Source organism: Rattus rattus, chromosome 2, assembly GCF_011064425.1.
Source record: "Rattus rattus isolate New Zealand chromosome 2, Rrattus_CSIRO_v1, whole genome shotgun sequence".
NCBI lineage: Eukaryota > Metazoa > Chordata > Mammalia > Rodentia > Muridae > Rattus > Rattus rattus.
Window position 1 is genome coordinate 183444853 of NC_046155.1, and position 72089 is coordinate 183516941.

General features: G+C 42.4%; 1 protein-coding gene across 1 annotated transcript; it reads right to left on the reverse strand.

Moving 5' to 3' along the window:
• Positions 1-34100: 34100 nt before the first annotated feature.
• On the reverse strand, positions 34101-54486 carry Afdn (afadin, adherens junction formation factor). The gene is made up of 7 exons (XM_032894650.1): positions 54388-54486; positions 51116-52111; positions 49116-49151; positions 43365-43499; positions 40116-40632; positions 37299-37383; positions 34101-36079 (listed from the first exon to the last, which is right to left on the reverse strand). Exons 1-7 carry the CDS (start codon positions 54424-54426, stop codon positions 35926-35928), a joined length of 1962 nt encoding a protein of 653 aa, XP_032750541.1. The 5' UTR covers positions 54427-54486; the 3' UTR covers positions 34101-35925.
• Positions 54487-72089: the final 17603 nt, after the last annotated feature.

A 72089-nucleotide genomic window follows, 5' to 3' on the forward strand; every position in this document is an offset into this window, starting at 1 on the left:
TCAGGATGTCAGCTGATGCAATGCCTCACACAGAGGTGCTGGCAGAACTGAGGGTTCTATTCCCTGGACATTGTGACACGAAACAGATGGGGAACAGTGGGAAGAGGAGGGTCCACAAGGCTAGCTCAGGCTCCAATCTCTAAAGATCAGATTTCATCTTTCGTACAAAATCTGGTGAACTAGCCCTGTACGAGGCGCATATTACCTTCCATTAGAAAACCTTTGGGAACAAAAACCCTAGTGTTAAGTGGGGTCTGTGCCAACTGTGGGTGCCTGGCATCGGTCAGGACTGGTGTCAGGACAGGCCCATCCACACACATACACAGGCACACACACACAAATCACCTGCTATCATGGGGTGTGTCCTGCCTGCCTTGCCTTAACTTCCCCCCACCACGTATGTCCCTGAAGAATGTGACCCAGGGGTGGTCACTCCCCTTGCTGGGTTCCCTATCCCTCAGGTTCAGGTGAAGTCACTCTGCTCCTCCTTGTCTTTGCCTGGCCTCAAGCTTGTCACCTGACCCTGGGGTTTACAAGTGCTCCCAAAGAAGAAAGTAATCCATGTCTCCATGTTTACGTGGTTGCCCATACTGCTGGCTCCTGGCAGGAGTCAAGTGTGGATAGGTACTTGGCAGGGTCTTGGTCCTTAGTTTGTCAGTCTCTCCATGACCACAGAGTTCCTGTGGGACCAAAGCACTCCAGACAGAACTTGGGAAATGCTGGGTGGCATGGCTGAGTATGCCTGTGAAGAGCAGACAGGCCCAGCACAGCAACAGTACACATCTCTGGGCCTGAATGTGCCTGTCTGCCCTTTCCACCAGAGCATGGCCTGTTGTAACAGGTGCTTGTCATTATCTTGGGGAACACAGCAGTGAGAACCCTGCTGGGGCTTCTGGTCTTCAGGGAGCAGGCAGGGGCCTTGTGCTCACTTGTCCCTCACTAGTCCCCTTGGCCCAGGGATTGTGGTTTTCAGGACTCCCAGAAGCAGCAGAGGACAGCACAAGTCATCCTTAGTGTGTGCAGCAAATACAGGTGCATGGAGGTCAGGACCTGTGCCCTGTGTCCTCAGAGATAAGAAGGAGCCAAGAGCATTGGCTGACCCTGAGAAGCCACTTGGGTCCCATAAAGATTCTATTTATGTCCTTCCTCTGGGCCTGTGGAGACATTGTAGGGAACTATGCCAAGTTTCTTTGGATGCCAGGCTGTGCAGAACTGCAGACTGTGGTCACAATCCATAGGGAATGGACAGGACAATTACAGGCCAGGCTCTGCCACGCCTCTGCCTAAAAGTGTGCAATGGGGTCAAAGTGTGGGCATAAGGAGGGGCCCAGGCAGATCCCAGAGTCTCCTTCCTATATTCAACTATGGGGCTGGGGAAAGAAAGCCACCACAAAATCACAGTAACTTTACATGACTGCCTTTAAAAGAAACATTGAAGATGACAGGTGTAAATCATGAAAATGGCATCTTTGAGTGTGGAGACAGATGTCTGTATGGAGAGAGTCTACTCCAAGCAGGGACTACAGGCATGGGAAGTGTCTGTCTACACTTGGAGCAGAGCATACATGCTACCAAACACGTAATAAAATCCATCATGTACAGGCCCTGGGTCTATAGGACACTGAAAGCCATTCACCCTTCAGTGAGGTCCGATCTCCAATCCCTTAGAGACATCCACAGACTGCCTCTCAGACTGAGGACAGCCATGACAGTCTCCCCCAGGAACTCTGTAGTCTGACTGGAAAGGCAAGAGGAAAGGTCTGCATCTAGGCCAACCTGCAGCACAGTTCATACACAGTGCAAGCTGAACTAACATGAAGATGCTGAAGACAGGACATGGCAGGACCTGGCAGAGAGGTCACTTGGCCAAAGGTTGTGTGGCTTGGACAAAAGAACAACCATGGCTGTGGTATCTCCCTAAAGCTGGCCCTCTGCCCCTTATATTTTGGGGTCTCTGAGGAAGACAAATTAATGGACTCCTTAAATAGGTTAGTTAGCTTGCTGTTCAGATGTGGGATGTGGTCACAGTACTCTGACAAGGCCGCAAGGACATCTGCTAGGGCAGCCAGACTCCAGTTAATAAAGTTCTCTTCAGTTTCAATCTAATGACCCCAGACACAGCTATAAAGTACGCAGACCAGTCACCTGTGAGCATGCCATCAGGAATAGAAGCAGAGATGATTTTTGGGAGCGACCATGGGGCCCACCCAGTTTCCGGGGAGACACCATGACCTGGTAGCCATTGAGTTACCTGGTTTGTTAACACAGTCCTTTTAATTTTGGGTAGCCATTCATCTAGGCACAGACCAGAAGCATGAAGGCCCATCAGAAGGTAGCAGGGGTATAACATGGTCTTCTGTGCCAGCTCACAATCTCCCTCTACTCTGTTGCCCTTTGGTGATGCTGGCATTCATGCTAAGGCACACCTAGTTCCCTGCTCATCTACACGCTCCCTGCTGACCCAGTCCATGACCTGCAACCTGACCAGGAGCTGCCCAGCATGGTCTGCAGAATCTGCTGGAATGGTTTGCAGAGATCACGCCCACTCGCTTTCTCATAGAGGGAAGCTCAGCTGGACTTTAGGGCTGGGGACAGGAGAGTGGGAAACAGAAGTGGCACAAAGGTCTGCCCAGCCTCACATGGATCTGAAAGTCTGATGATCCCTTTGCATACAACTGAGACTACCTAAGCACCATGAGGCAGGCATTGCTTTTGCTATAATGTCCCCCAGTGGCTTCTGTGTTTGAACAGTTCTCCTCAACTGATGGAGCAGTTTTAGAGGAGTAGCCTGGTTGGTAGATGTAGGCTAACAGGGGTGGGTGTTGAGAATTATAGCCCAGGCCCTCTCTGGCCTGAGATCCCTGCTTCCTGACAGGTGCCTTCTGCCAAAGCCACATGACCAGGTCTTGTCCCAGCCACCAAATATTTTCCATCCTGATGGACTATGACCACAAATGCATGCTGGTAAGTACTGTGACCACCATGAGGCAAAGTTGGTGATCTCCTTTCTAGATAGTTCCCTAAGTTTTCTGAAAGCCAACGGGTCTTTCAGGACTCCTCAGATCCAGGGTCTTGGGATATATCTGAGTTCCTTTGCTACCCTGATCATAAACTGAAGTTTGTGTGCAGAAATGTGATCTACTGAATATGACTGCTTGATTCAGACTCACTGTGATGCACCTTAACATACACGTTAAGGATGAACATCTGAGTCTTTTAAGGAAGGTCACGGCCCCTTGGAATATGATGAAGCTAAATGCAGAATGTTATGAAGACAGGTTTATACATCTATGAAGATTCTTTCACTGTTGATAGATGAGAAGCAAGCCTATGGTTGTGGGTGCATGTCCTGAGGGACCACTCTCACCCTCAAGGCTACTACACATCTCTGAAGCTTACAGAGTGCCTGTCCATGCAGCACAGAGGCCTAAGCTGGCAGGTCTTCTGGGAACAACAGCCATGGAGAATTAGCAAAGATTTGCAACATTGTTTTCCAGAAGCAGTTAGTCAATGCAAATTGATGAACACATCTGTTCATTTGCACAAATATTTAATGAACACTGGCTTGAAGGGGCTGAGGTGGGCATCCTTATGTCATTGCCTGGCTCTGTCCTTACGTCATTTGTCAGGCTCTTGTGTTTAGGACATGAAAGGGCAACACAACCGGAGGAATCCCCAAAACAAAACCACTCTCGGGGACCAAAGCCTAAAGGTACCAACCTCACTTCTCTGTGAGATTGCTGCCTGCAGGGTGTGATCTCACTTCTCCATGGGATAGCTGCCTTCAGCGTGTGACCCCACGAACGAGCAATTCCACTAGAGATATAGAATATCCAGTCTCAGGTCTATATGGAGGAAGAGATGGGAAGCCAAGAAAGTGACCTTCCAAAGGGGCTCCAGCGACAGCCACAGGACAGCTCGCAAAGACCACAGTGTCCAGGCTGTCCCACTGAGACAGTCTACTGAAGACCACCTTGAAGCCTTCCTTCTAGGACTTTGTTTGGTAAAATGATTAGCAGTAGCAGCACACATCCTATGGGGATGTGCAAATGAAACGGGGACCTTGATGGTTTCCTATATGGAAACCTTTACGATGCTCCCTCCATGCTTTACGATGCTTCCATCAGGAAGAGAGGTGTATCTGCTCTGCCCGCCCTCTCCAAACTCAACCCTACCCACCCCTTCTACTGTGACCAGATTTACTTGGAGCTTTCTTGGGAGGTCTTCCCATGTAAACTCATGGGAAGAAGGGGCAGCGTGTGTGTCGGGAACACCCAGAAGCAGGCTGCTGCTGCTAGGGTTGGCTAAGTAGCCTCTGACAGGGGCAGCAGCTCTGTCCAGCCTCCATGAGGGCTTGTTTTCTCAGCACTCACTCTGCCTGACTCATGACTTTGCACAGTTCCCTTGTGCCTGCCCTGAGTGCTCACCACAGGGTATACCTGAAGAGTTCCTCAGCTGCTCTGGGGATGATCCAGAATCTTCCTCAACACCTGAGAGCAACCCAGATTCCTCCTCAAAGTGCAGTCCAAGCATGGTGTAGCTCTTCTCAATTCCAGTCTGTCCATATGCCACAATGCACACATTGTACCTGAAATTCAAAAGTATTTAGGATACCAAAATGTAAATGGTGTCTGGGGCAATTAAGTACAGAGAGTTTTACCTGACTTACAGATTGGAAATGCTCCCCTGCATCTCTGGTCCTTGTAGATCAGGTTTTCATTTGCCCACACTGTTATTTCTATCCTCCATCTGCTGGACCTCTCGTGAACTCTGATTAAGGTAAGCTTAATCAAAATACTCCTCCCCAGGTTCTCATCATGAGCTCAGACAGCCTTCCCAGGGCCACTACACGGTGCTGCCAGTTATCACATTATTGGCATTCAGTGGTTACAGAGTCACCTTACATGGATCTGTTTTCCTAAGTCAGGCTTATTCCATCTGATTGGAGTAAAGCTTGCACAGTGTCCTCAGAAAGTGTGCACAACAGTCGCAGCACAGTGGGTACTGTTGTGCGCACAGCCGTGTTTTCATTGGTTTCTGTTTTAACATTTCACATTCTGTTTCATGGCTTGTGTGTCACAGCATACATGTAGAGGTCCAAGGACACCCTACAGAAGTTGGTTCTCTCCCTCCACCATGTGGGTTCTAGGGATCAAACTTCAGTTCTCAGGATTTTCAGCAATCATCTTTACCCACTGAGTCATCTTGCCAATCCAAGAGCCATTTTTAAAATGAATTGTCATCTGAATGTCTGTGGCTTCATCCTCACAGAGGACACAAGAGTACTGTGGCCCACTCATATAGACAGCATGTGCTTCTGCACAGTCCTCTGATTTGCTGTTTTATGACATGATTACATCATATATGTCCAGACTTATTGATGGATTTCTTTCTTTCTAGCTATTTTATTATATCACCAAAACACAAGAGGACTGGGAACTTTTAAAGAGTATTTGCAATTGCTTATGAATTGAAACTTATATTTAAACTTAAAGTTTTTCTTGGCTGTAAGGAAGCAGGCCTCCAGGCCCTACCTCCTGTCCATGCATCCTGCAGAGAACCTCAATGGCACCTTGGAGTCATATGGCAATGTTCAACAGCCCATAAACTCCTGAATAGAGAAATCCAACCTCATTACCTCGAGTCAGAATTATCTGTCTAGACTTGCAAGTTAAACAAGTGTGTGTCACTCTTTGATAAATGGCTTCATGCAAGGGTCCTGATTGGTGAGCATCTGTGTCACATATGGAGCCTAGAGGGAGAGCAAACAAACCAACTCAAAGACTTGTCACTCCTTTCTCCTGGGACACTGGGACACTAAAGAGAACAGAGTGGGCCAGGGGTGTTTAAGCTATCGCCCCATTGCTACCATACCCTGTTTGTACCACATCCCACACTTTTGTTACCTTCCAGAAACATGGCTGTGCACTTGTCCCAAGTGTGGTCCCTTCAACTGCAACCAAGACAGGCTCCGCACAGGGTGGAGCCACTAGACATGTGGTTGGAGGAAGGACAGCACTCGAAATGGTGCCATGGCTGCCATGGAAAGGCAAGTCTGGGAGGTGGTCTGACCACTGTACGCCCTAAGTTAAAGAATGGATGTTGGTCAGGTCATCCCTTGTCATTTCTGGTAGAGAGTCTATTTTGCACAGATACAAAAACAGACCTGAAGCAGGAAAGCATTCCAGAGAAAGGGAAGATTGGCCCATAGACAAGTGGCAGTGGGGAGGATATGGGTCTCCCAAAATGGACTTTGCAGATTGCAGGGCTCTGGCCACACAGCACATTGGCTAAAAGCAAATGTGGTGGCAGTTTCTACTTCGCTAGGAAAGTCTCTTTTGGGGAGTTTTAGGAGACTCCCTACAAAACTGAACTTCTCAAAATGCCCACAAAAGTCTTCTAGAAGTCTTGGCTTACAGAGCTGCAATTCATTCTCTGACCCACAGCTCTGACCACTGCCTCTTGTCTATGGGCAAGATTGGAAGAATAGTTCCCAAAGAATACAGATCCCCAACAAGGCACTGTTGTTGCCAATAGTTTTTAAATTGGTTAAGAATTCTAAAAGAACGTGGGTGGAATGTTCTGCAAGTACCTGTTTTGTTAGAGGTGCTGGATCTGTGATAAAATTTAACCCTAATTTTTCCCATTTTGCGGGGAGGGGTGTCTGGATGGCCTGTATGCTAGAAAAAGTGAATTATTAAAGTCACCTGCTATTTCTGGGTTCTCGCTGATCTGAAGCTCTATGACTAACAGTGTTTGTTTCACATATTTGTATGAAGTTTGGTGCATCCAAGTTCAGGCATATGTAATGTTCTTAGTGAACTGCTTCCTTCTTTCTTCTGATTAGTTTTAGCTTCTAATCTCTTGGGTATTACAACAGACAATACCTGCTTGCTTACTGGACCCCTTTGTCTGCAATTCTTTCCCATACCTTTTCTCTAAGGTGCTGTCTGTCCTTGAAGGTGAGGTTTATTTCTTGTAAGCAACAACAACAGGATCCTATTTTCTAATCCACTAGGCTAGCCTGAATTTTTGGATGAGGAATTGAGGTTATTAATATTCGAGGTCACTACTAAAAGACATGTGTTCCTTATGGTCCCTTACTGACAGTATGGTGTTTGTCTTCTCAGGCCTTCATCACTTAACAACTATCCAAGCCCTTTTTCTCTTTCACTTGTGGTCTTGTGGCTATGCCCACCCTTATATCTGGCTCTAGGTATTCCTTCCAAAACTCTGTGGGATTGACATAAGGTGGTCATAAATTCCTTTATTGTGGGATGTTTTACTTTCTCCCTCACTTATGACAGATACAGTTTTACAGGGCAGAGTGACTTGACTGGGTTGTCATCTATAGTCTCTCAGAACTTGAAGAACATTGTTTCTGAGGCCTCATGGCTTTTAAGGTTTCTTTCCAGAAGACAGTGGTAGCACACTTAGCCTTAACCAGAACATTTATACCACCCCCTCTGAGGTTCAAGGAACATCCTGGGAAAGAAAATAGAAGGAAGAAAAGTGTTGTGGGGGTGGGCGGAAGGCCTGTGAACTGTATTCTAAGCATGCTGTAGCCGTCGGGATCATGACCAGACTGCAGATGCCTACACCAGGCCTACAGGAGACTGAGTCTTTAAATCACTAGCAGACATGGCCTGTGGAGGACTCAGTGGGCCCACCCTCTCTGCTGAACTGTCAGCTACTGGTGGATTCAAGGCAGAGGCTGAGTCTTTGTTTTCAGTTGTGGGCCCATTGCTGAGCCCACTAGCTCCACTGGCTACCTCAAACCCACTGTCATACAGATGGTCCAGGTTAAACTTAGCAGGTCACAAACAAAGCAAAGGCATAAACATCAAAAAGAGGCTAACAGAAAAGCAGGAGCTGTCAGAAGTAGGAGGAGAATAAGATGATGGGGACCAACAGTGTGAGTGTGTGAGCATGTGCATGTGCATGTCCCTGTGCCTGTGGGTATATGCCTTTCTAAAAAGACTCTTGTGGTGAAGAAAACTTCTCCAGGCTGACAGGGAACATGGTGGATGCAGCACAGCTTGCAGCCATGAGCTTAGTTGATGCTAGACCGCTCACCTAGTGTGGGATCCTTGTTCCAACTGGGCTTTGGCAGTTTCTGGGCTCACCTACAGGGACACAAACACAGACGCACACAAACACATACAAGCACAGAGAGAGAGAGAGAGAGAGAGAGAGAGAGAGAGAGAGAGAGAGAGAGAGAGCTTATCATCTATTTCTACGGCATAATGTGTGCTCTTGGAGTGGAGCACAGGGACTTGCACATGTAAACTAGTGCTGTACACTGAGGAACTTTTTCTGGTTTGTATTTTCTCTTTTAGATCCAATTTCTTGGACATCTTTAAAAGCAAGTAGGGCATTGATCTACCATGGAATCTTGTACCTAAAGGTAAATTTTAATACAAAGCTCACATGTCACTCACAGATGACTCTAGTAGAAAGTTCATGAACTTCAGTATCATGCAACCTGAAACCCTCAATGTGTGCACACAGTTCTTACTGCCCTCACTTAAGCTCAGATTTGAACATCTGTTCCTAGCTGGAGACACCTGCTTATCTCCCAGCACAAAGTGGAGGCTCCATGCTCCAGTGCAACAGCAGATTTGAGGTGAAATTGTTGGGTAGCATTATAGTGAATACCAGGGACTGCACCTCAGAGGCAGGAAGTGGCCCTTTCATTCGTGCTGGGGGAGCAGTATGTATATTGTACCTGCAAGGGACAGGATTCCCTCATTCTAGCAGATGTCCTGGGTCACACAATGAATGTAGGTAAAATATGAAATCACTTTAACACATTTCTTTCTGAGGCAGAGACAATGAGAACCTTGGCCCATAAGTTAACAGCTCCAGATAGCAAGGTGAGGTCAGTGTGGGCCCTGTATTGACCTATGAATAATTATTTATGTTAATCAAATAATATTTAAAAATCACAGTGTGTAATAGCAAAAACCCCCAGAACCCTCAGCTAAAACTAATCAGTGAGGTTTTAAGAACACAAACAAGTAGGAAATTTAAATTCATGTGACTATTACAAGTAAAGCAAAAGGCTGTCGGTAGATAAGGTGATAACATTTGTGTAAGGGCCCTGACAACATACAGAACTGAAGATATGAAGTGCTCAGCTAGCATGCTCAGTGCCAGGAACCCAAGACAAAGCTTCTCTGTATCTCATCATCTCTGAAGCAAACAGTGGAAACAAACCTCTTCTTCCAAGTTGGAAGCTACCTTAACTATTGTTAATTGGGGGCACAGTTAACTGGGCTCGACTAGCTGGCCAGATTAGACTACCCTTCTCTGAGCTTCCCCTCACACCCCTATATAGACGGTACCTCCCTCTGCACATGAAGCCTCTTCTCTCAGGCCTGTTGTTCTTCCCAGATTAGGAACAACATACCTTTTTATCCTACTTTCTTAGGTCATCTATCAACAGTGGGTACACTGCAAGCACAACATGACATTGAACGCCAAAAGACACTTGCCTACGGGAGAATAAACATTGTCCAGGGGTCACTCTGCCAAGTGTGGTAAGCTCAAGTCACCCTAAACTGTCTCCATGTGGAGATGAAGATTGACACACCTTCCCAAGCACACTTTCTCCGCTGTCTCAGCACACACAGCAGTCCTTTGCTGAGCTTCCTTACTCCCAGTGACTGATGAGAGTACATGAGAAGATGCCTGATTCCTGGAAAGACCTGGACCTCGTGAACCACAGCAGCAGCAGGAGCTTCTGATCACAGGTGATTCCAGAAACTGAAAATGCATAATGTTCCTGTGTTGATTTGAATATGCTCAGCCCAGGGAGTGGGACTATTTGCAGATGAGCCCTCATTGGATAGGTGTAGCCTTGATGGAGGAAGTGTGTCACTGTAGATGTGACCCTTATGTTCCTTGTCCTAGCTGCATGAAAATCAGTTTTCTCCCAGCAGCATTCAGATGAAGATGTAGAACTCTCAGCTCCTCCTGCACCAAGCCTGCCTGGATGCTGCCGTGTTTCCACCTTGATAATAATGAACTGAACCTCTGAACCTGTAAACCAGATCCAAATAAATGTTGTCCTTATAAGAGTTGCTTTGGTCATAGTGTCTGTTCACAACAGTAATACCCTAACTAAGACAGTCCCTATCACAGATTACTTAAATGAGGGGTCCTGCCTTAAAGAGACATGGCCTCTTATTAATAGTGTTAATCTCCTAAACAATTTCAGTGTCTCATCTGGCATAGGCATTGGCTATAATATTAATCTTGCCAGTGTCGTTTTTCTCTCCAAACTATACATTTTCTATTTCTTTCTGCCTCATTTGTTCTTTTTCATCGAAGACCCATTAAGAGTAATTACTAATAACCACATTACATATGCCATCCTGGGCTCTCTTGAAATCTGCACTGAATAAATTTGTTTATTAATTGTAAATTTAGCCTCAGGTAAGTTGTTAGGATGTGGGCAGAAGAAACCCACATTTCTGTGGAAGCATCATAGGAATTATCCTAGACCAGTCGCAAGCATCATTCCCTTCTGAATCCCCTTGTCCTGGGCTTGCATAATCTGAATAGCCCTTGTCATTCCTGACTCCCAAGCTCCTGCCAGTATAATCCATTAAGCTCTTTTTAGAGCACTGAGCCACTTCTAGTTCAAAGTTCCAAAGTCTTCTACATTCCTCAAAACAAACACCAAAGGAAACAAGTACAAATCAGCATGGTCAGGTGTTCACTCCCTTACATCATCCTGTGAATTCGTTATCCTTGGATTCCTTTGACAGAAATGCCATGAGCAAAGCAACCTATAAAACAACGAGTCTATTGGGGCTCATGTTCCAGAGACCACGTGTTACCAGAGGTTAAGTTCCATGACTACAGGGCACGGTGGAAGGAGCAGGAAGCTGAGGGCTCAATCTAGAATCACAAGTATAAAGCAGAGGGTGCACTGGGAGTGGTGCAACGCTCTGAAACCTCAAAGTCCAGCCCCACTGGACACCTTCTAAACTTCCCAAACAGAGTCACCAATTGGCAAAGGAGGACACAAATTCCTGAGACAGTGGAGGATAGCTCATGCAAAATGTCATGGTGATTCAGGAATTCGAATCAGTAACAGAGAGAACCTTCACTCTGGGTCACTGTGTGTTGCTGCAGAGCCAGCAAGCTGCTCTCCCTCCTCTTGAACATAAGATGTGGATTAAGTAAAAATGTAAACAAGCATCTCCATGGAAAATCAACAGCCCTGTTAATCTGGTCATACTTATAGGATACATCCAGAGACTCTGGACACTGAAATCACAGGAGGAACCAACACAAACACAAACCCTTCAGGTTTCAGAAATAAATATACCACAGAAGCCAAAAGGGACAAGGTTATGAACCAAACACTCACTCACTCTGTAGATAAGATTGAACCTACTTGTTAACCTAACTCATAATCCTACTTGTTAAACCACTTTCATTCCACCAGTACCTCTTCAACACAATCCTAAATGCTACAATCAAAACAAATGGTATGGTATTTTGTTGAGTATTACTTGAAAACACCAAGAACCTGTGGGACCATGAAAGGCCGCCTGGTTCCCAGTTGAGCTAAGGCTAGAAGCTCCAGAGGCCAAGAAGGGTAACTTTGCCTGTTCCCAGCCCCCAGGCCCCAGTCACTGGCAGCAGCCCCCCATAGATTTGTGGCCATCAGTCATGTAACCACAATGCCTCCCATAAGTACAAAAGGATGTGACCATCGGTCATGTAGACTCAAGATATGCTAATGAGATACATAGAGGCCTAGAGAGCTTAGCCAGTACGCTTTCCTTCACAGACACTCCTCCCTGCAAAAGGTATTTAATCTCAAGCCCACCTTGGGAAGTGGGGCATGGTGTTACACATCTAGTGTCCAGAGCAATAAATGATTTGGAACCAAAGACTGTCTCTTTTCATCAGGATCCACTGTAGGGAGCCATGGAGAAGGCCTTCTGTAAGAGAGCCTCTGTCTAATCTCCAGTTCAAGATTTCTCTGCACTCCTAGTCACACCATCACCAAGCCAAGCCCATGTCTGTGGCCATCAAGTCAAGGACTACCCCCACGGGACCAGCCGGAGCTCCCTTCTTTGCCCCCTGTCCAGGGCCAGATCCAGCCCAGCAGGCCCAGCTTCTGTTCTCAGCTCTGTTGCGACTTCCAGTGGATTCTGGATGTCAAAGAGCCTGGAAATTCCACAGTCCCTGCCTTTTCTCAGGCCTGGAACCAGTGCCTCCCTATGGCCCAACACCCACCCTGCAATGGCACGGGGTATATACAGTCAACTTCCTGCATAGTGAGTGGCCGTGCCCTGTGGCAGAGCAGACGCCGTACCCACAACCCTACAAAGACCTCTGACAGAGGTGAATGGAATCTTGTCCGGGCCTGCGGACACTGGCTTAGGGAGTACAGAATAACAAATCAGCACAACCCAACTTCCACAACAGCAAGCAGAAACTGACCTGATGTCAGTGGCCAATTCCTGAGGAATGAACACAAACCTGTAGATTGTAAGAGCTGAGGTAGATGAGGTTCAGATATGGTTACAGTGAAAGCTCATTTGAGGAATGAGAAGGGTAGCAACTGGTGAATGGGATGTTTTGTGTGAGTGTGAGTGTGTGTGTGCGCATGTGTGTGAGCACATGTGTGTGAGTGTGTATGTGCGTGTGTGCATATGTATGCATGTGTTTCTCTCTCTCTCTCTCTCTCTCTGTGTGTGTGTGTGTGTGTGTGTGTGTGTGTGTGTGTGTGTGTGTGTGTGTGTGTGTGTGTGTGTATAGTGGGGTTGTTTTGCTTTGTTGGCTTTTTTTTGAGACAGAGTATCACCACGAAGCTCTGGCTGTCCTAAAACTTGCCATGTAGATCAGACTGGTTTGGATGGCACAAAGTGCCTCTGCCTCCGAAGTGGTGGGATTAATGGTGTGTAGCACCAGCTATGTGTGTCTTTAAATCTCAAATCTTTAGATTTTATAATTTTCCTTTTGCTTGTCTTAACAATGCTAGATCTTGAGGCAATACATGGTACACTGGGGACAGAACAGAACATACTGTGTTGGTTTGTGAGATAGATCAGAGGTGAAAGAAACTCACTGACAACCCGAGTTTAGTGCCAGAGGCACTGTTCACTTTCAAAAACAATTATAGTCAATTTTTATCCTTTGTAAAAATCAGTACAGGTATCCAGTCTGGGATTAAATATTTTTCGTGTTGTGATGCTACACAATCATAAGACTGATTCCTGTGGAATAGGCTAGTAGAGCAGACAGTAATCAACAGGACAGCAGGAAACCTTCAGAGCAGGAACTAGACAGATGACTCACGGTTTCAGAGCACTGGCTGCCCTGCAGAGGGCCTGCACATGTTTTCCAGCACTTATACGTCAGCTCCCAGCCATCTGCAACTCAAGATCTAACATATCTTACCCTCCACTGACTTGGGGGCACTATATAATGCACATAGTGCACATACACACATGTATTCAAAGCACACATAAACACAAAATAAAAAATGAATCTAAAAGAAAAAAATGCTTTAGAGCAGCCAAACAGCCTCACGCTACTCAAGTGGCCACACTGACTCTTGAACTTGAGATAATGGCTATCTTCTTTCTTTTAACATGGGAGAGCAGCTGCATTAACGAAACCTCATCACCAGAGTAGACATAGAAATTCTTATGACCTAAAAGAGTGGCCACACCAAAACATGTGTCCTGAGACTTCAAGTTAAGTTCAAAACTGCCAATATTAGCAGTCAGTGGCTTTCTAAATTAATTTTGTGATGTCTGCAATAAGTTAGAGCAAAATATAAACCCAACCCAACTCAATGTACCTTCCTTCCTGCAGACTTTCTGACATATACAACTCAGAAGAGATAGGGCTATTAGGACCATTTCCCAGCATCAAACACTGAGCCTGTCCACTCTGAAGATATTCCTGCACAAACCAACTTCTCTCTTCTGGAATATACTAAACTGAAGCTAAAGCCATCTCAGTCCACCTCTACAGCTGCAGCCTGGTCCTCCTCTAACAAGCACTCTTAAAACATAACCCCATGACAGTAGTCACACTGTGAAATGAGAGTTGTTTTAAGGGTGCCTGAGAAAGTCTACTTTCTGTTGCAAGAACAAAATGACTGAAGCTGGCTTATGCATGAAGAGGTTTGTTTGGGACAGTTTTGTTATTGAAAGCTGGGATGACCTCACTGGCTCAGCTATGGTCATAGTACCATGTGACATCGTGGTTGGAGTGTGTGCTAGAAAGAAAGATCCCATGGCATGATGAGAAGTGAGATGGGTTTGGAAAGAGTTTGGTTTTCATAGCAACCAGGTTTTGCTACACAGGCTCCCTCTAGACATGACGTAATCATCTTGCAGTTGGCACCATCTTTGTGTGTGCGTGTGCTTGTGTTTATATGGTGTGTGTGGTATGGTAGGAGGTATGTGTGTTTGTATGTGATATGGCATGATGTGTGGAGTGTGGTATATATGCATTATTCATGTGTGTGCATCTCTTTTTGTGTATGTACATAAATGTATATAAATATGTGTGTTCCATTTGAGTGTGTGTATGTGCATGTGTGCGGTATGGCATATGTGCTGCATGTGTGTATATGTGCATATGTGTGTGTCATAAGTGCATACGTGTACATGTGCTTCTGTGTGTGTGTGTCTCTCTCTCTGTGTGTGTGTGTGTATGTGTGCATGTTGAGCAAATGCATCTGTATGTGAACATGAAAAGGCCAAATGAAAAGATTAGGTAATTTTTTCATCACTCTCTCTTAGGAACTCAAGTCAAGCCACTCACTGAAACACAAGTCTGTCATCTCAGCTAGACTACAAGAATATGCTGGTATTCCACTGCCCCCCAGTTCTAGGATTATGGGCATACACAGTCACAGCTGGTTAGTGCTAACGGTTCTTACATGAGCTTCCAGCACAAGGCCTTTTGGGGACATACATAATCAAACGATGACAGGGACAGACATTGCCACCCTCAAGCATGCCATTTGAAGGAGGATGCCTTCTTGTTAAAAGCAGTGGAAAACATCAGGCATGAGGACACCTGACCTCACTGCCCTCCTGTGATCTGGAGATGGAAGCGACACATAACTCTGGTCTTCTCACTGAAGAGGTCAGCCTTGAGTAAGGAGCTTTCATCTGTCCCTGCTTTCCTCTTGGCTCCCATCACAGAAAAGCATCTATGTTGCTCAAGTCTACACAAGTCCCCAGCACCCTTCCTAGTCATGTCTGACAAATCCACATGGAGACCACGGTGTAACTGGAGTCCTAGTCTATAGCATCTCTCTCCTTCACACCACCCTCTTTTTATAATGCAGATTTGATAGGGAAATCATATTCTTTGTGTAGTGACAAATCTCACATTGTTTACAATCACAATCAGGAGCCATCACAGCTATAGCTCAGTGCATGGCATACATTCACAAAGAAGACTCTGTCAGCCCCAAGGGCAGCTACGTCCACAGAGGCCTAAGGACAGAGACCTGATTGCTACTGTTGATGCTGCATTTCCTCTTTGTTCTGACTGTTTTCAATGGAATTGCCCACACACAACACATTTCCTAGGATATCTGACAGCCACACACAGATGCACATGCAGGTAAAACACAAATGCATGTGAAATAAAAATAAAGAATTTTAAACTAGTATATAAGAGAGAGAGACTGGTGTTTATAAAAAGAAACTTCCCCTCAAAAACTATTTACTGTCCTGAAACCTCTTTCTCATGGGCAGAGGACATGAAATTCTTTTTCTCCACACTTCTCAGTGTGTGCTGGGGTACTCTAGCTTTACAAGTATTTGGTGAAACGTTGAGGATCTTAGAAAGATGAGCATCATGTTGCATGTCAGCTGTCTTTAGTCCCTCCTGAGTTCCATGTTTTCAGTCAATCATCTGTTGCAATTGGTTCTACATCCTGAGTTATAGTCATGGTCTGTGGAACTCCATTAACTACATGGATACAGGGACTACAGGTGGTCATCTGGTACTTCCCCAACCCATAAGCATGACCCATGCCCAGTCACAAGTCAGAATTGGGTCCTCAGAGCTGCCACCAGGAATGCATGTAGACAAAACTAAGGTATCTGAGGAGGGTAAGGAGGAACAGAGTCAGGTTGAGGCCTGTTTCAAATTCAGAATAGCAGAGTATGTATTTCAGTTAACTGCTTTCATATTTCCCTACTGGGTGAAATCTTATCACGTGTTAGATTGGATCGTTTAAGCCAGAGAGCTAACACTGCTGAAGCAAAATCTTTATACAGACAGGCTATCAGGAGTGCCACCCATGTACTATCTCTGCTTCCAGAAGAGGTGCAGACACATATTTCCTCACTCAGGGTGAGTATGGCACAAAGAAACCAGTGCATGCTCCTTACACCCTTGAGGACTTCCCAGGGTAGGGGTCCGTAGCACACTGGGATCTGACAGTGAAAGTGTCTGTGATTTGACTAGGGCACTAGGGACTACTTACATCACTTTTCCAGAGATGGCACTACAGAGATCAGACAGTAGTTAAACCTGAAAGCTCATCACATTCAACTTCTTCCTGTGCTCCTAACACACCTGATCCCCACACCCTAAGAACTGGCAGCCCCTTTAAGCTGCTGCTGTACTTTCACACCCTGCCTCCCTGGACTCTGGACTCTTCCTCCTGATGCTCTGCTCCCAACTGCCTTGCACCCAGCTTTTTACTCCTTTATTTTTATTTCTTGTTCCCACCTCCTGCATGTGTTCTGAGTGGGTCAGCTATGGGGTGGATCATGAAATATGTGACACACACACACACACACACACACACACACACACACACACACACACACACACACACACGCACCAGTTTAAGACAAGACAGACTGTGTATCTGCAGGGGATTCAATGCCTTCTAGAATTGGGACCCTGAAAAAGAGCACTACACTTCAAAACAAAAATCCAAGGAAAATAAACAACTGGATTGTCAGTGGAGGTTGTGTCAGAAGAGACTGTGAGAAGGTGAAGGGCACACTGAACACCCAGTCAAACAGGAAACGTCTGCATCTGAACTGTGCAGCATCCACCCTGCAGTGTGGCATGCTGTGGGGTGTCTGAGAAACCATTTCTGATCACCTGAGTTTGCACCCATTCAGACCAAGTATTTGGGGTGAGAGGTGACTGCTCTACCCTGCAGACAGGAATGGACTAACAGTGGAACAGATCAAGCCTATGAGGAGCACATGCCTGTGAGAACTGCTCCTCGGAACTAAGTCTGACAGGACAGTGCTCTCCCCAGCTGCAGCCTTGGACAAAGGACCATGGGTATGGGCTTGAAAGCATTCTGTGCACCATGGCTAGCAGAAGGGAAGACTCAAAGATTTGAAAAGAAAACATGTCAGCCATCACTAAGAGCATAGCAGTATTTGGGACTTGGCAATATGGCCCAATGGTTAAGGGCACTTCAAGTGGAGAGTATGGATCCTAGCATGAGTATCAGCTAGGTGCACCTATGATGTGTGTTGGGGCAGAGGTGGGAGGATTAGTAGGGGTTTTTGGCTACTAACCTCGATGAAAAACTCAAGTTCCAGTTTCAGGGAGAGATGCTGTCAGGAAAGAATATAGTGAGGAATGATAGATGAGGACCCCCCCCAGCACCCTCCTCTAGCCTGTGTGTGTGCAACTATACAAACACATACACATGCACACATATGCACATACCATACTCACATACACACACAGAAAAGGACAGAAATGGTGTGTGCTATACAAGGAGTGTAGAGCATAAAGACAAAAGTATCAAGAAGGCTGTTATGGGATGGGACAACAGGACCCCAAGCATGGATCTGGCCAGGGAGTCACCCACTGCAAATCCCAAGGAGACGAGCCTAGCCCAGGTAGGGAGGTTAGAGGACAGGAGCAGACAGGAAAGAAAAGAGGAAGAAGCAGAGGATCAGGGTCTTCTTAGGAGCATGGCCGATGTCCTGCTGAGCCTGGGGATCAAGGCTCACTGGAGTCTCACCACCAAGATTTCCTGCGTGTCAAAAATATCAACAGTCAAAACTCAACACCCCTTAGCCTCTGGAAGAAGAAAGGGTGGAAAGATGCTGTCTTTGGTAAAACTGAAAGGGGAGGCTGAGTTGGGGGGGGGGCGATCCTGGACAGCTGATGGGTATGTTAACACAGATAATACTCTGGTCACATTCAAGCCCAATCCTGTTGGTCCTGCTCTGTGTCATGAAGGAGCACCACCCTGAAAGACAGCTTCGCCTGGGCACCAGGAGCTATTCCAGGGTCCAGGGCCAGGAATGCAGGGTCCCTGCAATGCCTGCCATTATCCTCTCTTCAGACGTGTTCCCAAAACAAGCCATTTACAGACTGAATGTGAAATTAAATGACCATCCTTATGATGCTGAAACACCCAACTTTCTATCAAGTGACAGGAAGGGACTGATGCGACAGCTTTCAGAGCTTTCAGTCATTGACCACACAGAAGCCAGCTCAGCAGCAGACCCACCCTGACCCCTGAAATCTCAGCAGGGCAGCCAGCTCAGCGCCACTCAGGTTTTTTTATTCGATCATAACAGATTTGTTCACTGAGTTGGAACGAAGATCCAGTTCCTGGGATAGTGGGCATTTTAGGAGGAATTTCAAGAATCCCACCTGTGGTTTGTTATCCTCACCCTCCCTGGGGTCATCTCGATGCTGTCTCCATCAACGTGAGCTGTGCTCATAGAGTCAGAAGGCCAGTCTCCTGGGCAGAAGGAGCAGAAGGATTTTGTGGATACTGTTTGGTTTCAGACCCCAGGACAAGGGACTGAAGTGGATATGTTACATATGAAAGCAGACCTGGCCTCCAGGTTCTCCCAGCATCCCTCAGTCACACCCTGCCCCCAACCATGAACTTTCCAGCCCAGGGTTGGACTGCCCTTTCCTTACAAAGGGCTCCTCCCTACATAATCCAGACATTTTGGTCTCTTCCTACCCTCTTTCTCCCCAACCCCTGTCTCTCTGAGCATGTATTCTTTCTGTCTTTCTCTTCCCTTCCCTGTCTCTCTTCCTTCCCATGGCAACTTCTCTGTCCTCTGTCCTTGGGGCTGGTGAACTCACGGCTTCCCAGTAAACCTGCATTTCATATAATCTAATCTGGCTTGGATTGGCTCATTTCACTGGCCAAGAAACAACTTATCAGATACTGTCAATGTAGGATTCTACACTGCCAGGCAGATTGCTTGGTGTCCCTTCTGCCAAACTGGGTTGAAACGCTGGTGACCCCTGCTGACTCCAAGGAACAGTCCAAGCCTGTGCCTCTGGCTTGGGTAACAAACCCAGTGCATAGTTTTGGACACCTGGAGTGCTGCCCTGAAGAAGCCCATCCATCTTCTTCCCAGCCTGAAGGCATCCCGAGTTCAGCTGAGATCCTGTCTTCCATTTAGTCAGCTTAGTACCACCACTGTCCTGAGATGGCTCCAGCCTGTATCATCTAGTTTCTTCCCTCTCCAGATGGGGCCGTTGCACAGAGATTAGGCTTGAGGCAGTCCTAACTCAGCAGGCCTCCAGTCAGCACAGGCGGTCGGGGAGCCTTCTCCTGCCTGTCAGCTCTGACCCATATCGCTGACTTGGCTTGATACAGCCCGGCGTACCATACCCAAATGCAATCGGATGCCTCATTCAGACAGCCTCGATCGCACCCAGCCCCTTAGACTACAAAAGCACACTCAGGGAAGCTGGAGGAGGACCATATAGCACAAGAGTGAACATGCAGGTGAACAGGAAAGGTTCACATGGGAACGCAGCCCTTTAATGCTCCCACAAAAGAGGGCTGGGGTGTGGGCAAGTGCGAGAAACCTGAGACAGGAGGTGGGACCCAACAGACCCACCCATCTGCAGAGTATGGATGCTAGCCTGAGAGACAGAGCTGGGCCCTCAGCTAATCCTGTGGATGAGGTTGTCGCCATCATTGAGAAGGGGTAGGAAAGCCAGGGACAGGCAGAGGAGCCCAGCAACTAAGATGCTGCAACCAAAGCCAAGACTGCTGCCTGCATTTGTCGGTGACCTGGTAATACCAGTAGCTATTCAGACATGGCCGCTGTGGGGACCCTACGTTCTCCAGCATCTACCACCCACACTCTTCTGGCTCTCTGTGTCTAAGCAGTCTATCAACACTGCCTGTTAAGACAGGTTGCGATACTCTTAGCCAGTGTTCCCTTTCAATTTCCTATGGTGGTACACCTCAGCACATCTGAAACCTGCCCATTTTCTGTATGCCATGAGGTACTTTCTCAAATGCCTGCAGTTAAGCACCATGCATCTTCTCACGAACTTTTACCGGGTTCTCAGGGAGGAGCGCTTGTTTTCCCTTAAAAACCAGCTGTGCTGTGAAGATTAAAATGTTTTAGTGGGTGTTTGTTTTGTTTTGTTTAATCTTTTCAAGACAGGGTTTCTCTGTGAAACCCTGGCTGTCCTAGAACTCACTCTATAGTCCAGGCTAACCTTAAACCCAGAGATCCACCTGCCTCTGCCTCCCAAGTGCTGGGATTAAAGGCGTGCATTTCTCAGCTGAAAACACTTAGAGAGAAAAAACACTTGAGAGACCGAGAGACAAACAGAGAGGAGAGGGAGGGGGAAAGGGGAAAGGGGAGAGGGGGAGGGGGAGGGAGAGAGAGAGAATTCCCTGAAGTGCTTTATGTCAGTTCTTGTTATGCTTCGAGCACCCAGAAACTATCCTCTCAGGTCAGTGTTCTGAGCAATGACACAGGTGATAGATGAGCTGAAAAGTAGATGGTTCTCAGGCCTGGCTCAAGTCAAGTGGAGCTGTGTCACGAGAGGCAGACACACAGGTTCTGGGAAATTAGCAGACAGGGTTCAGAGAAACTAGAAAAAACACACCCATGGAAGCCCTGTCTTTGAGACGTGAGCTGGCCAAATGAACCCTAGGTCTTCGCTGCTCACGTTGTTGTGTGGAGGCCTGAGTTGGGCCTTCTGATCTTGCAGGGACCTTAGGTTTTATGCCTCTTAGGAAGGCAAGAGATCCTTGGAGCCTTCTCTGTGGTGGAAAAGCAACACAAGGCTTTGAGGGAGGAAGCAAGGCCTCAGCTTCTGCCTGTGGGAAACTTCTGGGGTTCTCCTATCCTGAAAAAAACACCCCCTACTCACTTCTGTCCCACATCTCACATCAGTTTAACCGTCAGTCTTAGGTATCTTGGTATGATCGCATTAACTATAATAAACACAGCTATTGGTGCTTCTTAACCCCAGTACTAGGGCAAATCTCTTCCTCCCCATTATGTCTCCTGGCTGAGCAGAGTGGCCAGTGGCCTCCAGTGATGAGTATGCTTGATCCTGACAGTTCGCAGCTCAGCTCTGACATCCTCTGCCCTACCCCAGCTGTGAATCCTGCCGCTAAGCACTCCCGCGGGATTCTCACACTTTCAGTCAACTCTCACTCAGCTGTGGCCTCACAGTCATCCTTTGGTATACACTGAGCTGAGGGAGCACTGTGGTGACAATGCAGGCACTCAACCCCAGGCTGTTATGGAGGGCTCGTCTCTTCTGCTGCCCCAGGTGGTAACGTGAATCCAGCTCCTGCAAGCACTGTGGTTGACGTGTAGCCTCTGACAGGCAAGCTGCAAGGACAGTCCACCCAGGTTACAGTCTAATCCATATGAGGAGATGCTATAGTCCCCTGTGCAAGCAAGATTTAAACCACAAATAGGTTGGTGGAATAGGCTTTGGGCCACAGTGTATTCTACAATAAAGGTTCCAGGTGCTCCATGCTCATGGTAACTAAGACCACAAGGAATCCTGGCTCTGGGACCACCTACTGTGGACTAGAATGCACCTACCCCTGAGCTGGTTCAAGTATGAAACATTTTCATGAGGCCCCTCCTGTGTAGAATGAGACCACATGGCAGAAGTTGGGGCTGACTTCTAGTTCTTCCTATAAATCTGGGACCCAACATTTTCTCTGTCCTACCAGGAACACCATACACATGAGCTTATGTACACATGTAAATATATCACATATAACCGTATCATACATATAAACGCATACACATAAATATACTATAAACCATATGTATATACATACATACACATATATACACCTCACAGACATACACACACGCATGTGTACATGTATACATGCCACACAAACACACCCATACATGCTCACACCCACAAAAACCTCAGGAACCTCCAGGACCTTACTGAACTGCATCTTACTATGGAGACTACCGTGAAATACCTGGTCACCATTATCTAAAATAAAAGGCTAACCTACCCTCAAAACAGTAAAAGGCTGTTAAGTTTGATGAAACTCTTTAGAGATAACACAGTGATGACAGACTTCCCTAGGACTTGTCACAGGAATGGACTGCAGGGCACTGGAGAATAACTGGGGCTCTTGCACACTCAGTGTCGCTGGGGGATGTAAGCGGGAGCACGGGCGCCTTCTGGCACAGGTGTAAGGCTGGTGTAACCTAACAAGCTCACTCTTGCTCCACATCAGGACAGCTACTAGCAGATTCCTGGAAATGACAACACTGAACTGGTAGATCAGAACCCCACCAATTCCCTATTCACTTCAACTTTTGGAGGAAATCTGACCCAGAAAGCTCACGTCCCTGGACCTGTTATGTGGGTGTCAGAGGGGAAGAGGGAGCCTTTAGCAAGATGAGCTACAGGGGAGGTGGGCAGACCAAACACTGGATGCGAGGGGGCATTGAATCACTGTGTGAACAGCACAGTATTTATTACTGCCATCGCATTAGGGATAGGCCAGGAGTGAAAGGAAACAGGGTTGGAGTCCCGGGCTGGTCACTGTTCATAGAGGTTTCTCCTAAGTGTGCACAAATACATGCTCTCACCTTGCAGATCTCACTGCCCAGCTGTGCCCTCTGCACACCAGTCATTGCATCAGAAAGGCAGTTCTGGTACTCATCCTGACAGCACCATAAGAGTACCAGAAAGGGGGGTTGGGGATTTAGTTCAATGGTAGAGCGCTTGCCTAGAAAGCACAAGGTCCTGGGCTCGGTCCTCAGCTCCGGGGGGAAAAAAAAAAAAAGAGTACCAGAAAGGATTTGGAAACTCCTAGACATCCTGCTGACATTTCTCTCTCTCTCTCTCTCTCTCTCTCTCTCTCTCTCTCTCTCTCTCTCTCTCTCTCTCTCTCCTCCTCTGAAGAAGGCAGGCACTTTATTGAAGATCTCCCAATCCACTCATATATTATTCTACTGCATGTGCACTGAGAGACCACAGATCACAGCTTGTCTCATTGGGAAAACAGAGGTCTGGCTAAGATTTTGATTAACTTATTATGGTTTTGTATTAATTTCCTTTAGCCAAAGTTATTAAATAAGCTAAGGCAGTTATTCATATCACTGGGGAAATTCAGGACATAACAACAAGAACAACAAAATAGAAAGGAACGACAGTCATTTTCTCTTTACAATTATAGACTCAACTCAATCTGGACTTCCTCAAGCTTTAAGTTTTTAGAGCCTCTTCATTTCTGGTTGCCCTTGGTCTAGATCCATTCACAGGTTTGAAGCTCCTTTAGTGAATCGAAATTTTGATGGTGGCAGAACAAGACTTCTCCTTCCTGTAGCAGCTGGGATCACGAAGCACTGTTTCTCCTGGCTTTGGACAGCTGGATCATTGTCGCATAATCTAGAACAGTCCGACTGGATGGTTTCCACTAGAGAAAATGTACAAAGATAAAGACGTTTACAGCCTCTTCATGCTTTTAAGGTAAAATAAAAACAATAAGCACTTCCCATACTGTCAGTGTTTTCTGCAAACTAGCATCCCTTCATTCTTTTAAAAATATTTGTTTAATACATATATGTGAGTGCTTGAGTGGAAAGCATGTGCACCTCATTGTGTGCAGTCCCTTACAGAGGTCCAAAAGAATAATTGGATACCCTGGAACCAAAGATACAGGTGGTTGTGAATCACCATGTGGGTGCTGGGAAGATTGCGGGACCTCTGCAGGAGCATTAAGTGTTCTTAATGGCCGTGTCATCTCCTTAGCCTTCTTTGGTTTTTAATTATTATTAGTGTCTGATTTTTTTCAACATCTTTTTTTTAATTGGATTTTTAAATTTACATTTCAAATGTTATCCCTTTCCCGGTTTCCAGTCAATAAACCCCCTGTCCCATGCCCTCTCCCCCTGCTTCTATGAGGGTATTCCCCAACCTGCCCACCCAGCCCTTCCCGCCTCCCCACACTGACATTCCCCTACACTGGGAGGTCCAGCCTTGGCAGGACCAAGGGCTTCTCCTCCCATTGGTGCCCAACAAGGTTATGCTCTGCTACATATGCAGCTGGAGCCATGGGTCTCTCTATGTGTACTCTTTGGGTAGTGGTTTAGTCCCGAGGAACTCTGGTTGGTTGGTATTGTTGTCCTTATGGGGTTGCAAGCCCCTTCAGCTCATTCAATCTTTGCTCTAACTCCTTTGCTCTAACCTACTTACTTCAATGGTTGGCTGCTAGTATAGGAATTCCTCTTGTATTTGTCATGATCTGGCAGAGCCTCTGAGGAGACAGCTATATCAGGCTCCTGTCAGCATGCACTTCTTGGCATCAGCAATACTGTCTGGGTTTGGTGGCTGTATGTATATGAGCTGGATGGCCAGGTGGGGCAGGCTCTGAATGGCCATTCCTTCAGTCTGTGCTCCATACTTTGTCTCCAATATTCCTGTGAATATTTTTTGTTCCCTTTAGGAGGACAGAAGCATCTGCACTTTGTTGTCCTTTTTCTTGAGCTTCATGCGGTCTGTGGATTGTATCTTTGGGTAATTCAAGCTTTTGGACTAATATCCATATATAAGTGAGTGCATTATATGTAGTTTTTTTGTGATTGCTACCTCACCAGCAATTTGATATTTTCTAGTTCCATCCATTTGCCTATGAATTTTGAAGCCATTGTTTTTAATAGCTGAAAAGTACTCCATTGTGTAGATATACCAAATTTCCTGTATCCATTCTTCTGTTGAGAGACATCTGGGTTCTTTCGCGCTTCTAGCTGTTATGAATAAGGCTGCTATGAACATAGTGGAGCATGTGTCCTTATTATATGTTGGAGCATCTTTTGGGTATATGCCCAGGAGTGGTATAGTTGGGTCCTTAGGTAGTACTATGTCCAATTTTCTGAAGAACAGCCAGACTGATTTCAAGAGTGGTTGTAGTCACTTGCAATCCCACGAACAATGGAGGAGTGTTCCTCTTTCTCCACATCTTTGCCAGCATCTGTTGTCTCCTGAGTTTTTAATCTTAGCCATTCTTACTGGTGTGAGGTGGAATCTGAGGGTCATTTTGAATTACATTTCCCTGATGACTAAGGATGTTGAACATTTCTTTAGGTACTTCTCAGCCATTGGATATTCCTCAGTTGAGAATTATTTGTTTAGCTCATACCCCATTTTTTAAAATAGGGTTATTTGAGTCTCAAGAGTCTAACTTCTTGAGTTCTTCGTATATATTGGATATTAGCCTTCTGTTAGATGCAGGATTGGTAAAGATCTTTTCCCAACCTGTTGGTTGCTGTTTTGTCCTATTGACAGTGTCCTTTGCCTTACAGAAGCTTTGCAGTTTTATGAGATCCCATTTGTTGATTCTTGATCTTAGAGCATAAGCCATTGACATTCTGTTCAGGAAATTTTCCCCAGTGTCCATGTGTTCCAGGTTCTTCCGCACTTTTTCTTCTATTAGTTTGAGCGTATGCGGTTTTATGTGGAGTCCTTGATCCACTTAGACTTGAGTTTTATATGGGGGGGGGATAAGAATGGATCAATTTGCATTCTTCTCCATGCTGTCCGCCAGGTAACCAGCACCATTTCTTGAAAATGCTGTCTTTTTTCTGCTGGATGGTTTTAGCTCCTTTGTCAAGTATCAAGTGACTATACGTATGCCGGGTCATTTCTGGGTCTTCAGCTCTATTCCACTGATCTACCTGCCTGTCTCTATACCAATACCATACAGATTTTATCACTATTGTTCTGTAATACACCTTGAGGTCAGAGATGGTGATTCCCCCTGAAGTTCCTTTATTGTTGAGTATAGTTTTTGCTATCCTGAGTTTTTTGTTATTCCAAGTGAATTTGCAAATTGCTCTAACTCTATGAAGAACTGAGTTGTTTGACGCGGATTGCATTGAATCTGTAGATCGCTTTTGGCAGAATGGCCATTTTTACTCTATTAATCCTGCCAATCCATAAGCATTGAAGAGGTCTTTCCATCTTCTGAGATCTTCAATTTCTTTCTTCAGAGACTTGAAGTTCTTGTAATACAGATCTTTCACTTGTTTGGTTAGAGTCACATCGAGGTATTTTATGTTATGTGTGACTAGTGTGAAAGGTGTCATTTCCCTAATTTCTTTCTCAGCCTGTTTATCCTTTGAGTAGAGGAAGGCTACTGGTTTGTTTGAGTTAATTTTATACCCAGCCACATTGTTGAAGTTGTTTATCAGGCTTAGTAGTTCTCTGGTGGAACTTTTGGGGTCACTTAAGTATCATATCATCTGCAAATAGTGATATTTTGACTTCTTCCTTCTCAATTTGTATCCCTTTGATCACCTTGTCTGATTGCTCTGGCTAGGGCTTCCAGTACTATATTGAATAAGTAGGGAGAGAGTGGGCAGCCTTGTCTAGTCCCTGATTTTAGTGGGATTGCTTCAACTTTCTCTCCATTTAGTTTGATGTTGGCTACTTGTTTGCTATGTATTATTTTTACTATGTTTAAGTCTGGGCCTTGAATTCCTGATCTTTCCAAGACTTTTAACATGAAGGTGTGAATTTTGTCAAATGCTTTGTTAGTATTTAATGAGATAATTTTTTTTCCTTTGAGTTTGTTTATATAGTGGATTACATTGATGGATTTCTGTATATTGAACCATTCCTGTATCCCTGGGATGGAGCCTAATTGATCATGATGGAAGATCATTTTGATGTGTTCTTGGATTCAGTTTGTGAGAATTTTATTGAGTAATTTTGCATCGATATTCAGAGGGGAAATTGGTCTCAAGTTTTTTTTCTTTGTTGGGTCTTTGTGTGGCTTAGGTATAAGGGTAATTCTGGCTTCATAAAAGGAACTTGGTAGTGTTCCTTCTGTTTCTATTTTATGGAATAGTTTGGAGAGTCTGATATAATTATGCACTAAACCCATCTGGTCCTGGGAATTTTTTGGTTGGGAGATTTTCAAGGATTGCTTCTATTTCTTTAGGGCTTATAGAACTGTTTAGATGGTTTATATGATCCTAAGTTAACTTTGGTACCTGGTATCTGTCTAGAAAGTTGTCCATTTCTTCCAGATTTTCCAGTTTTGTTGAACATAGGCTTTTCTAGTAGGATCTGATGATTTTTTTGGATTTTCTTAGTCTCCGTTTTCATTTCTGATTTTGTTAATTTGGATACTTCTGTGCCCTCTGGTTAATTTGGCTATGGGTTTATCTAACTTGTTGATTTTCTCAAAGAACCAGATCCTCATTTTGTTGATTCTTTGTATAGTTCTTTTTGTTTCTACTTGGTTGATTTGAGAGCAAGTCATGATTTCACACATTCCATATTATTAAGATTCGTAGGAAACAGGACAAGTTTTTCAACCAGTTTCTGTAGTACAGCTCACTGTCGATGTGGACAGCCTTCTGACCCATTTAACAACCTGGTGATGTTGGTGGTGCACCAGGGCTGTGTTAAGCAGGAGCAAAACCCTGATGGGTTGTCCAGACCAACTTCTGGAGGCTTCATTACCATGAGCTCATGCCAGTAAGAAGCAACTGTCATATCCACATGCGTGACATAGTTCCAGAAACAGTAGGCACTTGGAGTGCTCAGGAACTTTGGGAACAATGCAGCTGATTTCCTGTGCGTCACACATGCTCCCTGTCCAAACTCAGCAATTAGCCCAGGGACTTTCAGCTTGATGACTTGACAATGAATAGTTGAAAGGATGTAGCCTGGTTTAATATTTACTATCAATAACACATCATAACATATTAGTTGAGCTGAAACATATGGTTTTTGTCTCATTAGTTATGAATAATGGAAATTCTTTCCCACTTGGGAAACATGTTAATAAAATGGCAAAGCTAAGCTGAATCAAACTTTTACTATATAGAACATAGGCAGTTATATGGCATATTCAAAGATAGGCTGATCTTCCACTAAGATAGAAGAGAATTTAAAATGAGTTCTACATAAATATATTCTGAATGGACATAGTTTAAGGCATCACATCTGAATGTGACAGGTTAATCCTGTTTACAGATGGTGCTTATACTGTTAAAATCATTTTTTTCCTGTTTCCCATGCTGGCCACATTGTTTTTAACACAAGGTAGAACAATGTTTTTAATTAACAATATAAAAATATCCACCACAATCTCATGTTGGAGATTTGCCAAATACATTAAGTGAAATAGCTGTTTTCCTGGCCTTTCCCTTTAGAAGCCACTGACACCCTAAGGATTGCTTGAATATGATGCTGGAGCAAGAAATGCCTAACACATCTGACATACACAAATATGTTCTACCTTTAAACGTTAAAATAACAGCAGTTCAGAGTAGCCTGGGTTCAATTGCCAGCATTCATGTGGCGGTTCATAACTGTCTGTAACTCCAGTCCCAGGTGATAGGATGACCTCTCTGATCTGAGGGCAACAACATGCATGTGGTGCAGACTTTCATATAGGCAAAACACCCTCACAAATAGAAATGAAGATAGCTGTGACTTAGGAGACTGAGATTCCATTGCTGCTATCTCAAGCCATTTGTCTACTGGCCAAAACTACCTACATCTTGTTTTTGCTTAGATGTCAGTCATTAAGTGCATTGGGGCTTAGTTTTATTTAGTGAGCGTTGGAATGAACCTCTCTCAGTGACCTGAGACAAGCCCCACTCTGACAGAGCCAGGCTTTCCTGAGCCCCATGTCACTCAACATCCCAAGCATAAAAATTTTGGGAGTGCTGAGGAGGCAACTTTGAGCTTAGCTGTAGCCAAGCTGGAAGAAGGCTGCATGAGTACTTGGTTACTGACACTGACTCATCCGGACCAGAGCACAGTGCCAGGCCTCACAGCTGCTTCTGTTCATCCTTCCCTGGTACTGTATAGAAAGAAAGAAAACACAAAGTTTTAAAACCTTGAAATTCTTCAAAGAAAAGGAAGTTACTGATAGCAACACAGGGAGAGATGTATAAATTGTACAGCACGGCTGTCAAGAAACAGCTGTTGGATGTATCATTAATGAATTACTCCTTAAATACTTGGGAGCACAAAGATAAATAATTTAGGATTCATCTCTGTTCCAGTATAGGATGACACACTAAGTGTCCACCTCACTGGAGGGGACAATGGCCAAAGGAAACCTGCCATCCTTAACATCTTTTGCAACTGCAGTAGCAACCATTCACATGTGGCTTGTTGGTCAATCAGCCTACAGGATATTACCTCTGCCAATCTCAGGGACAGAACAGCATTTTCTGTTTCCAGTTCAACTACCTGTCTTCATTAAACTACGGCCAAGGATCCAAAAGGAAAATGCATCACTTACCTGCCCACTCTGAAATACCATGATTGAACAGAGTGCAAGAAATGGTAGAAACAGTCTCAGCAAGGAGAAAGCCAACTGTCAGGTTGTGAAGACTCCTTCACATACTGCAGAGACAAGACAAGTCAGCCTCAGCAAGGCCTGGCCGGCTACCCACACACACCCCATGGCTCTGAGCCCATCAGCACCAGACCTGAGGACTACCAGGGATGCAAGCTTTACACTCCAGACTCTTTATCCTTTGGTCAGTAAGGTGCTGTGGAAAGTACCTGGGAAGCAGAGTTTACAGAGAAAGTCACAGAAACAGTTCAGCCTTAAAAAACAAAACCAGAGCCCTTCAAAGCCAGGTAGGGATGTGTGTGTGTGTGTGTGTGTGTGTGTGTGTGTGTGTGTAGGTGATCATAAGACATAGGTGGTTTGGAAAATCAAGGAGAGGAAGGTTTTTTGTGAAGTTGAGATGGTGGGGAATGAAGGGTGGATGTTGGAAGGAAGCGAGAGCATGGTGGGATTTTAATAGCCAAAGAAGTGAAATTCGTATTTAATTCCCTTAGACAGTGTTCCTGATGTTGGCTCAGTGTTATTCAGGGAATTCAGAACATCATGATGAAAACAGTCTCTCAGACTAAAGAGTCAAATTCCTGCTGGTGCTCCAGTCTCATCAGAGAAGAAATTAAGTCCCTCCTCCCAGGGATCCTGTCATTTTTGTCTTTCTCTCCCACAGGAGATTCAGTCCTTCCTTTTATGGGGCTACTCATGCCTGCAGGTGATTTAGACCCTCTTGAAGGAAATTCTGTCTCCAGATTGGGATGCGGACCCTCCTGTTAGGGAATTAACTCTCTAAATCTTCTCACAGAGACCACCTGGAGACAGCATTTTCTGCACTTCTAAACTGATTGGTAATGGAAGCCCAGTACCCAGGAGTTATATAGTGTTAATTGCTAAATTTCTTCAGTTTATTATGAAAATATCTAATATTTTAATGAAATTTATTTAATTTCTAGATTTCACGCAATAGCAGCTGTAGGTATAAGTTTAGTATGTGTTTGGTCAAATTTATTTCAAAATATTTTTGGTTTTGTTCTATATGGAATTTCCTTGATTTTTCTTTTGTTTACTGCTAGGATATGGAAATGCTTTATTTCCGTTGACAGAGCTTATATTCATTGGTCTTGTATAGTGCAAAGGTTTTAGTAGATTCCTTAGGGTCTCTTCTATTTAAAATATAGAACGAGTAGACTGCCTTGTTCTTCCTTTCTCATGGAATACCTTTTTCTCAGTTTTCACCCCAAATTGACACAGTTATACCACTAGAACAATGCTGTGTAGCAGTGCCAGAAAGAACTGTTCACCACAATCCTGAGATGCAAGCATTTCCAATGTCTGGTCCAATTAAAATAAGGCACTGTGAGGCAGTTCTGTCAGGTTTGCTCTGACTTCAAGTCTCTCTTCCGTGCCTTAGCTTGGCCAATGTGTAACCCAAATATTAAGTCCTGGAGTCTCAGCAGGTGACATGTGAAGACAGTGCCTTCAAGGTGATCGATTCAAAGGAGCTTTAAGGGTGAATTTTCTTATAATGTCATTAGTGTTCTTCTGAAGGGATCCCCAAAGCCACAGACACTTCAAGGATGTGCAGAGGGAAGACCACAAGACACCATGGGGAAGCAGCTACCTAATAACCAAGAAGAGACTTGGGGCCAACTATTGGGCCCAAGACTTCCAGTCTCAAGCCCACAGAAATCTCTGCTCAGTTCTGGGGTCAGACCACCAAGATTACAGTGAGCAGTTTTGGTGTGCCCTTGAGTCTGCAACTCATGATGTAAGCCCAGGTCGATCTTGGGGTGGATGGGACTAAATGACAAGTACTAAGATTTGTCTCTCAAGGTGAGATAAAGTGGTCCTGTGTTAGGTGTAAAGCAGTCCCAGGGTATAGCTAAGGCTTGAAGCAGGCAGAGCTGTGCTGTCTTCAAGGAACTTATCACTTGTTGCCGGAACAATTCTTCCTTCATGTACACTCAGGCAAATTCTGCCTGTGGCCCTCACCAGTTTCCCTTGGAGCATGCCCACAGACTTCCTTGTCTTCTACTGGGAAGCCAAGCCTTGTCTGATAAGGGGCTGCATATGTAGTCATCTGATCTCTCTGGTCATGAAATACTACCTGCTACAAACTTACTTTTAAGAGGCAGATCAGATCTTCTTTCTGGTTATGGTCATTCTGTAGTGTCTCCGTAACTGGTAAAACAGTCTTTAGGTGTTGGCCATGAGCCTGTCTGGCCTAAGCTCCCATTCCCTCAGCCACTATGTTATTTCCAGTATACCACACAGCCCTGATTGGTCACATATTCCTTTCCACAGAGACCTCTGTCTTCTAAGCCCTCAGTCCCCCCTGTTAACAGGAGCTTCCTGTCCCTGCAGCCCAGTCATGTACTTTTTAACTTTTGGGTGAGGCTGATTTGAAATCATCATGTAAGGTTCAGAAATTCTGCTTGGTAGCCATTTCCACTCATGGTATTTATAGTTTTGTTCATTTTATCGATCTATTTGTTCTGATCTGTTCTCTAAGAGGGGAAGGACTAGGATTATATAATTACTGGTTGTTAACAACTGTACTCCCAAAACTTGCTCAGTATGCAATGTTCAGCAGAGCTGAAGGAGGTGCTAAGTCAGGAGACCCTGATGTGCTGACACGGCAAATCAGAGGTCAGAGAGGCCCCCAAGTGAGAGTTGGAGAAAGGAGCCTTAAGGGCAGATGGGAGAAAACAGGTCAACTTCCATAAGATTCTGAAAACAAACCAGACCAAGTTGGTCTCCATCGCAAGGGATGAGACCCACAACACAGTGCTACAAAGCCAACCCCAATTATGCTAGGTTCCCCGCATCCCTGAGAACAGAGAAGGGTGGTCTCAAACTTCCTGGGCTCCCTTCACATCCACCTTCATTTGATGCTAAGTACCACAGTAACCTAAGGTTCTCAGGCACTTCCCTGCTTCTGAAGACCTTAAGACTGAAGGGCATGGCTAAGTCCTGGGGGTATCTTTCATCAACTGCTCATGTGCACATGCATTATGTCTACCAACATTAGCTTTTCCCAGGCTAGCTTAATGGCTCATGGGATGTGGGACGTTGCTCCTGCCTTCTCAAGAACAGCAGATCCCCATGGCACTTGTAGAATACGTATTACCTTACTGTGGCCTTGAGTATTCACCTCGCCTGGAGGCATCACTTTCCCAGCCCACTCAGGATCCAGCCTAAGCCTTCACATTGAGGAGGCCCTTCCTCTCCCCCTCTACCATCTGGAGAGCCTACCTTACAGATAATGTCTTGTAGGGTCCTTCAATCAACCCCCAAAGGTTCTATGTTCATTTCTCACATTGTTAAATGTTATACACATATATGGTCTGCCTTCTGATCCCCCCACCTACCCTCTATGTGACTGCCTGGGATCACAGGGTGAGTAGGGGCAGTACTATCTGTATACTTCTTAAAAGGTTTAGGCAATCTCAAGACTGGCACTTAACTCCCAATGCCGTGAGTGAACAGGTTGAAAAACTTTGTATACAAACACAATCACCTGATTCTTTAGGAGATGAAAATTTCTTCTGCCAAGTCAATGAACCACCCTATTCTGCTTAATTGTATCATAAATTCATGAGTATAAGTGTTTCTGAAATCACTTTATTACCTGGGAATGGACAGAGGAAGTCTTATGTTGGGTTTGGAAGAAAATGAAGTGGTACAGAGACCAGGGGACACAGTAGGCCAGAGCCACAATCTCCCTAACAGAGTAGGGTGCATAAGAACATATGGTCCTGAGTCAGCACCAAATCTTATATGGGATGTCTCTACATATTTAAAAAACATAGCAAACTACAATATAGAAACACAAACGCTAATTCCAACGTATAAATTCTGATCTTCCAAAAAAGTTCCCCACAAGTTCCTATATCCCTCAATCATGCCTTCCCTTTCTTAAAGTTCCTTTGCATTATTTATAGGACACTGCTGAGTGTCATAGGCTACAGGTAACAGTACTCAAAGTCATTCCCTGTTCATCTGAACTTTACATCCTTTGACAAGCAACTTCTCACTCCCTCCTTACATTTCACCCAAGCCATGAGATTTGGATGCTGCCCTGCTGCCCTGCTAAAGCACAGTAGTCATGAGAGTGAGGGGACACAACATCCCCCTGACCCTTCAGCCTGCTAGAACTGATCAGTCTACCTTGTGCCATGATAAAACATACCTTCATTCCATCAATCTTGAATGGGTTCTTACACTTGAAACGTGAATGACCAGGAGACCTTTTAGGCAATGGGCTTATCAGTGAGTATGTTTGGGAGTCCTGGAACCAGGACAGGGGAGTGAAATGGACCCAGTGGTCATTTGGGGCACAGAAAGAAGACATCATTCCAGTGGTTTTTGGGATATTGAATTCATAAGAAGCAGTCATGAAAACAGAGGTGACCAAACCTTCACAAGGGACTCTTGTGAAAATGCCACCCTAGTCTTCTGCTGGCTGAGTCATCAAAGAGCACTTTCCCACAGACAGAAAAATAATCAAGGGACAAAGGAAGGAATGACTCAGCAGTTTAATGAAGGAGTGAGAGATGGAAATGGGAAAGAGGAATGCTGGCATTACAAATATAAACTTTGTCAGCACTTTGAAAACAATAGCAAATACACTTAAATAGATACAAAGTTTATTAAAAATAGGCTGCAACTGAAATACAGTAGAAATGGAAACAGCAGTTTGGGTATTTCCCCACAGTAATACACACTATTCAACTCGCTCTTACAACATGTATTCACATCTGACCTCACTGCCCAGGGATGGCCAAGTCTACTTCACTACAGGTCTCACAAACACACATGCAGAGTTTTCAGATGCTTGCAGGTTCTTGAGTGCATCTGTCTTCCCATGGACTAGGGACAGCAGGTACCTGCTCTTCTTTGGGAGGTATTGTTATGCCACCAAAGGCTGCCAGTGTGCTGCAGACACAAGGAGAATGCACTTCCTAGGCAAGACAAGTGTGCAAATCCTTCATCAGCTCTCTGGGACATTCTATTCTCTTACAGAGGAGAAAGCAAAGACACACTTTCAAATAGGAAACTGGATAAACATAAAAATATTTATACTTGTATTTCAACATTTTATCATACAGCGCTTATTAAAAGTGGTTTTTTGGGTTGCAAATACCTCTGTTCTATTTGAAAGTGTGCATATTTTCCTGATGCACAGATTTGTAAGAGAATAGTATGATACAGAAAGATCATCTGGACCCACATTAGAGGATTCTCAAAGAGAAAATGTGCTTGAAATAATAAAGTCAACATTACCACAAAATAAGCAAACTGAGTTCTTTCTCCCATAACTCAGCTGAGGAATGACAGTGCAAAATTGAGGAATTAAAATTAAATAACTCTATTACACTGAGAAAGAGATGCAGACTCAACTGACACAAGTGTTCTTATAGCACTTAAGTCACAGGAGGCACAGCAACACGCTTCTTCCTTTTCTGACAGTGTTTCTAAATCTCTTTACTAAATTTACAACTTCTGAGATAGCTGTGTTTGACTGCCACCCATGAGCTCCCATTCTTCTCGGAGGTCTTTGCTCCTACCTGCAAGAATGCTGTGTAATTAGAGCGCCCTAGAGACTTTGGAACCTAGGTAACTTTCTAACAGAACTGTCATCTTTAATTTCCACCAGTGATTAGTCTAATGATGATTTGTATTTATAAAATCCCTAGGATTAAATCCACAAATGTTTCTTTAGAATTTTCAAAATTGAATTATTAATAAGATATTCAATCGCAAACATTTAGAATTGATCAGGAGGCTCTTACTTGTCAAGAATGTTGTATTGTGCACCTTACATAAAAAGACTCCTTCAGACCACCTCATGCAAATTACAGAAGATAAAGGCAACATTTCACCTGTGCTGAGAGGTCTGTCTCCTGTATACAGGGTCCACTATGACACAGTAGTGCTCTGAAATGCTCAGCTGTCACTATTGCGTAGTTGAATGGAGTTTGGAGAAAGAATGGAAAGATAATTTCTAGGCCTACTGCCCTTGGAATGACAATGGAGAAGATAGGGTAAAGGAAACACCCTGTCATCTTTACAGCCCTTCATTCTGCCCTTTGAGTCCAAGATTCCCTAAAACTAACAAGAACAGGTAACTTCACGAAGTCCGATCACTAAGAACAAGGCAGGATTTTTCTTGGTAAAATAAAACAATGTTTCTTGGATTTGGAACATTTCTCAATTGCAACCATTTCAGAAAAGGAAATTAAACATCACTTAGAAGTACATTTGTTCCTTCCTCTTCAGGCCCACCCCACAAATCCACTGCCAAGGTCAGACCTGCTTGAGTACAGGTGACCTCTCTCTTCTCACTTGGTGTTGAGTTCATTCTCAAGCTCTGTTAATTTACGAGAAGCTTTCACTTTGTCAGACACATCTTGACCTTGTGAAAAGAGGCGCTGACGCTCTCTAAATGTCAGGTTTTCAGGGGCTCCAGAACCACCAGATAAGTCTGCATCTTGGCTGGACAAGAGGAAAACACAAAAGACTATGCATAAAAATACAACTAAATAACCTAACTAAACTTTCATCAGAATTTTAATGTTTCAGTGAGACTTGTTCATTTTTGCACATTATTTCTGTAATTTTATGTATTGCGGCTGAGACAAACGAAACCTACGCTATGGTCTGAGCAGAACTTTAAAACCCAATCTGTGCTCATACAACTAAATCAAGTTCAAAGAAAAGGGCAGGGTCTGTGGCATAGCCCTATAACCAACCTTTCCAAAGAATTATGAGTACAACTTAAAATAAATCGAAAGAGTAATAAACCAATAAACAATTCCATGTAGAAAGGGGGCAAAATATTCTCTTGACAATGACTTCCAGAAATGAATAAGGGGACTAGAGACAGCTTAGTGGCTAACTGGAGATCATATGAATACTAGGAAGACCAGGCAGCCAGCGTAGAGACTGAGAGAACCTCTTTCAAGGAAGAGTAATTTGAGGACAATTTCTCAGGCCTCCACATAGAGGAACATACACAGATGTGTTTATAAGCCTGGTGCAACCCCCCACACTAAAAATGGAGAAAGAAAATAACAAAGCCAGTGTATTCAATTTCAGTAAGCAGGCAATTCTTGCCACCTAAGCAAGTTTAGCTATGGGGGTAGTTTAAAAGTACAGCATTTCCACAAACTTTCCCCAATCTAATACTGAGAGTCAGACCAGTCCTGATTAATGTAATTCAGTGTTATAACAGCAGAGGACATCTAAGATGACTAAAACGTCTAGCTAAACCACAGAGGGGATTAGCCTGTGCTAACAAGAATTCTGCCTACACTAGCAGGCCTGGCCTTCATGCCTCTAGTGCTTTATTCTTACAGCATGTTCTTTACCACCACCTCAAACTGACCCAATGTTAGCAACATCAACTTAAAAAAAGCCTACATGTACATGTGTGACTCACTCCTGACACCAACGTACTAGGGACACCTTAGAATAGGGCCTACCAAAAAGTTTGAGGCCAGTCTGGCTATACAGTAGGTCCTAGACCTACAGAGGGTGGAGAGAAGTTAGGGAGAAAAAGAGAGAAAGAGTTATAGACAGACAGTCTACATTCTCATGTGATTTTTGTATAATAACAAATACTCGATTCCTGATAAAAGTCTGATACAATTCAGCAACAACATGAACATGAGGGTAAGCCAGCACACGTTAGGACCAGCTCTGCCCTTAGTACCTTCTACTGAGTTTTTCTCTTGTGTCCCGAGGAGCATCATAAGTTCCAGCAGTTGTGCCAGCAGATCCCGAATAAGAGTTTGGTCCTTTTTCACAGGGGAAAAAAAGTCCACGTTAAGGTATTTAATTATCTCTTAAACTTTACTCATGTTAGAGTGTCTTCAGAAAAACAAGATTCCCTTAATTATTGAAGAAAAACCCAAGAAATCAAAGGCTCTTTATATGTTCAGAGATTCGTTAATAAAATTCATTACTCTTAAAGGCCTAGGTAATCCAATCATTATATTTAATAACTTAGAATGGAAAAGCTATAATATATTCTTTAAAAACCAATCGAATCAAAATAAAAACAATAAAACTCCTGACTCAAAAACAAGGCACAATAACCACAAATACAAAAGAAAAACCCACAAAAGACTTATTTACATGGGAGAGAAAGCAAAAATGTTTAGACATACTGACACACTGTAGTTTTCTTATACAATCACTAAGAGCAAATGTAACCCCAAAGTTCAAGAGGCAAACCTACATCTATAATTAAAGTGCCTTTGTACAGGGTAACTACTAGATTTCTTTTTCAAGATAGATCTAATTATTAAAAGTAAAATAAAGCCTTTGAAACGAATGGGCTTCCATAACCAAACTAAAATAAAATTCGTAACATTCCACATTACTGCTAGTGATAAAAAATTCCCATCAAAAAACAAAGTGAAGGCAAAATTGAGGTGGCCCTGGGCAAGAGCACATCTGTCTTAACCAAGAAACCGCAGCTGACTTAACACCTACCAGTTGGCCAGCATTTGCCAAGACTTCAGGAGGCAGTGAAACATGATGCAAATAAAGCTTTACCATGTATCCAAGTCTACAGTAATACTCTATTAAAGAATACCTCACTGTTATTACTTTACCTACTGTAACATCACAAAATACAGTAAGGGGCTCAGCAGTTAAGAGTACTTGTTGCACTTGCAGAAGCCCAAGGCTAGGTTTCCAACTTACAACTATCTCAAGTTCTTAGTGATTCAGACATACATGCAGACAAAAATTTTGTAAAATCATACTCATATCTGAAAAACCAGTATATAATGTATAGAGTACAAAAGACTGAATATTTGGCAAACATGGACAAGATTGGATTAAATAGGTCACAAAATTATCAGCATGTTTTCAGATTATAAAACTCTACTCCGTTTTAGACAAGACAAAGGAGAACAAATTTTCTTCCATATAAAGAGCCTATATGGTTAGGATTTTTCAGATGTATTTCGACAGACTATAGTGGTCTTCAAACTGCAAGTTCAAGCACCAGAATTTAGGGTTTGAAGTCATCTCAGAAGGTGTCATCTCCAGCAAAGACTGTCTTCTATTTCCTGGCAATCTTCAGTGGGATCTAATATGGTATTTATATAGTTGGTGTCAATTCCCAACCGTATATTCATTTTGTCTGTAATTAAGAACAGTGCATTGTACTTTTGTGCTTTGCTGAGAGTGACACTGGCTTCTTCCATGGGCAAATCTTTCAGAGTATTTAAGAGTTGGCTATAACACTAAAACTTGGAGCTATTATATATATATATATATATATATCCATTTATAACTATTTTCCCAAAAGCTTTAGTGAAACAAGCACATCTTTTAAAGATATCCTATCACCAAAATTGAGTCTTCATCTTTCGAACTGCATGAGCTCTGGGTCTCATATGAGCCCTTGGAAGAGGCCAAGTTCCACCTGCAGAAGCATGCTTCATCAGAGAAAGGCCAGACACAGCACATGAAGGAGGTGGACAAGGGAAGGCACAGTGCTGCTGCATGTGTGCACAGTGGTGCTTTAGGTGTGATGTGAAGTAAGGGTTGGTGGTATGATTGGGTTTGACGTCCACAGGCGTGGTTCCTAACTACAATGAGACTATCCAGTTTGTCCTGACATTCATAATATATATATATATATATAATCCAACTACAAAACCTGATATACGATCAACAGCAATTTGCTTCAAAATGTATTGCTATTCCAGAAATGCTTGAAAGACCATCAAATTCTCAAGATTTATAAGAGAAATTTTATAAAGAATAGAATTGGGCTTTCAGAATGATTGAATAATATTGCATACCAATTCTCCAAAATAGATTAAAAGAGTCAGTCAGAAGGATTTAATTACCAGAAACGGCAATCCTACAAAGGTCTAGATACTAGTGTAGGAGGTGCAAGAGAGCAGGCTAATAAAACAGAATGGAGCAAGTGAGAGGGACAGAGGAAGAATTTCAAGACAACATCTGTGAGGAGGGCTTGCCTGCGTTAGGCAATGAAGCCTTACTGTTAGCTACTTCAGTGTATGTCCCAATATCCCATCAAGCTTCTACAAGGAGTTTGAGCCACTGCATGGGCCTCAGGAATAGAAACACATGTTCTACTCACATTAAATAATGTAAATTTAAAATGCAGCTGGTACCCGGTACTCTGCCTTTACAGATCATGTTTGAAAAGGCACTTGTTTGAACAAAGGTAAGAATTGTTTTATAGGAACAGTAAAAAAGCCAAGGCCAACGGTACTTTACATAATTTGGTGATAGTGAAGGACTGACTGTTGTGAGATGGAATAACTTTAAGTATAAAAGAAATTGGAGAAGAAAGGCTAAATTAAGAGAGGATTAGCACAAACAATCAGAGGCAAAGGGAGATCACATGCTGAGAGTGATCAGATAAAACCCAGCACCAAGGCAGGCATGGTCTCCATGCACCTTGCCAAGTGGCAGGGGTACAGAGATTCCAGGCTCAATCATCAAGGACAGAGGTCTGATTCATTATTCCCTCTTTTACCTCGACCTTTCCAGTGGCCAGGACCATACAGGCTTGGTTTGCCTGGCGGGGGAGGGGGCTGGCCTGCTTTGTAAGCAGTACTGTGGGCTTTGGCCAAGGGTGGCTGGAACGAGTTGCAGAGAGAGATGCCATCCGAGGCTGGGCGTGGCTGGCAGGGGGGCTGCTGCGGCTTATGAGTGGCAAGAGGAAGGTGCCCATAAGACTTCCTTGTGCTGGGGTACTTATCCTGACCTGCTGGGACGTAGTTCTCCTCATCATCATCATCATACGCAACAAACTTGGCAGTGAACAGCGAGTCTGGGGAGAGGGCCTGTGTTTTGAGGTAGGAGGCATTTCGCTGAGGTGGGGGAGGAGGGGCACTGGGTGCTGAGGACTGGGATGGGGGCTCGTAGTCCTGTGGAAGTGGAGGTCGGCTCAGCCCGGGTTCTTCGGGCTCCAGCAACCTGCGTGCTGCCTCTTCATGCTGTCTGCGCCTCTCAGCTTCTAGGCGGCTGTAATACCCTTCTTCCTGTCGCCTCTGCAGCCCGGAATAGACAAGAGTGCAAAAGGTCAAGGATCAGGGGGCATCAGTGGACCCTTTGTGCCTTTACAGGGAATGACAGGTACCCTGATCATCACTATCCATCACCACATGGACATGCCCACAGGACATGTTTCAGTGTCACAGTTACTATAACTGAAGAGTCAGGCCAATCCTGAGAGCCTCTTGTCTCAGTACTTAGGAGAACACCACACTGCATGACACTGACAAGAACTGGAGGTGGGGGAAGCACAGGATAAGCACAAGATAAGTCAAATCTTAGGAGCTTCCACTTGCAAAATTAGGCTTAAGATCATCTACATTCTTTATTCCTCCTCTTTTCCTGGAACCTTTTCTCTCCTCTTCTGTTTGGACAGGATATTAACTTACCTGTTTCTGCTGTGTTTCTAGAGGAAACCATAAACAGTAAGAAATATCACTCATTTTCCCATAGCCACAATCTAACAAGCATGCTTTCCACAGTTAATGTATGTCTCAACTCTTAATAAACTCTCTGAGGAACAGAAAATGAGAGCCAAGCATTAATAGTATTAGCAGATATATTGACACACACTGTACATTTTCATACAGGCAAACTACAGTTGACAGTATTGAAATTCTTTTAACATTTAAAAAGGCAAGAACACAGTTTTGTTAAGGATTGACAAAAGTTTTAGAGCACAAGAAGGAAGTAAATATGAAAAGGGACGACAGAGGGAACAAAACAATCTGCCTTGCCTTAAGCAAGTGCTCAAGTACAGCCACACAGAGAACTGATCCCAGGGACTGTGCTGGCATCGTGTTTCTTGGTCCCTACTAAGCCACATTCTTCCCATGGCCCCTCTAGAGCTGCACACAAGCACACACAGTGAACACACAATGCTCCCTGCTTCATATTCTGAGAGAGAAAGGGGAAAACTAAGATCCAGCCCCGTTCATTACCCTGGCCCCAATTTCCCCTTTACTTGTTTTATGTTGTAAAATCCTAAAGGAAAGAATTTTTATCTTCTTGACTATACAAAATCAGTACTATCTAAGGCTGAGCAATTAAACTATGATGATTCCTGTGGCTTTTAAGTGGCACTATCAAGAATGTTAAAATTACATGAAAAACAGTAGCTTGGATAACACTGTAGGAAGAGACCAAACAAACCTTGTTCAATTACACCAAGAGCAGATACAATTAAATGACCATGGTGACTTTATCCAGAAAATGAATGCACATATTTCCATAACAGATGAAACTCATTAATTGAGGACATTCTGTAGTAAAAATAGTATTTCAGTTTCTTTTTTTACATTGACTACTCAATTATAGAAACAGTTACTAAAACACAAGGATATGTAACATAATTATCAGTTATGAGAACACATACTGGAAAAATTAAATAACCGAGAGTTTCTCAACACAGAAAGCACAGCCTATATCTCTCTGTGCATACAACTCTGATGCAATGACCAGTGTGCTTCATCCAGGTAGCTGTCCAGCCCTGACCTAGGAAAGCACCTCTCTCCACAGCCTGAGGACTCTCAGCATAAACAGCAAAGCAAGACCACCATAACTTAAAAACTACATGGCTCCTGTGCTGGGTACTTCCTGACTTCCTAAAGAGAGCATCACTTTCCACTTACATTATACACATTAAAGACTCATGGTAAGCTGATCCTAAAAACTCAAAGTCTCCAGAACTACTTTGTTGTAACAGAGTCACTGCTTCTGATGCAAATGTGTGGCCTCACACCATCCACTCTACGTTCATTTAAATGAGCCACACCATGAGTATCAATCATACTCTTAGATTGTCTTATGACCAAATCATTGCTTTCATTAAAAAGAATCTCCTTAAAAATTTTTAACTCTTTTTGGGGGAGTGCTATTATTTACATAGTTCACTGGGACTATCAAGGCAATAACTATTAATAAAAACTAAACTTTTCCCACCAGTAGTGACACTCAGAGCTTCTACCTTCACGGAAGGGAAGTAACAGAGAAAAATAGCTTCTCTCAAACCACACAACATCATACAATCCCTAGGGTAGGACAGAGCAGACCTGGACTCAGGGTAGCAGCCTCCTTACCCAGGAGAACCTCAGCCCCAGACGCAGATGTGAGAGATCCTAAAACTATACCTTAACTTCCTGCTTTGCTGAATGTCAAAATCATCTGTCATTTTAAAATTCAACTATGGAAAGTATCTGAGTTAAAATCCACATGTAGAAATAACCAGAATGCTTGTGGGTTGCATTATTAATGTGAGTTTTTTACAAGTCATCTACACTCTTTATCATCAACCAGAATGAAGGGATTTTAGTAGATTATCTATTTGAAATGGCTAAAGAGAACTGATTGCCTTCCATGTCACTACTGCCCCCCACAGAACTCACTCTCAATTCTCAGAATAACTGTAACACTTCATAAAAGCCACCTGAACCCTGCCTGGGAAAACCAGAGCAGTATCATACCCCATACGCTTTCCTCAGGGACATAGTGCTCAAGAATTTGAGGGCGGTCAGCTCAGAAGGCAAGGGAGCCTGAAGACAGTCCAGAAGAGAGGTAGGCAGGCCAGATGGGGCTAGAGTTTTTGGTCCGATAGCAAAATTTGGAAGATGCGGCCCTGTTCTGTCTTATGCATCCTAGATACACATAATTTTTAGCCCCCTTTGCCCTAGCCAATCATTTGTGTTCAGGCTAATTTGGTAAAAACTAGAGGCCTTTAGAGGACCATAACCTTTTCTTCAGCATCTCTCTTTACTCGCTCCTCCTCCTGATGGCGTCCATCTTCCTCTTGTCTTACTCTGTCTTCAACTTCTCGTTTGCGCATCTCTTCCAACTGTTGCTGGCGCCTGCGCTCTTCATCCTGCAACTAACAACAAACAGAATTTAATTTTTACCCAGTCAACCCCACCAGCACAGATGCAAAAAGCACATCCTGAGACAAGCAGACACAGACGCACACACACAGACACAGACAGTCAAGTAGAAAGCACCAGGCTAAATCACTGTTGGAGGCTGGTAAAGCTCATGTATTAATTAGCTCTTACCATTTATTTCAAAGCAAGTTACCTAAAACCTTTGTCTCCAAGTCCCAGTGTTATTCTTCCATCAATCATGACTCAAAGAAACAAATTATTCCACACATTCATGCATTAATCAAGTGTGAGTCTTCAGCTAGAATAGATTTGTGAGCTACCTCCTACAAATCACCAACAGATTCCACTTTAAGAACTGCATAACGATAACCACCCCAAATGTTAAGAAATCCCTCTTTCTCCTGAGATGTGGGTGGGACTTGCACATAAGCACAAGGCTGCCTCTCCAGAATCCAAGCTCTGTAATAAATAGCATACACTTACTTGGGAGTAGAGTACAAGTCTAGAACTCCTTGCCTTCTAGCAATCCCATTCCCTTTATGCCAACCCGGACTCTGGGAGTCTCTTCCTAACCTGACATGACCTCAGACTTAGAGGTAAGAGTTGGGACTCATTTTGCCTCATTTCTGACTATGACACATATGGGGACCATTACACAGGATGCTCTACTACATAGAATGTGACAGCTAGTTTAAAAGCTCATATGCTAGTCCCAGCCAAATCCATCAGCTGATGCTTCTCTATTTCTAGTCATTAAGTTCTAGCTTTCTGAAACAACAAAAGACCCAGTGTCCACACTACTGGCCACCTGCACCTGCTGGTGACATGCTTCTCCTTGCTTGTTCTGGCTCAGCCTCCTGACCATATTCCTCAGCATCACAAGTTCTAGGGTAGGATAAAGACTCCCCATTATCCATCCTGACCTATAGCTATGTCTGCTGTTTTGTCGCAGACAGTGGTGACACTGAAATGCTGCACAGACCTGTGCTGTAGGGGAAAACCTACACAAACACTGTGGTATGTCACCAGGAGGACTGATTCAAAGTCTTCATAATTTAAATCCCAAAATTATGACTGCTAGCTACTGCAGAAATTCTTTATAGTAAAGAGATTCCTGTGAGATACAGTTCAAGTTCCATAAAATCGCCAGGTTTCCTACACACTGTTTATAGAAAAACTATTTAAACTTCTGAATTTAGATCGTATGTGTATGCTTTAAAAAAACACACGCAAAAACTATCTAAAAATGTTGTTCCCTATTTTCAGTGAAATAAAACACTAGGTCTAGGGCTGGAGTGACTTTCAGCAGTCATGAACCCTGGATGCTCTCCTAAAGGCTCCAAGTTTGATTCCCACAAAACTCAAAATCATCTATAACTCCAGTCTCAGTGGATCTGATGCCCTCTTCCAATCTCTGAGGGCAACAGGCATAAACATACATGCAGTCAAAATATTCAAACATATAAAATAAAAATTTCAAAACTCCACTGTATCCACCAGAAAAGATTATCTTGTGAGTTGGGGTTATTGATGCCATTAATAATAAAACATCCCATAAACACTGTCTTCTAAAAAAGACAAACCAAGTTAAGTTTGTTTTTCGTTTTTTGTTTTAAACATAAAGTAGGTCCAAGTCCAAACAGAGGTTGAGATTTAGGGTGGGTTTTATAGCAGGCATCGACACTGTTAATGAAGAGCCATGATACAAAGAGACAGGGGAGCAAAGGTCTTCCTTGAGAACTTCAGTGATGGTGCTGCAGCCAACTGTGCACACCCCAGAAGAGCCAATGTCAAAACAAAAGAGCATGGTGGTTAGGAAAACCCAGAAGAGGCAGAACCCCACAAAAGCAACCAAATAAAAAAGCCCAAGGACCATCACGTGCTGAGAAAAGGCAACTTAAGGGCAAAATGAAAGCTAAACTTGCCATTCTCCACAACTGAGCTCTTCGAGTTACCTGGCAGGAGAAGCACTTAACTACGGTTTAGGTAACTAGTTAAATTCCAGAGCTCATAATTCCAAGTACGATTTCAGGCTAACAAATGTGGAAGGAGACATTGCTCTAAAAGTTATGGTTCTACATTCTCCTAGCTGGTGAGGTGGTTGACAAAGGGTCTTCTGTGTATATGTAGTTCACAGGTTACTATTTGTTAAAAAATACAAATTAACTAGAGGTATTATAACTAAAACATTTTTCCTACTATTTAGTAAATTCTATACTTCTTACTCTGAAATATTTTGTTTGTTTCTTTAATATATTTTTCCCCTCTCTCCTTTCCATGAACATTAGTTGGAGAGGAAGGGAGTTTTTAATTTCTTCAAAAGTACAACTGAAGACAGGACACTGAGCTGTAAGGCATACAAGCATCCAATAACAGAGGAGGGGAATCTTTGACACCAGTCTCACTGTTCTGTAGCCTAGCAACAAGCTGCCCTGGGCATGGAAACTGAGCTTCTGGCATCTCTGATCTGAGCAAGGCCAGCAGAGAAGCCTGGCAGGCTCTGCACCAGTCTGTATTTCTAAAAGGTGATTTCGGGTCAAACAAGCGCTGCAGGTTGAGATTTGTGTATTTATAATGTCACAAAAAACACATTAAGAATGGTACTGTTATTAAATTATCAGCTATTTAAAACAGGATCATGACATTTTCCTTTTAACATCCGAAGTCTGCTAGAGCCTAAAGCATTTTTAAAAATCCTTTTCCAGTATAGGTATATATTTTTTTCTAAAATTGAGCCAATTTTGAGACAAAAGTATAAAAAAACTTGAAAGAGTTAGATTATTACTAAAGATGTTTTGAACTGCTTGCAGTCAGTCCTCTAAGACCTGGGTTTAGAGCCTAGGCCTGCAATATTCCTGCATGAGAAAAAAAAGCTCTATGTGTGGCATCAGAGTTCTTTAGGAAACAATGATGCCTCTAACAGTGGCAAACTACATTTAAAAAAAAAAAAAAAAAGGAACACCTACAACAGCACTCAGTAATTTCTCAGCAGTTTTTTTTAAAAAAAGAAATTTGAATTCCTAAAACTCTAATGTTAAAAGACAAAGAGAAAGTCTAAGAAGTCCAGGACATTCAATCCATTCTTTGAGGGTTAAAACTTGGCCTTGAATGACACCTCTTGATTCAAAACTTTTGAAGACTCAAAAATTTGCCTGAGCACTGTATAAAGTCAAGACAGCGTGTAGCCCCATGAGGGAGGCCTAGTGTTTGACTAATTAGAAGAGCCACTGAAATCTCTGGAAACAAGTTTTCATGTGTCTCACCCCATGTAGAAGCTCAATCCTGTGAGCATTTATGTTTCCCATGGAACAATGTGACCCATTCACATGTGGTGAGAGGACACAGCTTTGACAAGCTTTTGAGGGACAAACAGGTCCAGGGAGTATATAGTTGATAGCGCAGAATGACATTTAATCAAAAGGAAGTACTTTTGATGAAGCAGAAATATAGATAATGGGACAGGCCATGCTGGCCAGAAAGCAAACTCATGCTGACTCCGTGTGACAGAGGATTAAGGTTAACACATTGGGTCTGGAGTTTTCCTTGATAATGGAAGATTTGTTATAAAGAAATATAATACCATCACGAAGTCTAAACACAGTTATCACTAAGTCTACAATGACCAGCTTTTACACCTCAACTGGTAAAGACACAGGAAGGGTGGTGAATCAGCCAGGGCAACAATGTGGGCAGGGTAGTAGCTTCTGAAGAGTAAGGGTCACATAAGGCTGTAAGCTCATGAGTACAAGTATATCTTAGAAACTAGAAAGCATGGGGCAGGGGTGGAGGCAGAGTGTGCTGCGGTGCAAGGGCACAGAAGGAGGAGGATTCATTTGCACTGGCTGAATTTGGAAAGCTGGAGGAGATAGGATACAGATATGTCACTAACCAATCTTATGGTGCAAGAGGGCAAAACTAGAGCCATGAATAAAATGTCACTGGCATCAATACTGTCTTAGAGTTATGGATCGAGGACAAGCAGAAAGAGGCAGCAGGCAGCAAGCCTTGGATCAATGGTGGCATCCGGCCATTAGGCCGCCTAAGGGAAGACTGGAAATCAGTTAGGCAGTCATCCAACCTTATGGAACTCAGCTGCTCCTAACAAGGTAAAACCTGCCTCATTTATCCCGTGAGTCACCCAAATCCATCCTATGATAACGCCAAGAATATGTCTTAAGTCTATAGAGCAAACTGCTACCCAGAGACACATGCTTGCTACTACCCACTAATTCTTAGGAAGAGGATCCCAAGATAATCTCCCAATTCTGACAGGTTAAGAGTTCTATGAATAATGCACTGCTGTTAATAACATTAGTACTTAATACTCATATTAATATTTAAGATGCTATTAATATTAATAATTGATACTAGGGAACTGGGATAAGAAGTGCTTATAAACAGTGGTTAATAAATTTTTAATCTTTTATTAATTATTAATTGATAACAATCAAAATATTTATCCCTTTAAAATAAAAAAAACTGAGAATTGTTGACTAGAAATAAAAATTAAGTGCAAACATTACTTAGCACAAATAACTTCACAGCAGAAAGCTATTCTTGGACCAAGAGTTGCTTAGAGCCTATGGGAATACCAATCGGTCAGTACTTGTTTGTATGAATACTGATAAACACTTACAGCAACAATGAATAGCTCTTTATGTATCATGGTACACACCTGTAAGCCTTGAAGGATCTGAGATTGGGGCCATCCGCTTTTGGTGTAACTCACTTTTTTCAAAAACAAACAAAACAGAAGAAAAATTTTTAATCATCTCCCACAGAACTTACATCTAAAGTTTCTGTGGGGGTACAAGTTTATTATCCTTGATCTTATATAAAGAAGGAAAGACATGGAAGTCAGAAATAGTCCCTCTTCACCAAGAATGGAAATGTTTATAAAATAGGGTTATCTGAGGTCCTTTCTCAAGCCACTACACAAAACAGGAGGATTAGTATTTGATGAGAGATGGCCACTGAGCAAACCTTTTGAAGAACTGGCTTTAATGATTTAGAAGTTAACCTAGGATAAGGATAAATGTGTGTGTGTGTGTGTGTGTGTGTGTGCGCGCGCGCGCACGCGAATTTAACTATGAAGTAACAAATGCATTACTGAAGCTTAAACACATTAAATGATCAAATTTTTTTGATAATGCACATGGTGTCAAGAAAAATAGGATGTTGGTTCACAGGAAATCTCTTATTTTACTACAAACAATGGGAGTAGTGGCAATGCCCTTTCAACTGAGTTCACAGTGAACAACATCCTTAAAATCTATTTCTAATGCAACAAGTAATAGCGTTATCCAATGCAAAACCTATATTTTACTTGTTCATATACACGAGGTTAGCTATGGAGAGAGAATCCGGGATTATGACTACACTGTAGAAAAGCCAAACCTATAAACAAACAGTGACAATCAGTTAATGAGGAGGTAGAGTAACTAGTCTAGTAACATTCAGAGGCATGCTTCTAATCACAGAGCTTGCCTCCTGACTCAGGAGGTGCTAGGGAGAACTGACTACTGAGAACACAGAACAGCCATCACCAAAGGAGGAAAGAAAATCAAGACAGAAAAAAAAGTACCAAAGGGAAAGAAACAAGAACATACCAAATCTAGAACAGAGATTGCTGGCATAGCAGTCTGCTGCAGGTAACAGAGAAGGGGAAAAAAAGAAAGATGAAGTGTCAACGAAAAAGTTAGGTTTAGACCTGTATTCCGCCACCGGCATCTTTGTTGCTGTCATGCGTCATCTGGTTTTAGACAACTTGATGAAAAACTATAAAACCACAGGCTAACTTCTAACATTCAGAAATAGAAAAATGTCCACATGGCATTAATATTTTGAGTTTCAACATTAAAAGACATAATAAAAAAGCAAAATTTTCCTTAGTGTTTATTTGGAGACTAAGAGATTAAACTAAATATTATTATAATGAAATTACTCTTTACTACATATCAAAATTTATCCAAGCATCATAATCCATACTAAGAGGCTTTAAAATATTCAAAGTATCAATTTTGAAAAACTATTGACAAATCTTCAATAAATATTTCATCCTCACAGAAAAGATTGAGATGTTCCAACATAGTAGCTAACTTAAATTCCTGCTGTCAAAGGAAATAATGCTAATGCTGATGCTGTGTGACCAGTGGCCATGAATACCAGCTGGACATTCAGAGTATGAACTGAAGTGCAGGGGAGGGGAAATCCTCCCCTTCGTGGATCTTGGGGTGAGGGCATTACAAAGCCACAAATCACTATATCTATCCCTAGTCAGTCAGGGCAGAGAGGAACATACCAGTGCTGGCCAGTGTAGACAAGCGCTATACCAGTATGTCTGAGAGTCCTGAGCATGAGCACAGTGGAAACTATTCAATGCATCCTTATTATAGAAGTCTCAGTCATTGTCTGCTCTTTCAGATAAAATATTTGAAGTGGCAGACACTGTTATTTTTAAGGATGTGTACTAAGGATACTAAAAAATACTAGTATAATGTAATTGTTAAGATTTACATTCTGGCCTCATTTAAGGAAGCCAGTATCTAAAATGGATTCAAAATGAATCAGAGCACTGTGTATGCTGAAGCATGAAGAAGTCTATGTGTGACAATCTTCAGGAAAAACTCACTGAAAAGAGACTAATCATACTACTGGACTGTTAATAATATCAACAAAGGTTAAATTTCATTATGCCCTTGAAGTAAGATGTCTGACCTAGCAGCTAACTATTTAACAACCCCTTTCATGTGCAGCATAAAAAAATAAAAAATAAAGTAAAAAGAAAAGAAAAGAAATAAGAAAACTATACTGATAAAAAATATCATAAAACTCACTAACACGACAGACAACAGTACTTCCAGCAAGTTAATATCATGCCCAGGTTAGTAAGAATAAATGCCTCTGAACAATAATGCCTGTTAAAGAGCAAGAATCGTTTTCACCCAAAATTTGGTATTTTAAGAGCTTATTTGCATTAGGCTAATTTAAATTTTTATTTGAAATGAACATAATAAAAATTATTTTTTATAATATGGAGAGTTTAAATTCTATCAAAAGTAGTCAGCATCTTTTTGTTACAACTGCAGTTATTAACTTAATAAAAACTTAAAGTATTAACAGTAAAATAGCTGCATAGTCCTACTTTGAGGTAATGACCCTGCACTTTAAAACTGATGTCCTAAAGTCCTCTGCTCATCATGCGTGTCAGGACCAGAAGCTTTCTGTGTGCATCCTTGTTGAGTCAGCCAAGCTCAGTGTTTACAACAACTCTGAATATTCTGCTCACAGCGGAGCCATGTGACCATTATACTTTACATAGCCCACCAAATCTCAGGGATTTACCCTGTGCCCTGATCATGACTGTGAGTGGTCATTTCTAAAAGCTTGTTTTCTCAACTTAAGTGTAGCTAAAATGAGGCTGCTAATTAAAACAATGAAACCCTAGGAGCCTGGCTCATCCCTGCAAAGTGTCAGTCAAGAGTGAGGAAGAGAAACCAGGGGCCTCTTAACTCTTCCTTGTGACTGTAAAAATAGCTGTCTGCACAGAGTCACCCAGAAGATAGCATAGGGAACACAGATACGCACAACCGAGGCCTTTCCCCTTTACCCTGGCTCTCCGCTCCGCCTCCAGTCGCTGCATGATCAGCATGGTGTCAACATCATCATCTTCCTCTTCATCATCATCCTCATCCTTCTGCTTGGACTCCTGTAGTCTCTTCTGGAACTGCCACTCCAGCATAAGCTTCCGCAGGCGGTCACTCTCCTCTGCAGTACGGTCCCCCTTGTTTTGCAGCTCATGGATCTCCTTGCTTAGCATGTCCACAATGTGCATTTGCTGTTGCTTCTCCAGCTTCTCCCTGGCATCTCGTTTCCAGGGGTCTGGAGACAGACTATCCCCAGAGGACAGCTCCTCTTTACTGATGGTTATGTACTGTAGATCCCTGCGCTCAATAGTACGGGGCTGCTGCTGGGGCTGCAGCTCCCGAATGACCGTTTCTTGGGGCCTCTGCAGTGTGGAAGGCTTTTCTGGCTTGGCCTGTGTGGCCAAAGGAGAGAAGGAAGCAGGGTTCAGGGACTGAGTGCGCATCTGCCCCAACTTCCTCTCTTGCTCCCTGCGCTTTCTCTCTCGTTCCTCCTCCAGGCGGGCCTTCTCTTTTTCATACCACCTCTGATGCTCCTCTCTCTTTTTCCTCTCTGCAGCAGCCACCTGAGCAGACTGGGGAGCTGCTTGGTTGGCAGGAGGAGGTGGGAGGGGCAAATCCATTGAAATACCATCAAAATCACTGGTGTAGTGGGCAGGTGGTGGAGGTGGTGGTGGAGGGAGGTCTGTTCGAATGGGTTGGGAAACAGCCACAGGGGTGGGGAGCACAGCTGCTGGGGTTTTCCAACGACCAGGACCACTCTTGGTCAGAGTGGAAGCAGGGGTAACTGACTTGGAGGAATGGTTCAGGTGCTCCTGGCTAGACGTGCTAGATTCCACTGAGGAGCTCTGATTGATCCACATATCACTGTCACACTTGCGATCCATGCCTGACTCTGCTCGATGCCGCTCAAGTTGGTAAACCTTCTCTTCCCGAAGCTCTTCCTGGGAACGGGTAACACGCTGAGAAAAGAAAAGAGGAAGCTATCATACTTCAGAGACTCACCAGAGACATTACCAAAATTTCATATAAGTAAGTCACATCCTAAAAGAGGAGACAACAAAAACTGTGGAATGGGCATATAACAAGACCTGACACTGCTTTATGGATCACTGGCCAAGTAGTCAACTGTACCTGTGTCTACAAAAGAATAAAAAGACTTTTCTATATACTGATGCATGCTGTTTCTAGCATTGTAACTGCTGCCTAGCAGGTGAGGGGACCTGCTCAGGCTCCAGGGGGCTGAAGCACACCTGACTTCCATAGATGAGTAAGCACAGTATAATCTAAGAGGAGCAACGACACCTTCTGTTACCTAAGTCTAACTATTACAAGTACACATTGCATGCAACCATGGCTTGATTCCAAATGACTTATAAAGCTCAGGTCTAGCTTTGTTTTCTCCTATTAAGCCAAGCATGCAAGGGCAATTTCCATTCATCAGAGATGTTTTAGCTGTACTGTTTTCAATGAAAGGAGGCAATAGTGTACTTTGCTCGGCATAACAATTTTTAAGGTTATGAGGAAAGAGATTCAAAGAACTATTTTCTTCCACAACGGTACAATGAAGCCTGCCAAGTGGCATTTATGGAAGCAGTATATCCTGATAAAAACAATGACTATGATATGTGAATCAGTTATCCTTATGTCACCTTGACAGTGAACAGAAATTGAATAAAGAAACCTGAAAATTAAACTATTTCTTTTCCCTTTAACAAAAACAAGAATTACCACTTTAAAAAAAAATAGCCATAACAGGAAGCTTGACATTAACTCCCAATATTTAAGTACAGCTTCACTTTGAGCAGCTTCCTCATCATGGTGGCACACAATCTACACACCATACAATAACATCATGAAGTCACATGTTCACACAATCTCACAATCTACAAACCACACAAAAGCACCATGAAGTCACATGCTCACACAATCTACACACCACACAGAGCATCACTAAGTTAGGTAGGACAGAGACCTGGCCCTGCTATAAACCTAGCTGCACCTCAGTCATATCAATGAAGACAAGTTAGAAGAGAGATGGTGTGCAGATGAGGACATCAAACTTTAGCCCAGCTACACCCAAGGTCAAGAGGTCCATTTCTAGAGAGGGAACAGGACAGGAACACACCAGAGGATCACTTTGCCAAAGAAAAGTTTCCTATTAACTTAATGCACATATTGTGTGAGTACATTTTCTGCTGTCTGTTTATTTCTCTCAACCTGTAAGGCCTAGCTCACCCCACGCCTTTGGCACCACTGTAGTGCATCCATTCCCATGTCCTCTGTGACAGCTCCCCTATAGAGGAATAATTGACTACCAGGACCCACATCATTTACTTACCAGGACACATATCTGCTTTATGTGGTCTAGAGGAGTTTTCTTTCTTAAAGCACACTGCTGGTTTCTTCTAGTCACATCTGATAGTTTAATACCCTAGACTGACATCTCTACTTTTAAAATTTGACAGAAGTCCAAACCTTAGTTAGCACCCACAGCTCTCCAAGGAGGTTGCTTGCCTTCAGGTCCAGCCTTGCCCTGATGTCCAGAACTTTAACTTCAGTCAGAAAGCCAGAGCTGTAGAGCAAATTCTACACGAAAGCAATCAAGGGAACTAGGGAGTAGAGCCCCAACTGATACCCCTGGTCAAACCCACCTTTTCAAACCACTCTAAGAAAGTATTCTATGGTTTCTGTATGTCTCACTTCTCAGCCCTACCTCCAAGAATCACTGGCAGAGAAAGAGTCAAGTGCTAGCTATACCAGTCACCAGACTTCATCTTCACCTCCTAGAATCATTAAAGGCCTTTGCCTTCAATGCTGTAACTATGCCCCTACATTACCAGCATTTCATTAACCCAACATTGCACAGAACTTGTTTAAGATGTTCAAGTTGAACCTACTTCTTTTTGCCTCAGACTAAAAAAACACACATGCAAAACTAAAAGACGACAACCTAGCAATTTGAAGTTACCGATGGTGTCTCAAAACTCACACCCTTTGGCTGGGAAGAGGGTGGTTGCTGTCACAATCTGATCCCAGGAACCCATATATCATTGAAGGTGACAGTTGATTTTTGGAAACTGTCCTCTGACCTCTGTTCCTGTGCCCCATACTCTCACACACAAAATACAAATAAATTCTTTTAAAGAAAAAGACAGTCACCATCTTTATCCTGCCAATCTAGTCTACCATACTCCTCTGAGAGATGAGAAATCTTTGTGAGCCCCTTATTCCTAACCTGGATTGCAATACTGGCATGATCACTTTCTGTGTGCATGTGTGGTTTTTCCTCATAATTTGGCCACTGGTTTGAACAGGAGCCATCCGATCCCTTTTGACTTTGAAGCTGGAAAGGTAAAATACTCTCTGGTGTATGTCTGAGTAGGATAGGATAATTTTCAGGTCTAGGTGGAGGGTCTGTTCACCTGTAAATGTAAAAGAAAAAGAAAAGAAAAGAGATGCTTTAAAATTGTACCAAACGTAACTTAATACTCAGAGATCTGGTTTACAATCCTTTAAAAAAAAGCCATATATGGAAATAGGACTTACAGATACTAGGATGAGACAAAGGGCTAATATTGATTATAAAGTGAATAAATGTGGTTTTTAAAAGCATATATATATATTAAATGCTGTCTTAAAAAATTGAAAATTTGACCCTATGCTTTTTGAATAATGAGAAACATTTTAATTTTCTAGATTTACTTATTTAAACTAATTCTCATTTTTCACAGATTTATTAATTTAATATTAAATTATTTGATGAATATAATAAAAATTTTAAAACTGAATGAACAAAATTCAGGAATGATAGTTAATGTAATTTGTTGAGAACTGTATCAAACAAGTCAGATATTTCACAAGTAAGAAAGTGTTCCAGCTCATCTCAGACCTCAGTGCAGAGGTTTCCAGGAGACAGATGTTATTTTAGCTGCTGTTCCAGAGGTATATGGACTCTTCCTCCAGGACTAGGAGGCTGATCTATTTGGAAACAAGAAAAAAAAAAAAAAAAACCCAAGTTTCATATTAAATAACAAGAAAATATATATAACAATATTCCTTAAAAGCAGGAGCCCCATCGTATCCATCAAACACTGAGGGCAGGATGTTTAGCACTAGACTGAGACAAGATGTATCAGAAGTCGGCTTCACAAACCCCTACAAGTCTCCTGACACCACAGCCTAAGAGAAGGACTTTCTCAGGACCAGGACCTAGCTGAAATCTGTGGTAGAGACATAAGAGTAAATACTTGAAGCCTTTTGGAGGTTGGGGTCTCTATTCAATAACCTTCATCCTCACTTCTTTGTTAGCAACTCTTTTAAGTGTAAAAATGATCTCCACTAAGTTGGAAACCTGACACCTTTTTGAAGACACATTTAAAATGCATTCTGATCTATAAGGTCAAGGGTTTTCTAAATAAAACCCTAATTTTGGACTAATTTGAGACCTCTGAAAACAGTACTCTAGCAGGCCAAGAGACACAAACAACAATGATCAAAGTACAAAAGTGCCTCATTGGCTTCTGGGTGACAAGGTGACTTTAGAGAATGCCTGTTTACTTGCCACATTGGGGCTGGAACGGTGAATCCGCTTGGTTTTTCATCAAGCCTGTCGCCACCAGGCAGCTTCTTTGGCTCACTGTACTCTGTCCAAGGCATCTGAGGACTCTCTGGGGAGCCGTTTTGAGCTGAATTATTATAGAGCTCAAAACCTTCGCTCTTTGGTCTGGGTTTACCTGAGCCACGACGATCTGAAACTGAAAACAAAGCAGACTTATCATTTCTCCCCCACTGGTCCTAAGAGAGCTGAAGAGCTTCTGGAAGGATGCATCTAAAATTTTAAATTTAATAACTTTACTTTTGGTATAGTAAAATTTGATTCTCATATACATTCTTTAAATAGCTTTAAAAAAAAAACAAAAACAAAAGCAATCAGGTAAAATAGAACCCAGGAGCTCACTAGATAGTCATGGCTGGTTTGGAATTCATAGTCCAGGCTACCCCAAATTCATAGAAATCTGCATCCTTCTGCATCCTTAGCGCTGGCATTAAAGTTACATGCCACCACAAATAGCTTTATATAAATATTTTCAAAGCTTTAAAATATATTGTACCTAGAAAAATTTTCGTTTTCTTGATATGTACCTATGGAAGAAATTGACATTATTTTCTCAACTGCTGAACTGGAATTTGTAAATAACAAAGTATTTTTAGAGTAATTTTTAAAAAGCACTCAACTTCTCTTCTCTCACTTGATAACACACATTAGTATCCATCAGAATGATACATCACATGGTGCTGTCACCTGTGTGATTATCCACACCTGTTCAGTTTAATCTTCCTGTCTGCTCACCTGGGACTCATTCGTTACCACTTCCCTTTGAGTTTGTAAATGGTGTTCTGCTTTAACGCATGCCAACACACGTGTCTAGCCAGGATTGTTTCCTGTTCCACCTTTAGTAAACAGGATTCTAGGCTGTCGATACTGATACTGTTGTTGATACTCTAGCTACAAAGGTCAGGGCTAGGGTGTGCAGGTTCCAAAGCTGAGTCAGGGTCAGAAGAGAGTTCACAATACTGCACTTAACAGACTGTGAATATATCTAGGAAACCGTACCATCAGATCTGATCTGGATCATGATCCAGAAGTATTTCTCAGCATCATGCACTCAGTCTCAACTAACTTCTTCCTTGAAGAGCTGAGCAAGAGCTGTGGTAGAAGCTACTACATGGGACTGTTAGTGCCTCTTTTTATAAAAATAATTTATTTTATGTGGATGAGTGTTTTGCCTGCATGTGTGCACATGCATGCTTGGCTAGTGTCAAAGAACTTAGAAGAGGGCTTCTAAACCCCTGAAACTGCGATTTCAGACAGTAGAGACCAACATTGGTGCTGTGGAACACTGAACCATCCTTCGACCCCAGCTTTTTATAACATTTAAATGAGTCGCATCCAAATATAGGATCACTCTAGGATATGGCTACCCTGGCTTTTAGTCACTTTACTTCTCTGCATCATGGGTGATGGCTGGTTGGGAGAGTGGCTAGTCCGTGATAGATAGCGCCTTGCTTAAATCTTCCAGTGTTACCCACGGAACTGGTTCTTGTCATGAGTTTCTGCCCTAGGAACAGAATATATAAAGAACTGGCCTCACTGTCCCAGGAGAGGCTGTCTCAGAACACTTGTGCTAGGGATCATAGCCTCATTGCTGTTTGGTAAGTAAGTCAGGCTTTCAGAAGATTATGTCCTGTCCATCACTTTTTTAAGATTAATTATAAAAACATGTAAATATATTCAATAACTCTAATATTAAGATATAAAGATTTTTATAAGTTCCTAAGTATATGTGCACATATTTATATAAACTTATGAAATACTCTATACTAAAATACATATTTGTGGAGTGAACTGAAAATGAGATTCATGTACTCCTAGGAGCTAGCATTATAGTAAAAGTGAGAAACCACAAAAGCTTTTACAGAACTACTTTTTGATTCAAAATTAAATTCAAAATAACAACACATTAAGACTAGCTTTTAAAGTAACCAATTAGTCATACCTTTCCTGAGAAAGTCCAACCAGACTTCGGTCCATCCCACACTAAGGAGTTGGTCACCCAGCAGCTAGGCGCCCATCCTGGGTCGAAGGATGAGTGTGGAGAAAAGAAAAAAGGCAGCCAATGCAGCAGCATTCACAGCACAGTCAGTGCACAGCAGCCTTCCCTCCACACACACAGTCAGTGCACAGCAGCATTCCTCCACCACACAGTCAGTGCACAGCAGCATTCCTCACACCACACAGTCACTGCACAGCAAGCATTCCCTCACATCACAGGTGCACAGCAGCATTCCTCACACACACAGTCCAATTGCACAGCAGCATTCCTCATCACACAGTCATTGTATTGGCAGCATTCTTTCACCACAGTCAGTGCACAGCAAGCATTCCTCACACCACACAGCCGTTACGCACAGCATTCCTCCACCACAGTCAGTACAGCATTCCTCACACACACCCAGTCAGTGCAGCAGTATTCTTACACCATATTCAATGAACTGCAGTGTTCTTTCTACACCACACAGCATCCACAGCCAGCATCTGCAGTTTTCACAGCTCAGTAGAATGCCCTACTGATTCTCTAAAACAAATGGACTACATCTGCAGCACCTCCTTTGACAACGGACTTTAATGGATTCCCAACTTTATCCTGGCCAGCACCCTATATGCAAAAACAAGGCCAGAACAACACACGAAAGTACATTAGCAGGAAAATGAACAAAATCCTGCCCACATACCTGGTAGCTTTGACTAGTTAGGGAATGTTTATTTTATGAATCCAAACTTATAAGAAAAAATTCCTTTAAAATGGACAATTTAGGAGAATATGCAATAGACTTGGAATATCAAAATGGTTATTAAGTTTAAAACAGCTAGAAATGCAAAGGAATAAGAAACTCTTCAAGTGACCACAGCCCTTAATCAGATCGACAGACAGTATCATAAGCTGTGGTACCGTATAATCAAACATCTGCCTTCTCCATCTTCTCTTTAAACATATGGCTTAAATTTCAAACAAGAAATTAACTTCCTTGTAGCAAGCAGTTAAGAGTGTTTTTGTAAGAAAATATTATCCAGAAAATACTATACTAGAATTCATACTAGAATAGAAGACTCAAACACAATCACATTAGCAGTCTATGAAAAGCTAAAAAATGTTTGAGAAAAACAGGTATGGTATATAATTTCAGGATCATCAATATTTCTTAGAGATCATAATATAACAACAAAAGAGCTTTGGATCTATAGGGAAATATTACAATGCAGTCATGTGCATGAAGCCTTACCCGGATATTACTGGAAGTTGCACAACTGAGTGCATATACTTTGTACCAAATAACAAAAATAACTTACCTTAATAATTGCGAGATATCATATCATATAATAAATGTATTATAAAAAAGTGATTTAACATTAAGATAATTTTTTAAAGCAATAATAATCTGGATGATATAAGTGTCTACAAGCCATACATCTCCTCCATTAGTTAACAACATTCTAGATTTACATATTTTCTGGTGCGACAGCTCCTTCTCCTCTGCATTTTGAGAGGTGGACAGGGAGGCATCTCAGCCATGCAGTATGTTACAGTTTCATGTATGCGTACAACCTATGTTTATGGATATGTACATATAGGTGTATATATAAATATATAATTATGTATCATTATAAAATAAATTAAAGTAAATATGTATTTATAAAATAGAAATGATATATAAAATTTAAAAAACCTGGTATATATTATATATCATTAATACATATATATAATATATAATATATATATATAAAATTGAAAAACAACAGACCCTTCATTAGTATATATGTTAACTGAGTAAAATGGCAGGCTGAGACTGTGGCATTTGTCTAGGTCATGCAGACTCTGCGCAACCTGAACTAAAGTACAAAGACAGACTGAGTGCTTCCATCTGGAACTCTTGCCCTGTAATATGAAGGATGAAGGTTTTCCAGTTTTGTCATCACAGCCTCCTCACTGTTCGTCTATACTCCCTCCTGTGTAACATACTGCACATCTCTTACCAGCCTGGGCTCTCAACTGTGAGGCCAGTGGTACTGCTCAACACTTAACAGCAACCACAAAAAACCACAACTTGGATGTGAAGGCAAATGCCAAAGAAAAAATCACAGATAAATATGGGAGAAAACTGGAAGTCAGGGAGGCAATCAAGGGAGATGGGGGATCAACCCTAAGGAAGACGAAACAGTGAAAGAGCCAAACTGGAACTTAAGAAATTCCAAACCAATTTAAAAAATGGAACTGGAGGATAATGGTACAATGCATCTGTTATGGAATATGTTAAAGGGGTTAAGCAGAGGCAGGTGAGAAATAGGGAAGAGAAATGTATGGGCTAATCAAAGCTCCTGGGATTAAGGAAGGTTTCAAGGAAAGCCATAAAGATTAGAAAGCTAACTTTGACATGCTGTAACAGTGTTGATGATGGTCAAGGGTTTGAACAGAGGGCTCTCTGCATGATGCAGGATGCCATCCCTAGATGACATGGGTGGGGAAAGAGGTAGGGCAGTCTGGGAGACCTTCCTGCTAGTTAAGAAGGTCCAGAAGTCTCTAAGAATGACACAGGCTATTATTGTCTAGTCACCAATTACATAACTACAATTATGCTACCACAAGTACCATACTCTGCTACAGGATGAAAAAACAATCTCAAACCAAAATAAGAATTTTTTTCCTTGTTCAGTGTCGAGGGTACAAATCTAGGCTGCTGGGGGAGAACCATACCTATGGTCTGATTTAGTGCTGGACTCTGACGCTAGAAGACCTGCCAAGAAAAGATGCAAATGCAGCAACAGTGACATGCCCATGACTGAGTAAATTCAAATACTTTCTCTGACTATATCTGCAATCTGCTCCACAAGAGGAAATTTAGTGACTCGTCAAAAGCCCACTGCTCAGAGTTCACAGAGCTCCTATCAGAACTTACTGTTCTTTTACTAAATGGTTATGGACCTCGATTTTCCTTCTAAGCACATGTTTATATTCAGAGACCTACTCCCTCCCTCAATCTTGGTCCAAGAAACTTCCTTCTTTATGCAGGTGGGCAGCAGCTGATGAAAAAAGACTCACACTTAGTCAAGTGCTTGAAGGTAAAGTAAAAGAGAAGAGCTGGAGCCCAAAAATGGAGCATTTCTCAGACCTTTAGAGAGCTGGAGGAGGGAGAAGTGCTGTGAAATGCTGCTCAGATGTGACGTGACCACACATCCATGACGTCTAGATGTGACATAGCCATTAGCATCTAAGACACCTGAATGTATAAGACCATCATTCCACACTCCACAGCAACTGCAGTTACCTGAACAAAGATGAAGCCAGATATATTCCAGCATGCGGTGGGAGAAGAGCTTGTCCACTCTGGCGAGAAGCTGCATTAACAGCAGCTGATAGGAAATCGTATGGCCACTGGTAGGTTTCTATACTCAAATGAATGGCTGTACTTTTTGTATGCACTTATGAGATAAAAGATATCGTTTAGCTTTTAATCCCAAAAGAAGCAGATGCAGGTGGACCTCTATGAGTTCTAGGCTAGTCTGATTTATCCAAGACTAACCAGGGCTATAGAGTCAAGAGGGCATATCTGAGAGGGAATCTTTTTTTAAGGAGTTGGAGGACAGAACCAAGGTGGATGATCATATTTACTGTATACAAGCATGAAAACTTTAAAATAAATTACTATATATACAAAAATAACTGGGTGGAACAAAAAAGTACACTCAATAAATGGCAACTTTTTGAACTTTGTCAAGTACTTGGCAAAACAGAAATAAATATACCTTTACCTGATTTCGTCTATAACACCAGTTTCCTTGAGTCAAAAACACTTAATATAGATGATTGGAAATGACTTTAAATTCATAGTTCCTCAGCATCCATGGTATAGACTGGAAATTTATAGTTCTGATTAATCAAGCTGTAAGTTACTTACAACTTTTGTATTAACCACTGCATAGATTCATTTTTTTAAGGCTATTTAATTCCACAGCTTTGAAATCATTCGATTCTGAAATATCTATAATTACTCATGATGCCCTAATCTCTTTGAACAGGTGCCCTGGTGCAGACTTGCCTGAGATAGCCCAACAGCTGCATCCTGTCTTGTCTCCTTCTAGAGAGCTGCATGACCAATTTCTTTCTGACTGTGATCCTGAGACAGTACTAACATTTATTCCCACTCCCCATCCCCCCCCCAAGTTCAATTCCGTCCACTTCCCACTGACTGGACCAAAGAAACAGTGGCTGCTTGATGCCAGAGCACCACTGCTGGTAGTATGAACAAGAGCTACACTTCCACACGGCAGTTTCTGGTAATGCACCACAGACCTTATAAATTTATTAGTTTTATGTTGAATTATCATCATGTGTATTTTTAGAGTACACCCACAGACCCCAGAGACCCTGGAGCTAGACCTACTGATAGTTTGAGCTACTCTCCACAACGTAGGGGGCTGGGAACTGAACTCCGCCTCTGGAAGGAGCAGTATATGCTTCTTAACTGCTGAGTCATACCCAGCCCAACTTATAATTTAAAATTGTAAAAAAGTTTATCCTTTAAATACAAACCAACTATTTATCTGCTTAGCAAGAAAAACATTTAGCAATAATAATTAATATATTTTAGGAACACTGCTATAAACAACACCAAGTATACAGTTTAGAACAATAAATGGATTATGCACGTCATTTCTGGTGTTTCGAATATTATAATAAACCCAAATAATCTCTCTCTCACCTGACAATCTCTAGTACGAATACTTTTTAAAGTCATGAAATGGACGGACATGGAACGAAGGCAGCTAACCTGGCTTTCCTGACACACTGCTGTTGCCTGCAGGGAGACTAGCAGCACACGGCCTGCCACCTGCAGCTCGCTGCCTCTGTGACTGCTCCCAGCACTGTCCTAACCATAATGTCTTCAGTGCTCACTCTTCTGAAACAACTGTTAGACTCCTTCACTCACAATACTCTACATTCAAGCCACCTACTAACTACATAAGCTCATACTGAAGACGCACAGTGAACTAACTGTAAGCAGTCATTTAAATAATTTCAAATCCTGGGTATTTCAAGTTAGATAATTTGCCACATGCATATATAATGAGAAATTTTAATAAACATAAATTTAAATACTCAAAGCAAAACTGGTCATGTATCAAGTATTTAATGGTATTGCTATGAATCTTAAAGCAGTCATGAAGCCATCTTCAGTGCCAGTAAAACATTCTGGCAAAAAGACGCCTGTGATGGTTGTCTCATGCTCTCTCTCTCATCGCCCTAACTAGAGAAGTACCTCTTGTAAAGCACATGAATACCACACCAGATATCACTATCTGCCTGCTGCTTGCACAGCACACACTTTCTCCTTCCTGATGTTCAGGTATAACTTCCCAACATAGCATTCTCAACTGGATTTGGGCCAGCCATAGCTCCATCAAGTGTCTCTGAGGACTTACCAACCCACACTCTCTGTCCTGTTCTCCCAGAAAGACATAAGCATTTTTCTATGTTCATATGGGTTTTTTTGTTCCCTGAGGAAAGAAGAATAACACTATTTTACAGCTTTTGTGTAAGTGAGATGGCCCTCTTTTCAATTACAGTAATAAAGAGCCCCCACTTTTTTTCCTAGAAAACCTGTCATCTGTTGGGATCTAAATATTCCTTATGATTTTGAGAACTCTCTTTATCATATCAACACATGTTAATTAGTCTAGATTTAAAAGAAGTACTACATACAATCAAATTCTTGGGACCAGAGAGATAGTTCAGCAGTTAAGAACACTGATTGCTCTTGCAGAAGATTGATTTGGTTCTCAGCATCTACATGGTGGCTCAGAAGTCTAACTCAAGTCCCAGGGGGATATAATGCCTCTTCTGACCTCCCCTTGGGCACCAGGGCACATATATGGTACACATGCATACATACACCTGTATACATACAATAATCAAACATATGATAGTTCCTACTCATTTCTTAATTAAAGAAAATAGATAGAAGTTATTCTAATTGTTACTGCATGTCAGTGTATGTGGTGCTAGATGTGCCACTGAGGGTTACATGCATGGCCATTTTACACTCTACTAAGAAGCCAAGTAGTAGAGCATAGAACAACAGTATAAAGGGCATTGGTCAAATGGTACCTAACTAACTTACACAACCAACCCTGCTGTTCAATATCATAGTCACTGGGCCACATGTGATTACAGTATGTAAAAATGTGGCTCATTCACAATGAAATATCTTGACTTCAAAGGCAGAGTATGAAAAAGAACAGAAAACACCTCATTAATCTTTTATGGTAATTATGTATTAAGGCAACATTTTCAAAACATTAAATTGAAGTTGTCCATGTGACACACACAGTATTTTGGTGACTTATAACTTCTTCAAAGCATTTTATGGTATGTATTATAGTTTCTCAGTCATCACTATTACTAACAATAAATTCATAATTATGCAAAACTGTCAAAATATCACCTTACTGTAACATGATATTAACATCACATATCCTGATTTCCAACAATGAGAATAATATTGAGATAAATATTTATGGCTAAATAATTTTAAAAAAACTAAATGTAGCTAAAATGTTGTTTGTTCTACTTGGAAGAAATTAAAAGATTAAACATAACTATTAAGAACTTCTCATTTAAGGATCAATCCCTTTGAATTAAAAAGATCTTTGAGAAAACAGTTACACATTAGTAAACACAACATGCAGTACCAGTTCTGAAATTATTTGAGCAAACTTAAATAAAGGCATAAACTCATTTTTCCTCCTAGGAGCACCTGAGATCCATGTCCAAAGCATCATGCTCACATCCAGTCAGCTGGCCTAGCCTTTGTACCTTTTCCTAGGTGCCTAAGAAGCAAGCAAGCAGTTGATGCCCAGAGAAGGCAGGCAAAGATCTGGACACCTCCCACACTTGCACCATCGACACCCTAACTCACACTGCATCCCAAGGTGGATACTTCTGTTTAAGAGAGGAAAAGTGGGGGCCAGAACTGGCACTAATAAGGGAGGAAAAAGATGACTAACTAGAACGTTATGTATAAAAAAGTTAGCAAAGAAAGACAGAAATAAACAAAATCTGAAAACAGAAGGCTAGTGCTCCAAAGGGGAGAGAGAGGAGGGAGGAGGAGGGGAGGGAGAGAGAGAGAGACAGAGAGAGACAGAGAGAGAGAGAGAGGGGGCAAGAGAGACAGAGAGAGAGAGAGAGAGAGAGAGAGAGAGAGAGAGAGAGACTGAGACTGAGACTCCTACAAACAAACCTCTTAGCTGCCTCAGCCTCTGGAGAAATGATGCCCAGAGAGAAAGCTGCCTCTCTCTGTTCTTTTCTCAGAAGCTGGAAGGGCTCTTCAGTAGGGAGTCACTGCCACAAGGAGCCTGTGCTCCAGGACAGCTTGGCTGCAAACAGTGTGTGGGAGTATGCCTCAGTAACAGCATAAAAACATCATTAAACACAATGGGGGTGGGGGTGGGGGAGGAAGATGTGTCTGCCAAGTACCACAGGGCTTAGGCTATTGTTCTAAGGTGGAGGCCCAGCCTGAACTCCTCAGCTGGAACCCCAATCAATCCTGGCTGGATGACTTAAGACCATGAGCAGCCCAGATGAAACTCTCATGCCTTAGGTAAGTGTTGGCATCCTCCTCACACCTTTCAGTTCAGTTGCTCTTTCAGTGCAACAAACCATCAAAAGCTCAAAGGTCTTTAAAACTCTCTAAACATCTTTCTAACTTAATTTTAAATTGGTTCTAAAATGGTTTCTTCACAACAATTTCACCTAAAGCAATTATCAAAATAAATGTTATTGTAATAGACAGTGGTAAAATAACTGAACTCTCTAACCTCAATGGCATTCCTTTTACCTTTTACATCAATACCAAATTCACCAACACAACATTTACTAAAACCATCCATCTTTTCTGTCTCTCTGAAATAAAAGGAAATGACAACCAGAAGATTCTGAACTGAGATTGATATAGTTGGTCTACCAACCTCTCCTCGGTATCAATGTGGGAGGAGGTATTTCAACAGAAAGAGATTATGCAAGAAACATGCTAAGAGTCTCAAACATGAGAGCGCCCGAAGCCGCCCTAAGGTGTGACTACAGAGTATGTACACACCCAGATCCCTAGGGCCTTAAATGAGGGGTGAGGTGCAAGGTAATTATTCTGTTTCTATCACCACACAGTAAAAAATGGTTCTTCAGAGGACTAACGATTTGTGTAATTAATACTACAATGGAATTCAATATTTCAATCAATCCCGGAAATAAGTACTAAAGGTAATAATCCTAAAAACTACCTTTCATATAAATCACTATTTTCTTTTTTAGCAAAAAAAACATACATAATAGTGTTACAAACTCATAAACCACAGTCAAAAGGACACTGTGCTTATTTCACATAACAAGAGAAAGATACTTTTGGCTATCTCTGTGGAAGACTTTCCAGTCACATAAGGTACTCTGGAACAAAAATATGTTTTAAAATATTATTTTATTTGTATTCCTTTTACACTTGGGAGTCTTGAAGATGTGAGATAGGTCTCCTGGACTTAGAGAAGCAGCTGTGAGCTGTCTGGCCTGGTAATGCAACCTGGGTCCTCTGGAAAAGACTCTGTGCTCTCAATCTTAGTCAGCTCTCCAGCTAGGCTTTAAGAGACAAAATCCTCAGCTCACTTCTTTAACCAGGTCTTTCCCATAAAAGGTTATCAGACCATTAAAGAACACAATAGGAAGGTCTCAGATGCGTCAAAGGCCTAAATTATAGTCTACGGAAGAACTTGCTCTTCAAGAAAAGGCAGCATGTTAACACTTTGTTGTCTCTTTTTTTAAGTATGAACCTTTATGATTTAAGCTAAGATTTAAAACTTAAAACTCAGTTACTTAGCAAAAGAACAAACATAACACCTTTAAAGGCGGCAATTAACCATTGTTTCCACATAAAAAATGTTGCAATATATAAACAAAATATATTGTAATATATAGTAATAAAATTAATACCGTAAATATTGCTTAACATATTTAAACTATAAATTGACATTTTAATTATCAAAAAAAGAACAGCACATCAAAAAAGATATGGAAAAGTCTACTCTGAAGCTGTCAGATATGTACCCCAGTAAAGTAGTTTTTATGAGCACCTGCCTGTACTGCTTTTTGCAAATTATACTGCAGTAGTTACCATTTAAAGCCATTTCCACTATACTATAACTGAAAAGCTGAAATCTTATGGGGTTTTGAATAGAAAAAACCGTAAGAACTTTGTTCTATGAACCTTAAGTATTTGTAACATAAACAGAGAACAACAACTCTCAGTCTGTAATTACAAGCTACATTACGATCTTCACTCTCCACTTGGGGCAAGTTAATTGTGTGGTTTGAACAATAGTGGAGGAGGAAGCATTCTTTAAGGATCAGTTTGCACAAGAACATTCAGGACAATGCCTGAAGAAACTCACCGCTGATTCTGTCCTTCCAACAACAGAGAACCATGTTATCTAGGACACAGCCTTGAGCTGGAGACTAACTGTCTACGTGTCTCAGTTTTCCACAGCAAGCAGCCAGAGATGCCTTTTCAGGGAATGGCTGGCCACAACACTGACTAGGTGCTGTGACACTGTAGCATTATCAACAGGAACTGAACCAACGCAACGCATCAGGTTCTTATGCAACCCAACCACTCTGATTTTCATTCCTTTGTCCTTTTCATTAAACTTTAAAGGGTTATAAAATGAATGGAATTGTTTATATTTTAAAATCCAAATTAAACAGGAAGTATTGGCACAGTGCTGTCCCACAGATGAGTAAGAAGTAGTAAGCTGAATTCTCCAAAGCAATGTCTCAAAAAAACTGCAAACCCACATCATTTCCAAATCATCTGGATTTACAACGTTTAACCACCATGGAGGCAAGGGAAGAACTTAATATCAAAACATGGTTCTGGGTTACAGCCTGGAGCCTCGCAGCAATAAAAACAGGGAAGAAGGCCTGAGTTAAACACTCAGACTCGCAGCAGACAACAGAAAGAAGGTGTTTTGGGGGTGACAGAAAACAGGGCTGAGGAAGCAAGAGCTACAAGAAATAAGCAGCTACTGCCAATGTTTCTCTGGCTTCTTACCAATCATGAGGGGAACACATTCATCCTAGTCTAGCTGCAGAGACAAGCCCACAGCCTGCAGTGCCAGCAGGCTGAGGACAGCCACAAGGGCTTAGCAGGAGACAGGGCTGACCATCCCAAATCCTGTACCAGAGGGTCTGAACATTCAAAATGTGCCTGGAATCTTTACTGTAAGTTGTTCCACTTCACTATTATCTATAGAGACCTGAACACTTCTGCTACCACTGCTGTGCTGTCAGCGGTCTTGAGGTGACCTGTTTAAGTAGGGAAGGAAGGTGCAAGCCCTTCCTATATAAACATGGCATATCTATGTAGAATAGAATAGAATAAATAGAATAGAATAGAATGAATAGAATGAGAATAGGAATAGAATAGAATAGAATAAGCACAGTGAATTGCTATTCATCTGTATCATTTAGGAAAACAAATGTTAGGTTACTATTTATTTATGTATTAAAATGGCACACTGTCCAGGTGACAAAGCATTTTAGTTATTGCATTCAGAGTACCTATATACCAATTATTAAATTTTATCTCTGTAACTTTTTTGGCTCCATTATCCAATCCCCTGCTAAAAAACATTATTTTATCTTCAGGCTCCCAAATTTTAAGTGTGATATATTCAGCCTGAACTACATTCCCCTCCACCATCAACTCCTTCCTGTCAGTCCCTACCACAGGACCCAGTGGCTCAAGTTGAACCAGGATTCTTTGTTTTCCTTTGTCCTACACACTATTCAACACTGTCATCTAGGAAGTAAATGCACGCTACTAATTATGACCAGGAAACAACCCCTCAACAAGGCAGGGATAAAGAGACTCCCTCACAAGGGTTCAAATTTTTTTTCTGTTATTGTTTACCTTCTGCCACCCAGCTACTAAGATCTTTCACGGGAAAAAAAGAAACCCTGTGACTAGTTACTTTTTCTCGCTATGCAAAAGAAAGACCAAAAAAACCAAAGCAACCACCACCACCACCGCCACCACAAAAAAAGAAAAACTGATGTTTTGTTTGTATCTCATGCGGTTCGAGAAGATTAAGTCCATCATGGTTAAAAAAGATGTGGCAGCAGGAATAGGAGGTACCTGGTCACTGAATCCACAGAGAAAAACCAAAGGAGACAAATGCAATTGCTCAGCTGGTTCCTTCCTTTCCTTTTTGTTCAACTTTAGGAACCTAGTCAAGGGACAGTGTAGTCACCGAGGTGGAGTCTTCCTTCTCAGCTAAATCTCTCTGAAACATCCTTAGACAACACAAAGGGGTCTGGGTGTCTGTTGATTCTAAATCCAGTCACAATGACAATAAAGGTTTTATCATCAAAGCCTACAATCCCTACCCCACAGTGAGGTAGTATAGGTATGCCTTACCAAACTATACCTTAAGTCAAAGCCCTCTTTCTCTCACCTATAATAAAAAGTACAGTTTTGACAAGATGCACCTTCCAAGGTTGAATCTCAGGGCTGAATAAGCCTATTCTAGTAAATCAAATTTAAGGAACACAAGCTGTACTATGACTTTCAGCTTGGCGATGCCCTACTACTCCCATGATACCTGACAGAGGGGGATAGATGGACAAGGATGCAAGATGGAGCCCTGAGCCTGTGAGCAAAATGGAAGATCTTTGCAACAAGACACCACTCCAGGAGATCAAACCCTAAGTCAGACTAAGTCAAGTAAATCATGCTGCACTGTAAGACTTTTCAACTAGAAATAAAAATTACTCTCTAGCAGACCAGTATCAGGTGAAAAGATTATGTCCAACTTGGGAAATACCAGAACCAAGGCTTCTCTGCTTTTGTTTTCTTTGCAGTACTAGGAGCCCAGCAGAGCTTTCCAAGTGCTGAGGCTGTTCACCACTGATGCACATAGCCTCCTCAAGACTGGTCTTCCTGCATTTAGTATGGCAGACTGCCCTTGAACTTCTGGTTCCCCTAGAAATGGGCAGTAATTCAACTATGAAGGAGAAAATGTCCCGGCAACACAACATGTTCCTTTCATATTTCCAAATGCACTGGGCTTGGGTCAAGCGTGATAATAGTCTAGAAGTGTGCTGTGTGATCTGGGCCACATGCAGTAAGCAAGATTTTTGAACTATAAAAAATTGGGCTCAGAGGCTCAGGATCTCTACTTTGTCACGGGTGATTTCAGACTTGGCTTGAGAGATAAGCGACTTTCCCCACACAGGCTCACCCAATCTAGTTCTGAACAGACTTGTCCAAAGCCTCTAGCCTTCTGCTTGGCATGTCACCACGTCTTAGACACCACTGTCTATCCTCCTCCAAGCCCTTCATTTTGTTGTGTGGCCAACAAGGCAAAAAGACTCCTCCCTCTCCCAGCCCACAACTCCAATACAGCATAGCATGACTTTCCCCATCTTCTCTGGTCTCCTTAGGGAATGCAGGCTCTCAAACCTGGTACCACAGTACCCTTGGTTTGTTTCTCTCCTGCCATGTCTTCCCTTCTACCTATAACATATACCTCTGCTGGGCCATCTTCCCAATTTTGCAATTCAAAGAACAGCTAATATCCCACAATGCTTGGATGAGTACTTTCATACTCATTAATCTACTTATTTCTTAACTTTTAAAAAGCTCAAAATACAGTGTCACAGTATCTACATTGAACCTTAGTGTGTTTAACATTATGGGCAACAAGTTTCTTCACAGTAAACTCAGATAACACTATTCAGTTAACAATTTAGTATATTGATTAGTTAAGTTAATGAAATAAAGGAGTGGCTCATTGTGTTAGCAATCTTTGTCAACTTGGAATAATTTAAAGTCACTTGGGAAGGAACTTTAATTTAGGAACTGTCTCTATGGAGCTGGCCTGTGGGTATGTCTGTGGAGGGTTTTCTGGATTAATTAGATGGATCCAGCCCATTGTGAATTGTTGCCACCCCAGGCAGGGGTGCTAAGTAGTATTTGAAAACAATACGAGCAAGCATTGAAAGGAAGTCAATAGCCAGTACTCCTCCACAGTTTCTAGTTTCAGTTCCTGTGCCCAGGTTCTGACCTTGATAACAGACTGCCTCTGCAAGCTGGCAATGCTCACAGTCTTATCACAGCAGCAGAGAAAACTAAGACATGCATACTTTAAAAAAAAAAAAAAAAACAAGTTCTCATTCTGACTAACAAGTAATTTTTGTTTACCACATCCCAGCAGCAGACCTAGGAAACACCACTAGAGAGAAAATGTTGGTTGGTTATCATTGTATACAAGCCAACTCCTAATGCTCAGACTCTAAGTGCTGTGGAGGATTAGAATCACACAAAGATATGCCTTGGCTCAAGGACAAATTCAGGACCAATGGCTGCTAGTAAACTGCTGGAAATAGGACATTAACTATGTGTTTAGGCTTTTTGGCACTGCCTTGTCCGTTGAGACAGGATTAGCTATATATCCCAGGCCAGTCTAGTCTACTCTCCATCTTACTGATCCTGCCTGCTAAAAGCTGGGATTGCACATACCAACATGCCTCTTCCTGAATATAAGCAAGAAGGACAAATATCAAAGGAGGAGGAATAGCAAACATACCCACAATCCACTCCCAGTCAAGAGTCGACTTTGGTGAGGTGCTCATCCTTCTAAATGAAGAAATACTGTCCTCACAGTCTGCCCCTCACCTCATGCCATAGGTATCATGTAAATCAGTGGGAAAGAGTAGGGGACTTAGGCAGCCTTTAAAACAACACAAGGAATGATGAGGTTTCAAGTATCAACCTCCAACTACTATTCATCGTAACAGTATTCTGATGTATAAAAATCACTAGCACCAATTGATAACATTCCTCAGAATGCACTGCATCATGACATTTAGGATGCTCCTTCATAATGATGTACAGCGTCTGCAAGCTTTTCAAATATTCTCCAGGAATAGACAAAGGTTACAACTTCCAGCTGACAAAGTATTATATTTGAGACAAAATATTACTACAGCTCACCAGAGTAACTTGTTAAATATTAGCTAAAAAATTTATATTTGGAAAGGAAAAGGCAATAACATACGTGATGTGAAAGTAGAGTGGAGAATATTTGAGGCAGAGGGGAATGACTGAGATTCACACACAAAATCATTTGTTCTACTAAAAGTATGTGACTATAATTGTGGAAGCTTTTTTTAAAAAACTAATTTCTAGCATCTGGTTTGCAGCCTCATATGGAGACCCTAAACCCAAGCCCCAAAAAGCAACTTCAGGCCCAAGACCAGAGGTAAGACCAACTTTTCT

Excerpts from the sequence above, each read along its gene's own strand:
- Afdn (XM_032894650.1), bottom strand. The coding sequence starts at position 54,426 with ATGCACACAGAAAGTGATCATGCCAGTATTGCAATCCAG. Across the intron at positions 52,112-54,387 it reads ATGCCAGTATTGCAATCCAG|CGTGTTACCCGTTCCCAGGA; the intron begins GTTAGGAATAAG and ends TTCTTTTCTCAG. Across the intron at positions 40,633-43,364 it reads AGAGAGATGCTGAAGAAAAG|AGGCGACAGGAAGAAGGGTA; the intron begins GTTATGGTCCTC and ends TCCGGGCTGCAG.